Source organism: Setaria viridis, chromosome 9 (genome assembly GCF_005286985.2).
Source record: "Setaria viridis chromosome 9, Setaria_viridis_v4.0, whole genome shotgun sequence".
NCBI lineage: Eukaryota > Viridiplantae > Streptophyta > Magnoliopsida > Poales > Poaceae > Setaria > Setaria viridis.
Genome location: NC_048271.2, coordinates 13855535 through 13924070, shown reverse-complemented (window position 1 = coordinate 13924070; position 68536 = coordinate 13855535). Strand labels below are relative to the sequence as shown.

The window sequence follows — 68536 nt, the reverse complement described above, 5'->3', positions numbered from 1 at the left end:
CAGAGCGGCGGCAGGCACCCGATGGATCGAGCAGCGCGGCAGCCGGCGGCCAGGTTGGGAGGGAGGGAGGGAGGGGAGAGCACAGGAGGGTGACTTGCACGCGATCCCGCGGGCGGGTGACTGCGCAGGTGCAGGCCCGCAGCGGGGCGGTCACGCCGGCCGGGGTGCGGGCATTTACTGGCTTTGCTCGGACCAAGAAAGGCTGGCAGCGGCAGCGGCGGCCGGCGACGGCGAGCCCCGGTTGGGGAGCCCAAATCTAACAAGAGCCCACATGGAACCCGCCCATTCCTCCGCATCCCTTTCCTATTTTATCGCTGCGCCTGCGGCCTGCGCCCCTTCTCTCTCTCTCTCTCTCTCTCCATTCAATCCGTTGAAGCGACCGAGGAGGAGGGCTGCGGCGGCAGGCACTGACTGGTATTGAGGCATTCACGCCGCGCGCAGGCGCGTACGCACTGGTGATGCCGGCGCCGATACGCTCCGCTCCTACGTACCCACCAACTGGCGTAAAGGTGGCCGCGCACGCCGCACGTAGGCGGGCGGGCGTAAGCGCAATCCACTGACTCAAAGCTGCAGCCCATTGCTGCAGAGGAGTCCTGTCCGGCGTCGCGTACCCGTACCAAAGCACCGGAGGGGCATGCTTAACAGAGGCCAAACTGTTGTTGTACACAAGTCATGGGCAAGTAAAAAAAATGGTTAGGTTTTCTATTTCTCCATGACCATAGTCCTGCTGCGGACCTGCTCTCGGTGTCATAAACTTATCGAGGGGAGTATGGCACGGGATGCGCCTAGTGCAGACACAGGAGCAAATACAAGCAACTGCCGGTATGTAGCCCCATGCTCGTCGGCTTGTGGCAGCGGCATGTAGTCCGGCGTCTCGTACGGATCGGGCATCGATCGTAAGAATGCCACAAGAGCCAAGAGGATGTAGATTCGGTACTATACGTAGCAGAGACCAAGATGCCAAACAGGAAACAGCGTTCTGCAGTAGGTCTCGCAATAGCAACAGCAGGGTATAAACGCTATTGCTATAAGGTAGCATTCAAAATGCTAGCATATTGAAACTTACTCAGTGTTATAGCGTTCCTTGGGAAGCTATAACACTCGCAAGACTGGTATATACAGCGGCTGCTATTTAGACCTTGTAGCGGTTCATTACAAGCACAATAACCCCAATTACAAGCTTTTTTTCATTCTAAACGTTTTATCTCATAACCTTACTTGGATCCACAACTAATCCAAGTTCGAGCTTTAATACAACACAAGGGTAGATTCATGGCTCTAAACAATGGACAGTCAGCTAATCTCTCCCGGCCACTTCAGAAGAACATGGGCTACTCGTTTCAGAACATTGGGATAGCTGCTTATAACTGCAGATGAGTCGGGTCAGAATAGTAACTCAGCCTTTCTGGTGAATCTTTTCGGCCACACGAATAAAGCGTTTGTGGCCAGTAGAAACAAAGACCAAAAGTAAAAAACACCAGCTCGAGTCTCGTCACACGAGTTCACATTGTTAATCCATGGAATCCCTTAATCCATTGTTTCCAGATATTGCATTTGTATGATTGCAGTTGGGACAGCGAACAGAAAGCAAGGAAACAAACAGGCCTGAAACAAAACAGATTTTACATTGGAACTAGCGAATACAAGACGCAAAAGGCTTGCAGGAGTTGACATCTACATTCAGTAGGACACCTGAAATCCACTGGGCAGCTGAAATTTATGTGAATGTTTTACAAAAATCATTGTTAGCATCAATATAGAAAAGGCAGATTTAGGAGGGAGTCGAAAGAAAATACCTTCAGTTCTTGTACTTAGAGCTCTGTGGAATTAGTAGTCACCTTTCTCATATGCCTCACCTTGCTCTGGGGCTCCAGGTTCTGTGCTGATATGACCCAGGGTCTTCCCGATAGTACCGTACCCATGCTCATGTGGCTTCTGAGTGCTCAGTTTCCTGGCCAAGACCATCTTGACCATAACCATAAGCATCATGACTTTTGCGCTGCTCATTGTAGCCATAATCCTGACCATAACCAGCCATATTTCTTTCATGCCTAGGATCACCGTTGCCATATGCACCCCTCTCATGCAAGTGACGACCTCCATCTCGGTTATCTGCATGCTCATAATCTTTGCCATGGTCCCTGCCACGATCACGATGGTGGTTATGTGTCCGCTTGTGTTGCCTCTCTCCTCTTCTATCATAGTCACGACCATGATCCCTGTGCTTACTTTTATCATGACAGCTGCGATCACGTTCACGCCCACGATCTCCTCCCCTGTCCCTCCCTTGGTTCTTGTCCAGTGTCCTATCATGATCTCTACGGTTGTGCCTCCCTTCTCTAGATTCACGATCACACGTCCGGTCATGCGAACGCTCACGGGTTCTTTCATCCTGGTCCTTTTCCCGCACTCTATTCCGAGATTTCTCAAAATTCCTGCAGAAAATGAAATATGGAAAAGAAACTTGATATAAACACCAATGTAAGCCATCCGTCCCATTATTTTCTATGATAAGTTGACTGTTTACCTATCTGCATGATGATCATCCCTCCTAGGCTCCTCTGATCTGGGTTGCCCAACAAGCTGTTGCACCCTGGTAATCAAAAAATTGAGGTGTCAAAACAGTAACAAGGAGACATGACATATTCCTAAATAACAGCATCAAGCTTCAATGAACCACAAAATGTGAAATACTATTTAGAGCGATAAGCATTTAGTATAAATCAAAAATTTGAGAATGAACAGACAGAAATGTACAATGGCAAATCCTAGTTCTCAAGTTAGCGCACCATTCTTTTCATTGAGGTAAGTAAATATTAGTAGGCAGCCCGTTGCAAGGAAGGAAAGAGCAAGAGCTAGGGCAAAGTGCTCGATTTACGGTTGTGGACTCTGAATTGTAAGCCGAAGAAGCATTCCTGTGACCTGGCCCCTTCAAATATTGGAAAATCAACTCTATGTATCTGCCGCCCATATTGATATTGATTTTGCGGCCTTTGTTCTTGCAGGTATTGGTACGGGTCATGCTGTTGAGTTGGAAGCTGTTGGTTAAGGTTATCCTGGTTTCCAAATCGGTTTGTTTATACTCTGTCCTTACCATAGCTAAAATCATTGACTATCAAGCGATCAACTACAGAATGAATTTACCTAGCAGCACACTTGTGGTCAGCACCTTCAGCACCGATCCTGCTTGATCCAACTCCACCACCTAGTCTCCTGGGTCGCCAATTTGGAACAGTTCTTCCACGCTCCACATCAGCTAGTAGCCTCTTGTTGTCCAATTTTCTTCCATCTGCTTGCTTGTATGCATCTGGTACAACGACCATATTCAGGGAGAAAATGATGAGACATCAAGCACACATAAGTATTCTGCATGGAGCATTTGCTATCAAAGACTTACTTTTCATGTCCCGGGTGTGGGCATATTCTACAAATGCATATCCTCTGGGTTTTTTTGTTTCCTTGTCAGTCACAAGACGAACCTGCAATGTCCCAAGATCATAATTAGGGACTTCTAAAGAGAATTGTACTGATCTTGAGAGCAAGAAGCTATGCCACTAGTTGTCATTGAAATAGTTTATTTCTGCTTAACATTCTACAAGTCTATCTTGCACGACAGAAAGGCACAAGGCCTAACTAGTCGTGCTAACCTTGCATGTGTAGAACTTCCACTCCACATGAGGATTGAAATCATGTACAACATCAACACAGCCGGAGGAAAAGGCGAAGTCCAGATTGGTCCATATTGGAAAATAAATTGCCCATCCCCTTACCAGGGAACTTAACTAAAGGAAATAAAGTGAATGGCAATATACTAAATACTATACCAGTTTCTCCTCCACATTGCAGTAATTTGTTCAACCTTTGTGATCAAGACAAACAAATAGCAACAGCAGTTACAGGAAATAACTAATAAAAGCAATTGAGTGATGAGCAGATATTCCTTACACACAGAAAAAAAAAGAAAGAATATCAAAATCTAGGAGTTGGGAGATGCCATTAGTGTTATATTTTGATGTCGTTTCCTCCATGAGAAGCAGAAGTTTGCAGCACCAATAGCTTTAACAGTTCATATGAATTAACTATAAACACTATACTCACCATCAGACCTACGCATGAATTAACACCCTGCCTGCAGATAAGCTGCTTTAAGAAATAAATATGATATATGCTTTACTTGTGTCATTGTCACCATTCTTCAAGCTTGTTTGCTTGAGTGGGATATGCATGTTTGTGCAATGGGAAAACCTAGTAAAAAATTAACTCGACCTTGCTGCCTTTGACAGAAGAATGACTTCCACTGTTCCTTGAGAAATATCTCACCAGAAATAAAGATACTAGAACAGAGAAGACCCAACACAGCTGCATACAAAATTACCTTTGGGTGTTCTCCCAGTAAAATCTTCTGGCGCTCGCATTTTTGTACTAATAATTGTGCAAATTAAAATTTCTAACCAAAGATCCAGTGCATGGGACTAATTAGTTAACACCAGAGACAATCACCTAAACTTAAATAGTAAATATAACTACTTCAATATTGGTCCATCCGGGTATATCAAAATCTAGCTTAGTAGCTAGGTTCCATTAAAAAGAAAATGTATCAAAATCTGACCCTTTCAACTGAGTCGTGCCTATAAATGCCATCGAGGTACAAATGTATCATATGTCCTCCCACATGGATCACATCAGAGCATATTGTTTCTTATCAATACCATTTTGCCAAAAGAAAAGTTCCACATAGAGCAGCTCTGCATTTTTTTCTTAGAGAAATATACTAGAAGGCAGTTCTTTTTTAAAAAAAAAGCACGAAAACAATATAAATAACCAACAACAGCTGATTTTAGAAATTCTTAAGCAAGGAAGATTCTTAATTCTCTGTGGTGTGAACAACATCATAAAAGATAGAAATCCTTATAGCATCTTGTTATGAGAACTATGAGAGAATTATATAAGCATAGTGAAGCGACGTCTAATTGACTACTATTTTTTCAGTGCCCACCAATGATTGTCACCAACTAGGATAATTGAACCTTAACAGAGAGGAATAACTTCACCTGCATTAGGATTCACCACATATACTTACCCTTTTAATAGGCCCATAAGCTTCAAACTCCTTTTTAATCCTATGCTCTGATGTCTCATAATTCTGCAAAAGTTAAGCAAGGTCAATGAGCCTTGAGCAATATGGTGCAAAACAGTGCTGGTTTCAGAAGAATGAAAGTTGCATGAATGGTGTGCCATATCTACTTACAAGTCTTGCAACAAAGAGTGTTTTGTATGGATCTCCAGTGGCATTGGGGTCACTCTGTGGGTCATCTGCAAAGGTGTAAAAAATAACAACTTATCATAGTGATCGCAGTACTATAGCTGTTATCTATTATCTGAAACAAAAGGGCTGTGTGCCCTGAGGAAGAGCTTACACTTCTGAAGCTCTTCAGCAACTTTTGCTGCACCTTCTTCAAGCTTAAGCTGGCGGATTCTTGCTTTCTTTGCAGCCTGTACGCAGCAACATATATTACTCAAACCAGTGATATAACAGGAGAACTGTACAGAAATTCAAAAATATAATACAAGAAATCGTATAAAGTACGGGCACATGTTACCTAGTTGATGTACCATTCACAAAGTGCAACATTTTTGTTTCACATTTATAAAAGGACCCGAAATTGACAAGGTAGTTGTTTGAATAAAGTGCAAAGATGCCTTCTCAAAATGGAAACATTTGAATGGCTCATTTTCACTGGAGCAATCTCACCAACAAGGCACATCAAGACCTGTACCACTACCTGCTCCATGCTCATTAGGCATTCTCTTGCTCTAGACAGATTAACATAAAGAATGCAACTAAATTCTGACTACACAGCATCAACCTCCTCAAAAACCTAATGATGCAGCCAAAAGAGAAATCCTTCTAGCATTATAACATGTAATATCATCATAAGCATATACTATTTGACAATGACCTCAAAGAAACCACACTAAAATGCTGGCACCCCAAAATTTAGCACAAAAATTGCAATCACAATGGCCGAATGCGTACCCTAGTCTCGCCCTTGGTGAAAGGATGCGCATACTCGGGATCCCCAGGCTCTGCAAACTGCGACACAAAATGTGCAATCCCTGCAACGAATAAACAACATCAGACCAGCATTTCTCCCTGAAACAATCGAGCCAGGGGAACCCGGACGGTGAATTACCAGTATAAGCCGGCAACTTGGGCTTCTCGATGGGCGGCTTGTACTCCGGAGGTGGCCGCGGCTCGAACAGCTTCAGCAGGTTCGACGTGAGCCCCGTCGGGTGGCCCTGCCCTATCTGCAATGAAACCAAATCTCAGACCGAATCGAATCAAACGGAAGAGGCGAAAAGGGCAAGGTTAGGGTTTATGGGCGGGGGAGGAGGCGGCTTACGAGCTTGAGTTGGAGGGTGTTGGCGCGGTTCGGTCCCTTCGTACGAGACTGCACGCCGGCGTCCGGGTTCCGCATCATCGCGTTGCCGTAGTCGCCCATGGCGGCGGCGACGGAGATTTGCGAAAAGGTGGTCGAAGCGTCGAGGAGAAAGTTGATTTGATCGTATCTAGTGGTGTGGGTCTCCGTATACAGAGGTTGGTTTGCGATTATCCGAATCGTTTTTGGTTTCTACGAAAATGTTTTTTATGATTTCTACGAAAATGTTGGATTTATTTAAAGAGTTTCTGATAACTAATAAAGTTCACGTGGCACGCACGTGTTTTCAGAAAAAAATATTATCGAACACTTGATGTTTATTCACAGAACATGTATAGTAGTACCAATTTCTTTTTATTAAACTAAAACTTATTAAGTATAATTGCAACCAGAGATTTGTTGCTGGTACTAAAAACCACAATGTCTCACATATTTAGTTTTCTTGGTGCAATAGTTTACAAGAGCGCAATGCCATGGTTTCACGTTCATACAAAAACAACTACAAAAGATGATAATAAATCCACCACAAAGAGATCAATTTTGAAAGGAAACACATGAATGATGACACGATCCTAAAAACAAACAATCGATCTGTTCAAACAAGATGTGGGCGAGTAATGGCACTGGACGCAAAAACATGTTGCAGAAGCAGAATTAAACTCAAATGCTATCTTTAGAGTCACCAACTAACTGAGAAGAATGAAAAAACAGAATAGACAAGCATTTAGATCAAAACTTGTTTAATTCAGAATCACTTACTGTATCACCATGAGCAATGGCTGTTATCATATTCTTCTTCTAAAAAATACACAGAAATATAAGAATATTACAAAATATACATTGATGAGCTGTCACAAAACTGATTACCCATTCAATCAATCATCTCACGTGTGTAATTTTTGATCCAATAACAAGTTGATTAATAACTAAATTTTACATTCATCTATAATTGAGCAAGAACCAAAGCCATTATATAGCCTTAGAACAATGCAGTAGCTAACAGCTCCATCTAGATCTATAATTTAAATAAGAGTTATTCAGTTTAAAATTAGGAACTCATTGCTCCGACAGTGGATCCAGCCTATAGGTAAGTAATTAATATATTTGCTTCCTCTGAAGGTAAACTCCAACTATGCTGCAAATCACCTATAGGTCACAGCAGATGAAACGAAAGCTTCAGAAACTCTTTTGAAACAGAGCTGCCATAGGAGTAGACTTTTCCTGTGATCACCAATTGTTTATGAGAAACCCCTGGAAATGAAATAATGGCATAATTGAAATTATAAAAAAAAAAGGTACAGAGAGAGGTCTAACGGTTTCTGCATGCTGCTGCTGTTGGTGCTAATTCCAGCAAGGTTCCTCTATCAGGCAACTTGAGAGAGATGCACAACTTTAATGAATCATCAATCATGTAATCAAACATTTAATGAGGAAAAAATGCATTTCGGAGCTCTGATGGGAATTGAAGGAGACAGTTCTCCTGAATACGAGCATAATGTGAAGTTATCAAGCAATTTCATGTCCCGACCACTCATGCTTTCTGAACAATATTAGTGGAGAAAAAGCTCGTATTCTGATGGATCCTCAAGCAGCCAAACTCCCGCAGGTCCATTGCCGCCTCCTGCATGTTCCATTTTGATTGTTAGTGCTGCCCTTCCATATATGATCATCACCGCCGGCGGGAGCTCCAAAACGCCAGCAGCCAGAACTGACTTCCTGCTGTTGTGTGTGGAGACATGGAAGCATATTTACAGTGATCCACCACAATAATACACAATAACACCATAATTTGATCATTTGACGAATGCAGAGAAAGAACATATTAATACACAAGCAAGCAAATTGCACTTGCACTGAAACTGGCAAAAACTTTAACGGCCTGTTCGCTTCAGCTTATAAGCCGGCTGAAAAGCTGAAACGGCTGATTTGTTGTGAGAGAAAAACACTGTTTGGTGGCTGATAAGCCGGCTGAATAAGCTGAAGTGAACAGGCCGTCGCTTTCCTGCTGAGAATTGCATACAACAAGTGGGTTTGAATGAATGAATCCAAATGTCGCTGACACAATTCCTCTGCAGTAGGCAGAGGACCAGGCAGTAGAGGCGTAGAGCACGGAGACTCGCGGCTGGAGGTGTGCAGAGGAGGCCCGCGCCACCGGCCGTTGCTTGTCCCCGTCGATGGGTTTCAGCTCCGCGACAAACCCTTCGGCAACCTGCACGGCGCCTGCAGCGAGCCCCTCCGCGGCCTTCATGTTGCGCTCGACGGGCCCCACCATCATCTCGCCGCCGAGGGCGCCCGGCAGCCTCGGGGGAGCGTGCCACGGCCCGCGGGGGCATCCTGGTGGCCAACCGGCGCGGTGTGTTCCTGTGCAGCGGCAAGAAGGCACTGCGGGTGGGGGAGCGGGAGAAGCGCGGGCGGCGCCGGGGGCGGGGATGGGGTGGCGCTGCGGCGAGGAGGCGCGGGCACCGCGACAGTCGGGGGCAGGGGAAGCGGAGAATAGGCTTGCGGCGCCGTGGACGCCGTGGGAAGGGGCGACAGGGAGCTGAAGGTGGACCTGGCGGCGCCGCCGCCGTAGGCAGACGACGATGGCCTATCTTCTCCCTCACGCCGTAGGAAGACGACGATGGCCCCAACCTCGACCATGGCCCCGAGGGAGCGCGAGGGCGAGTGCGGGTAGCGAGGCGCCCGGGGTAACGGGAGGCTCTGTGGGCGGGGACGCGGGAGGCGGAGCGTGGGGTAGGGCGTTGCAGGCGGCTTGCGCTACCCTTGGCCGTGACAGCGGGAGGGCAAGCACTGGCAGTCGCGGCGGGCAGGGGAAGAAAAAAAGTTAGGCGCGGCGGGTACGGCGGGCGGGTAGAAAGTCGCCCGGTGAGAAAATAATAGCGTTTTTGGCACAAATATTTTCTAACTCGCGATTTTCATAGGTCTACACCCTATCTTCTCCATTAAATGCACGACAGTTGGATCCCGCGTGGGGAATAAGATGGGTCCGATTTGGATGAGAAACGTTTTCAATCGTTTTCGATCTTTAGATTATATAGACTAGTAAAAGAACCCGTGCGTTGCTACGGTGAAATTGGCACGCGATATTTTTTATCGTGTCGTGTAGCGCACCACATTTCTCCCGATCCGACCAGGCCCCGACCCCTACCCATGGCTGCACTACCCATGGCACACCACTGCCGCGGGCCCCACTTCGCTTTGCTTCTGCCATCCGGTTAGCCCTGCGCCTACCCTCTACCTCTCTAATCCTCGCCACCGGCTCTTCGGGATCCAGGTCGGACCCGTGATGTAGTGGCCTGTTAGCTTTCCACCGTTCGAAGTGGGCAGTGATCGCTGCTCTGTGAAGCCAGCCTCACGTTGTTCATGCCACTTCAGGTCCAGCGAAGCCTGAGCTTTCACTTGGGCTGCACAAGCCATTACAACTTGGAATGGGCAGGGCCAGCAAGGGCACACCACAGACTTAACCTCAGAGTCCGCACCAAACATCCACACCACCTTAATGCCCCCACTTGGGTTACAAGCCCGCGCAACCGAGCTCGGCGAGGATGGCTCGCGAGGACGAACATTTAAGCTGGTGCGGCGCTGTTTTGGATGGCGAGGTGGTACTAATCTAAGGAATAGGAAAATTATAGGTGATCATATACTGGGAAATTTTTCTCTCCGTCCGGGATGGGCCACCGCTTTTTCTGTTTTGAAAAACAAAAAATAGGGGAGGCTCTTCGTTGCTATGCAAGTCTCGATAGCTTGCAAGCTTCTTGCTTCCCCTACTCGCGTTGCACGGTTCACTCTTCTTGCTTCCCCTACTCGCGTTGCACGGTTCACTTTCACGCATCAGCTCATCTACGGCATGGCTAATCATGAACGCCTCAATGATGGTCCGGTCAAAAGACCGTGTGTTTAATTACTGAGCACGGATCGCTGTGCCGGTTAGCATCAATCGGTATAGAGTATAATAACAGCACGTCGTCGTCACCGAACGCGGCACGACTTTCTGTTAGCACTAAACAATGCTCCCCAAACCTCCGACCCTCACTGCCACGGCCGCGCTGCAGGGTCCTTCCCCATGCCTAGCTACGCGCTGCCAGAGTCGATCGAGCCCGCGCCTGCGTTCCCGCCCGCCAAGCTCCGCGCTCCTCGACGGGCACCACCTCAGGGAGCAGGACTGGGTGTTCCGCGTCATGGTTATTTTTTTCTCTGGTAGAAAATTCTACCTTATCCTATCCGTTTCTCCCTTTCCTGGACCCGTACATCTCTATCCTCCGCCGCGCAACCCGTGGCTCTGCTCGTCCCTGCCGCTACGCCCGCGCCCTCGCCGTTCTTCTCTATCCCTGCCTGCTGCGCAGCTCTTCTGCGACCCTGCTCTAGTCGCGCCGTGCTGCGCCCCCACCGTTCTTCTCCGCCGCCATGCCGCATCTCTGCGCGCCTGCATCTCGGCTGCGCGCTCCGCCGGACCTCGCCGTCGAGCAGCGCGGGGCAGCGGTGCGCCCCCCACTCCAGCCGCCGGGGCGCTCAATCCCCTCCGTCGCCTCTGTTTTAAGAAAGGAGAAGCGTTTTCCCCTTTAACCCCCTCCCTTCCCTCCTTTTTTCACCCAAGGCCCCTCTCTCTTCAAAATTGGACTGCGGGTTGATTACTGAAAATTTGAAGGGCTTTTTCGTAAAATGACCATGACGGTTGAAGGATTGAAAGAAACATCCTCTCTTTAATATTAGGTATAGATATTATAGATATAGAAGTATAGGTAGCGATATTGTTTATAATAAAAAGAAAAAATTGCTGACCGCAGTAACACATGGGGGTCTGCTAGTGGCTGTTGGATATAAAGTTCTAAACATATTGACCTTAATCTACGACATGGTGTAAGACAGCTAATAGAGGTTACTCTATCCATAAAAAAACAAGTATCTCTGGAATTTAAAATGAGTCCTTATTGCTCACTTCTAAAGTTAATTAATTTATCCCCACCCGCAAAAAAAAGTTAATTTGTCCCATTTTTATGTCTATTCCAACCATACCATCTTGCTATATTAAGTTATTAACCCAATGTTTATAGAAACGCCCTTTCAGGGCAATGTGCAGATTTAGTCCATTTTTGTGCTTTAGCCCGATGGTATGCCATAGCAAATAAAATGAATATATGATTCATGATTTTATCGGACTTCACTTTTTTCACTTTTCTATGCTATATCTTTTGTTAACTATATCAAATTAGTTGTGAATAGCAAAGTGCGTGTGCATTGCTATGCTAAAAATATAATCAAATTATAACAAGAAACCGATAGTAACAAAACTTTCTATTGCGTTATGCAACAGTTCTACAAAATGAAGAATTGATTTTAGGAATCGGTTAAACTCGAAATCTCTTATATGCTACTGTCAATGACTGTGTTGGGGGTCCCACATGTCAATATGTCAAGACACAACGATGGCAAATAAGGGATTATAAGTTTTCTCAGTGCCAAATATGGAAATTCTCCTTGATAATATTGTACATGGTTTTAAAAACTTTCTTGAACCAAATGGACTTCAGAATTTTTATCGTACATGGTTTATTACGTTAATATCATTATCAACATTTTTAAATCTATATAGTCTTGGTTGAGCAACTATATAAAGTATGCAGCATCATAAAAATCACTCTTAAGGCTCCAAAATGATTGCGGGTTGACAAATGAAATTCTCGTAGTAGTAACATATCAGTCTGTTTAGAGTGAAATACATTGGTGATTAGTGTTTTTATTCCCTACATCTACATGTAACGAATTACCTCGCCGGCAAATGCAACAACGTTCTCTCCAAGCACACTAGGGATAGAACATCGTCACCAAAGGTTGTATGGCTACATCTCATCACACCAAAATGGTGTGATGTTTTACAAAGCCATCGACCATTGCGTACCTTGATGAGATAAACACCAGCTTTTGTTGGATCTAAGTGGAAGGGGCAGACCGTCGTCACTAAAGCAACATGAGTTGTTCAGAACTAGGTTTGGAGTTTGATGGAGTGATCATTATAACCGGGGCTATTCGTGGTTAAATAACTAGGAACGGCGAGCTTGCTAATGACTATGCCAAATAGTCTTTTTAGAGAGTGTGAATCTATGCTCATTGTGTGATGTGGTTCTCTAAAACTAATTAAAAATTTGGGAGTTGAAAAAAATTAATTTCTCATAATTCAATTCTCCCCTAGAATCAGGGGTGGATCCAGTGTGGGGGCTAGTTGCCCCCCCCCCCCAGCCCATGGGGCCTCCCCAAAGGCCCGCTACAATTTTCATGCATGGGTAAAGAGGAAGAAGGAGAAAGAGGAAGAAGAAAAGAACGGGAGAAGAGAGGAGGAGAAAGGAGGAGAAAGGGGAAGATGAACCACCTTGTTCCAACCCTAAATTCACTCCTGCTTTTTTTAAGACTGAAGACAATGCTTAGCTTTATTGAAAGCTTATCAAGCAGGATTACAAACAGTTAGATGCTGATCCATACTAATTCACCCAGTGCCAAACAAAAGAACAACTCCCTCTACTGGATTCTACCTCTACATCCACAACAAGAACTAAACTAGGAGGCCCAGAAAATATTTTGGATAAAAAACTACACCCAAAATACATCTACAAATATCATGGAACTTCATAAAACAGGCTCTAGCTAGCTTGTTGATCACCGACTCCATCTTCTTCAAATCCTTGCTCTTGATGAGGGGCTTTCATTGCGTTAAGAATGACAACATTATGTGAGACACCAACATAGGCGACATGACGATCTTGTTGTTGAACACCAGGTCATTTCTTATTTTCCACAATGCCCACATGGCGCCTGCACACACATAAAGAACAAGTTGTCTAGTTTTGTTTCTCATATCTCTCTAGGGGCGGACTCAGGAAATGGCTGGGAGGAGGGCTGATCCTAGCTTATTAGGAGCTTAAGTGTTTCTCGTCTTTAATTTTTGCATAATTTTGCTTAGATCTTAGTTGATTTTCAGACCATGGACTCAGGTTGCAGCCTGGGCAGCCCGGGTCCTGGATCCGCCACTGCATACTCTCTTATTATCCATAAAGTTGGATCCATCCCTACTTAGAATTACTTTATCTATAAAGTTTATCAGCCAAACAAATCACCTCGAATCAACTAAAATCAGAAGAAAAAGAAAAACAGAACGCAAAAAATGTGTTACAGCTCGAGGTGACATAAATGTGTGAATGCCATATTCTAACTTCCTATTTTCATGTTGAGCAAATTAAAATAGTTTCACTGTTAATGACTTATGGTTCAAGTTTGTGTATTTGACTGTGATTGGTTTCTCTAATTCTTTTATTTTTATACAGGAAACTTGAGGATGGTGACATTGTAAATGTTGATGTAACTGTATACTATAAAGGCGTTCATTGTAAAGTCTCTTTTATTTTATATAAGATGCTTAACTGTTTCATATGTAATGTTATATTTTTAATTAGCATCTATCTCAACTGTTGGTCGTTTGAACGAGATATATTTTGTCGGCAATGCTGATGAAGCTTCCAAACAGCTCGTTCGTTGTACCTATAAGTGCTTGGAGAAAGCTATTGCTATAGGTGATATTATTTAATAATCTAAACTTGTTTTATTCCTTATATTTGACTAGTAGACTTTATAAAGAATTCCTTTTATTTACAGTTCTCTATACATTTTCTAAGATCTTTAGATCATACCTCGCCGGCAAATGCAACAATGTCCTCTTTGACAAGCACACTAGGGATAGAACATTGTCACCAAAGGTTGTATGGCTACATCTCATCACGCCAAAATGGTGGAGTGTTTTACAAGCCATCGACCATTGCCCATTACGTATCTTGACAAGTTAAACACAAACTTTTGTTTGATCTAAGTTGAAGGAGGAGACCGATGTATAGTTACTGTAGCAACATAAGTTGTCCAGAGCTAGGTTTGAAGTATGGTGGAACGATCATTATAACCAAGGCTATTCATGGTTAAATAACTAGGAGCGGTGAGTGCATTGATGGCTGTGCCAAAAACACTTTTTTAGAGAGATATGATTATACATGTGATGTGATTTTCCAAATTAAGCAAAAGGTTGGGAGTTGAAAAAACTAATTTCTTATAATTCACTTCTCCATTAATCAACTAAAATCGGAAGGAAAAGAAAAACGGGACACAAAAAACGTTTAACGGGCGGGCATGCCAGTCGGAAACTAACCGTGTGTTTGGTTCTGGGATCGAAGTGGCTTAGATTGGAGCCGACCCACTTCGACCCATGTTTAGTTGGAGAAGGTGAGGGTTGGGTCCAACCCAGTAGAGGAATATTCCTCTAATATCCGGGTTCATCCCATCCTCCCAAAATGAAGGGATCGGTCCAACCCAGATGAACGGCGTTTTCGTCCGTCTTCTCGCGCTCGCCCGATGCCGCCTCCGCCCGCACGATGCCGCTGCTCGCTCGACCCCGCCGTCGGCCTGCCCTTCGCCTGCCCGACGCCCTCCCGCCGCCGCCTGCCCCATGGCTGGTGACGCAGCTCCTCCGCCTTCGCGGCGCCCCATGGCCACGGCCCCTCAAGCCGGCGCGGGGAGGGAGCTCAGGCTAGCGGCGGGGGCGGGTTCAGGCCAACGTGGTGGGGAGCAGGGCCGCCGGCGCGCAGGTGGCTGGAGAGGGAGGGGCGGCGGTGCGCAGGTGGCTAGGGAGGGAAGGGCAGCGTGTTGGTGGGGCCGACGACGCAGGGAGACACTGGCGGGGGCCGGCGCGCTGGCGGCCATGGACCGGCCCGGGAGGAGCCGTGGAGGAGTATAGCTTGCTGGAGCAGAGGATGAAGAAGATGGAAGAGAGGGAAAAAAGGATTGATAGGTGGGCCCCACGAATGACAGGTGGGGCCCACAACTAACGGTGTTAAAAGGACATCCATCCAACCCTCTTCACCCCTTGAACCAAACAAAAGACTGGATCGGTTCCAACCTACTTATCCAAACATATGGATAATATAAGATAGGTCAACTCCAACCTATAAAAGTAGATCAGCTCCAACCCAACACACATCGGGGCTGTTTGGATACGAGGTGCTAAACTTTAACAGTGTCACATCGGATATTCGGATGTTAATTAGGAGGACTAAACATGAGCTAATTATAAAACTAATTGCAGAACCTTGTGCTAATTTGCGAGACGAATCTATTAAGCCTAATTAATCCATCATTAGCAAATGGTTACTGTAGCACTACATTATCAAATCATGGACTAATTAGGCTTAATAGATTCGTCTCGCGAATTATACTCCATCTGTGTAATTAGTTTTGTAATTAGCTTATGTTTAATACTTCTAATTAACATCAAATATTTGATGTGACATGTGTTAAATTTTAATAGGGTGTCCCAAACACCCCCTATCGTCTCGAAACCAAACGTTACCTAAATTGCAGTCTGGCTCGCTCGGGGGAAAACTCGCGCACGGCCCCGCCCACCTAAACGGCTAAACCCACTCCGTTCGGCTCGGCTTGCGGCAAGCCCCTAAAACCACCACGCGCACGACCGAGAGATCGTGCTCGCCGCCGCCGTCACGCCCCTAAAAAGCCCCCAGGCCCCAGCAGCCTGCCCCACTTCCCCTCCTCCTGTGCGTCCTCTCTCTCCCTTGGCTGACTCGTCCGCCTCCCCTTCCCCATTCGCGTGTCGCGTCCGCCGCACGCGCCGCCTGAACCCTAGCTTCCGCCGCCGCCGGTAAGTCAGGCGGGGACGCCGCGGCACCTATCTTCTGCTCTCGCGCTCGCCCCGCTCTTGTTAAGCTCTCTACCGATCCGTCTGATCCAATCTGTTGTGGGTGGCGCAGGCAGCTAGGATGGAGAAGGGGGCCTCGGAGTCGTCGCTCTCCTGCGCTCGCTGCGGCAAGCCCGCCCTCCTGCAGTACGTTGTTTTCCCCTTGTTGCACATAGTACTTCCTGCCTCCGCCGGTTTATTATCTGCTGCCGAGTTCTCGAGTTCCGCTTCCTGATGCACTTTGCTTGAGCGCCATGGAATTCTCTATCTAGTAATAGGAATTGATTCTCGGGGCAACTTTGTCGTGAAGCTATTTAGCAAGTTATATAAAGGGTATCACTAGCTTTCGTTTATAGTAAGTACCTTGAACGGAGACCTCCAGTGTTTTTCCCTTTTTTGGGTGGTAATATGCGATCTGAAAAGCAACATTATCGTTCCTACCACTGAAAGAAGTTTGCGATAAGTATTTTACTTCGTTCAAGTTCTTGCTTATCCTTTGTTGTTTTTCAGATGCCCCAAGTGCGCGGAACTGAAGCTGCCGCGCGATGGCGCTGCTTTCTGGTCAGTGCCAAGCTCCCTTTCTCTGTCCGTTGTGCATGCAACATCATCATACCACTAGCTTACAGGATGCTTGAATTAGTTAAAATTTATCCCGGAGCCTTTGAATTCACTACTATTTGTAAGTTAACTTGCAGAAACAAACACCTGTTACTGTTAGATTCCCAAGTGTTCGTAAGTTATGGCATTATATGGAAACTTCATCACCAAACAGAATGAATATGGTGCAATAAAATGTTTTCTTTAGGTCTTGTCAGTACGCATAATGGATTTTAGATCCTTGTTCTTTTGATCTTTTAAGAAAACACATGTTTTGATATTAAAGTATACATTGGAAGTGCCAGGATACTAGCACAGGGTAGAATCATGCTTCATGTGGGCTTCAGCTGTTTGAACTAGAGGAAGCATTTAATTCTTTTGTGTTCACAAATCATTTGCAGCACACAGGATTGTTTTAAGGCAGCGTGGAGCTCCCACAAATCTGTTCACCCAAAGCCAAATGCACCAGCATCCCAGCAGCCTCCAGAAGGTTGGAAGTATTGTTTGAAAAAAGGGCGGTCACGTTCATTGCAGCTTCCTCGTTTTGAATGGACAGGGTAAAATACTATTACCATATATTTGCATTTTCTTTGTTGGCTCTGTTGCGTTTATTATATCGGGCATCCCATTTACCTCTGGAGTTCAGGGCAGGTTTTTAGAAATTGCCAATCAACCCAAATTCAAATATTTTAAATTTATATTGATTTGCAACTGGATGAATTCCTATCTTATTAATTAAATGATGGTATCTTCTGCCCACAATGCATATGGGACATTTAGAAGATTTTTCCATCATGCAAAATGCTCGAAGCAACAAATGAGCTAGTTACATTCTTTCTTTTCTAGCTTTTTATGGATAGTGACTCCATTATATTCATATCTGGACAGTGAAGATCTCTTGGGTAGTTACTGCAGGCTTCCTACTCTGTACTCCATGTATGCATTAAGCAAATTATTTAGAAATAACTGCAAAAGTGAGTTACAGTAGATTTCAGCAAAAACTTGGCTGCATGCCTGGCTTGCAAAAGCACGTGCTTCCTGTCTAGTTGGATAAATAGCTCACCCCATCTAAGCTCATTGCATTTCCTTCGAATCCACAAAATAGAACAGTGACAAACTGATTTTTTTGCTTTCTAATTATATCGTTATTCTTTACTAATACTCTAGGTTAGGAGGACTGAAAAGTTTGATGATACATTACTCACATTTTATTGAAAATGATAATGTCTTGCAGTCCATTGAGACCATATCCAATATCAAAGACGCGTGTGGTGCCAGATGAAATTGAGAAGCCTGATTGGGCACTTGATGTATGTCCTTGTTAATTTAATTGCCTTTTCCTCAACTGTGTGCATGCAGTGTCATAGTTACCAATTGAACTGATATATCTTTCTAAACATGAAAAAGGGATCATTATGTTTAACCTGTGCACCTTGTAATATCCTCACATTGTAATACTTTTGTAGGGAATTCCCAAGATTGAACCAGATAGTGATTTGCAGAAAAGAGTAGAGGTAAAGTTCTTCGGAGATTTGTGAATATCACATATGCTCCATGAATAAATATCTGATAATTGCTGCTATCTCTGTAGATTAAGACCCCTGAGCAAATAGAAAGGATGAGAGAAACATGTCGGGTAAGTTCCCATAACATATAAATGTGTGTTGACATATTGTAATGTCACTTCCCTAATCATTTCTATTCCATACTGTCGTTGTTAGATTGCAAGAGAGGTTTTAGATGCAGCTGCTCGAGTGATAAAACCAGGGATTACAACAGATGAAATTGATAGAGTCGTCCATGAGGAGACAATTGCTAGAGGTTAGATTAACATCCTTTCAGAATTTAAATGCAACAATCGAACACCAAATGATTGAATCATGAACTCATCTTGTAAAACACTACAATTATTGTTTTAATAACATACTATCTGTGTCTTAATCATGCTTATTTATTCTCTTATTATTGATTATAACTTCCATCTTGATCCTCAGGTGGATATCCGTCTCCATTGAATTACCATTTCTTCCCAAAGTCATGTTGCACGTAGGTTGTCTTTGTTTTAATAATTCTTAGCATTGTGACTTGGAGACTATACATTGGCATTGCTCAAATTGTTGTCTCTTGTTCTCAGGTCTGTCAACGAAGTTATTTGCCATGGAATTCCAGATGCCAGGTCCAATTGAATACACACTACGTTATACTTTCATTTACATAGCAATAGCTATCTCTTTCATGCTTTCTTGGACTAGTTGTTGCTTTGACTACTTTTGACTCATACATATGGAGATTATTTATCTTTGTATATACTTGATTGGATAATTTAGGACAACAAGTATACTCTAGCTGCATGGCTGGACCATATAGGAGTCGCAAATAATATGTTCTAAGACGTTGCATTAAAAAAAGAACGACCACGGGGAATATGTCTCCCCAGGCTTTGTCTTAAAGTAGGTGCCTAGCTTTGAACCTTGGCTTTGAAGTTCAACCACTCTAACCATTACGCCACGAGGCTTGGCCTAAGACGTTGCATGACCCTTCTAAATTTGCTATTAAATCCACGGGGAATATGTCTCCCCAGGCTGTCTTAAAGTAGGTGCCTAGCTTTGAACCTTGGCTTTGAAGTTCAACCACTCTAACCATTACACCACGAGGCTTGGCCTAAGACGTTGCATGACCCTTCTAAATTTGCTATTAAATCCTAGGGCAAAACGTCAATAACTTTAACATCTGGTAAATGCATGCTTTTAGTTTGTTCTACTAATGAGTTCTTGGTTTCAAGTGGATTTTAGATGTGCGAAAGCCATATTCTAACTTCCTATTTCCATGTTGAGCAAATTAAAATAGTTTCAATGTAATGACTTATGGTTCAAGTTTGTGTATTTGATTGCGATTGGTTTCTCTAATTCTTTTTTTTTTTACAGGAAACTTGAGGATGGTGACATTGTAAATGTTGATGTAACTGTATACTATAAAGGTGTTCATGGTAAAGTCTCTTTTGTTTTTATAGGATGCTTAACTGTTTCATATATGTAATGTTTATTTTTAATTAGCATCTATCTCAACTGCAGGTGATTTGAATGAGACATATTTTGTTGGCAATGTTGATGAAGCTTCCAAACAGCTTGTTCGTTGTACCTATGAGTGCTTGGAGAAAGCTATTGCTATAGGTGACATTATTTAATAATCTGAACTTGCTATTCCTTATATTTGCCTAGTAGACTTTATAAAGAAAACAAAAGGAATTCCTTTTGTTTGCAGTTCCCTATACATTTTCTAAGACCTTTAGATCATACCTGCAACGGATTTAGGATATTTGAACTTAAACATATTTATGTGCAGTTAAACCTGGAGTTAGGTTTCGAGAGGTTGGAGAAATCATAAATAGACATGCGTCCATGTCAGGCTTATCTGTGGTCAGTATCAGAACGGCATTGAACTAACACATTCATTACTATCCCCATTGTACGTTTGCACCTATCCTCCTCTGATTACCTTTCTTTCAGGTGAAATCATATTGTGGCCATGGCATAGGAGAACTGTTCCACTGTGCCCCAAACATCCCCCATTATTCAAGTATATTTCTTGCAGCTAGTCTTATTTCCATATCTTTTTATATTAGTGCAGTAAATGTGATACTACTATAAAAGCTATGCCTGAAGGGCACATAATTTAATTGAACTCAAGGTATGTTTGCGCTATTTAATGTAGGAAACAAGGCTGTTGGCATCATGAAAGCTGGGCAGACATTTACAATCGAACCAATGATCAATGCAGGCAAGTGTACATATTGTATAGCTCCGGCAAATTCCAAATGCTCATGATGTTTCCCCCTAAATACCTGAGTGCTCAGCATTATAGCCAATATTTTCATATTGTGTAGGAGTTTGGAATGATCGTCTGTGGCCTGATGATTGGACTGCAGTGACTGCAGATGGTAAACGGAGTGCACAATTTGAACATACACTTTTGGTGAGCTCAATACCTTGAGTTTTTATCTTGTTCCCTGGAGGAATTAATCCATTCGTTTAATTTGAATATGTTTATTGTGCATACAATTTTGTTATACTAGAAATAACAAATACCTTCATGCGTTCTATTTGATCCTATGGTGACTGATAAATTTGAACTGAGTTCTTACACGCTTAACTTGCTGCTGTTTTATTATTGCTCTGCTAGTTTTGTGTACAATTTCTTTTACTTGAAAGCAATGTTGAGTCTTTGTGATGTGTAATGTTATATGTAGAACTTAATTTTTTCTTTGCTGTTCTCCAGGTGACTGAGACAGGATGTGAAGTGTTGACGGCACGGTTACCCTCATCACCGGACGTCTTTCCATGGTTGAAGCCATGATGTGGGTACTCCAGCCATAAGCAACAAATAGCATGTGATCCTAATACATTGGGACTGCATGAATCTTGTTGTTTCTTGTCACCGAGAATTTCAAATTTTCCAAACAGATGCATATATGCAACTGTTGAACAGCCGCTAAAACTTCTGTCTTCCTGAGTTGTTTCTGGGAGTGGATCGATTTTTTCAGAGTTATATGAGGCACAAGGTTACTTGAGGTGTGTTACAACATGTTTATGCCATCTCATCCCAGTGCAGACATCATAGGTTCGCTAAGCGTAATTTCTATCAATTTGAGTATGTTAATTTGATTGACTGATAATCGACAAAGCCCCCAATGGCCGATTGCCCCGGAAGAACAAGTTTTAGGCTTAGGAGCTGAATATTACGTCCAACCTCTTCATGGTCAAAGCCCTTCCACTTTTGAAAGCAAAATTTCATAAACACCTTTGAAAGCAAAATTTTGTAAACGATACAATGCTTGTGGCTCTATAAAAACCAAAATTGTATTGCCACCAACCAGTTCCTGCATCCTAGTATCCACTGAAATCGACCAACGATGAATAAGATTTATTTTCATCAGTTGAAACAGCGTTCTGCACGGCAGTTCTCGTTTCTTGGTTTTCAGATTTCAGTGAAGTGGCGATCCTGAAACCAGCCATCTCGTTGATCTGTGACCTTTTGCACCTTGCTTCCTCCAAGTTTCCTTCCCAGCACGTCTCCGCAAGTAATTCCTGGGTTTTATCTATATTTTCCGATGGAATAAGATCATCATTTTGCAGCAGCACAAGGTACACCTGGTCGGCTGCAGCCTTCCGTATCTGTCAGATTGCATAGTATTTGAGCTCAACTGATTGTTGGACGGAGTTCTGCGCTTCTCAGGCAAGAAAAGGTAAATGTTACCTTGGGGTATCTGTGGCCTAGGAACGTGAGGAGTTGAGAGAATGCCTTAGTGCAAGTTCCATCCGATTGTGAAGAAATGTATCCAAGGATCGAGAGGCCTGCACATAACTTTGTGAAATCTTTTGATCCCTTCAGCTCAGATCCCACCGAATCTACAAGTCCACTGTAGAACTCACTATAACCCTGTTGAATGTCACAAAAACTGAAGATATAACAAAACCTTGCAAAATGTAACCAAGAAAGGGAGCATAAGTGTTCTTTTGGCAGCAAAAGCATTCGACCAACATGAGGTAACTAAGTTTGTAGATATGTTATAATTCCCTATACTGTAAAGTGTGAATTTCCTACTCTGAGGTTTCAAGCTGCAGAATTGTACTGAAAATAATTCTCCGTGGCCTAAGAAAACAATCTTCTTTGTTTATTTGCCACTAGACGTGCAGAAAAGGAAGCCAGTCTCTCACCATTCTGTAACTATTTAGTGCATTACTGAGTAAACTCACCTCCCTGTTCAAGAAAACCTTTTTACTGAAGAGAGCCTCAATAGTCTGCGAATACAAGGCCCTTGTTAGATTAAAAAAGATTAAAAAAATGTATAACATCACATGTGGGAAACGAGAATGCACAATCATCTGAACTTTTATTATTTAAAATCATAAAACTGAAACTAAATTAGCAGCACCAGTTCCAGTTTTGATGTCGTTACAACAGGTAAACATGAGTGTGGATGTAGAACAAAAGTACATATATTGCAATTGATTGAGAGCACATCTATTAGATAAACAGCAAAATGAAAAGCTATTCAAAGCCCTGTGCAAACTATAACAAATAGAATTTACATGCAACATATGCTAGGCGCAGAATATGATGTCATCAGACGATGTGGATAAACCTCTGTTACCTTCAATGTGGGAGTAATCACACGATCACACTTCCGGTAACGCTGTAGAACCCATAGAAGGTCACAACTCAACATATACTCTCTACTTTTCCCTTCACAATCTGTATTGATAGTTGAATCCTCAAGATACCCAACTAAAGCTGATGTTGAAGCTTTCTTCAAAGACTCCTGCAATCCACCTGTAGCAATCACAAGCCCTGAGAGCACAGCCTTGCTATAGCAGCTGACCTGAAGAAGCTTCACCAATCGTGGATATGATACTGTAGGAACCTAATGAAGAAAAATTTTCTACTAAGTTAGATGTCAAACAATAATACCACAACAGGTCAAATATTATGCACAAGCTGGTGATGGAATAATCAGTGCGTGAACTATTAAGCAAACATATGTTCATAGAAAACCTCAATTATTAAGAAAATAGATGGAATTATGGGTAAATTTCCATTATTGCAGATCTCAACCCCCGCTACTTCATTCCCAACATGACTAATTTCCAATTGGTGAGATACTGAGCATTAAAAGATCAAATTTAAAGGCAGGACAGGTAATTCTCATCAATCATGATCAACCACTTACTGCCCACTCCAAATCTGTGCTGCTGGGAATAATTTCTTCCAGCAGTTCTCTGCGAGGTATAAATGGGATGAGGTGTTCCTGGTGGTACAGAATTCTCTGCAGGGTCTTGATAGCTATTTCTCTCATCTTATCTATTTTCTCAACTGCTTGTTTTGCAATGCCTGCAACCAGATCCTGTGCAATTCCAGAGTCAAAAAGCCAGTGTGTAGTACTACTTGCATTTACTTCCATTTCACTCAGTTCAGACTCAAGGCCAGAAGCTGGTAATGTTCTCAATGCAACAATATCTCTCCTGCAGAGGATGAACGTGCACCGTTCTAGTGCATCCATTGCTGCTTCACGTACCCAAGAACCCACATCTCCTCTGTTGTCCACAGCATAATCATCAAGTGCTCTAAATAAAGCTTGCATGACATAATCTTTTATGTATGCATATATGGAATCTCCACCATCTGAGCTCTGATCAAATGATGCAGTTAGCGTTTCACATACCGAAATTAACCCCCTGACAGAGTTCACACGTGCTTCAGCATCAGGATCATCAGGCTTATCCTACAAACCAGATTGCACAGGAGTTTTAGTTCCAATATTAAAGAACAACAGCAACAGCTTATTCTCCCTGTTTTTACTATTGAAATATCAATCGGTAATTCCATTACCTCAATTGTGCATGAGCTACAGAGCTTACTCATGACAGGCATCCATTTCAATACCAAGAATTTGTATGGTAATATTCCAAGGGCCAGTGCGGCTCCTCGTCTTGCAGCCAAATTGGGGTCGTCTAGAAGTGCCACATATTTTGAAATGATATCATTGGCAATCTTTTCACCAGAAGATACCAGATATGTTGGAATAAAATTCTTTAATGCATCAACAGCAGCACACTGGACAAAATAGTGAAAGAAAAACACACTCAGTCACAAACATAGATGGCTAGTGTCATGATTGTACAGTATCTGGAAAGTACAAATGTACAGACAAAAAAGGGATTGATTACATATCATAGTACTTGGTTGGAGTTAGGGGGTGGGGGGCACTCTTTGAGTGAATGTATGTAGAGAAAAAAGAAAGTTCACCTGTATTTGAGAATTGGGGTGCCTCAAATTCTCATTAAGTGTTTCTAATAAACTTTTCTTTATCTTCTCATTCAAGGATATTCCAGCTATAGAAATGCATGAAATGAATCGGGAAACAGCGGAGCGCATAATCTCTCCTCCTTTGCCTCGATAAAGGCGTGCCTTTTCTATTGCAGGGACAATACCTGACAGAGCCTTCTGCATGTCTAAATAATAAAGATACAGATGCAAGGTCACTTTTCATGTAAGCAGCACAAAACATTAAAATGATATGTATCATAAAAGTGCAAGACATAATATATGTGGCAATTCCATCACTTACCTGTGGAAAAGGTAAAACCAAGTTGGTACAACCTTAAAGCAACCTCGCCAGCAGCTAAAGTGGCTCCATGGCGAGTACACAAGTCCGATGATAGAGTGCATGGAACTAACTTTTCAAGGGCATGTCCACCGAAGTAATCCATATCATATTGTACAAGTAAAGAAAGGGCCTGAGCAGCTAACTCTCTCAAGCTTTTCTCCTAGGAAAAAAAAAGAAAAAGAAAAGTCAGCCTAAATGATTAATTGAAATATAGCAAGTTCATCTCCTCAGTAAAATTTATGGAAAGCAGCGAAGAGATTAAGGGTGCGTTTGGCAGAGGTCCCAGAGCTGATTCTCTGCTGATTCCAGCAGGAGCTCTGCCAACCAGTTTTTCAGAGAGAAGTGATTCCCTGCTGATTCTGTGAAGTGATTCTCTGAAATAAACTAAGAGGCTGGGAGCTGAAAAAAGTAGTTTTCCTGATTCTGTGAAGTGATTCTCCATCTTGATTTCAAAAGTTTATGCTAGAGAATCAAAGAGAATCACTTTCAGCCATAGAATCACTTCTCTCAGAGAATCAGCTCCCATAAAGAATTAGAATCAGATGGAGCTCTACCTAACAGACCCTAAGTCATGAAAGCAGCACTCCACAGAAAACAAAATTTGTGTATCGAAGCACTGCACATTAAAACTGAAAGAAGAGGGAGAAAACTTCTAAAAATGTGAAAAAAAGCCTGGTGAAATGCAGTACGAAATTAGTACCATAAGAAAAAAATTAAATAATGTAATTACTGTAACAATAATATACAAAAGTAGCACTACAGGGCATTTACATTGTAAATGATTTTAACTTCACTTTCCTAAATCAGCTACAAGTTCCAGGTAAGGAATGAAGTAGTTGAGGAGCTAATAGCAATTGCAACACAGGCAAAAAGTGTGGAAATTGGCAACAACAAACATGCAATCTCACTCAAACCATAAATACTTGCAGAGAACTACAGTACCCAGTGAGTTATTTTATTGCAAAGTAGCTCATCTGCAAAGGGATAAAGATATTCCTTGTACTGAGCAACAGAAACAGCAACATTCAGATAAGAGTTTGATCGGGAAGCCAGTGCAAAGTAGTCTGTTGTATTCACAATATCAATGCCATGTGGAAAAGTTCCCTGTCTTCCAACATTCTCTTGAAAGGCAGCAGAAGCAGCTCTTCTGCAATTAACCTACCATCACATAGACAATAAAGATTGGTGAGATAAGATCATCTAGTCAAAATACTATGGGATCAGAGGTAGAAAACATCTGGAAGTACAAATGTAGAATTAAATTAAAAATAAGCTTGCCTCTCGATCGTAACAAGCAACTGTTAGAAGGTGGGGAGCAAGTTGTTCCAAAACAGCCTTCATATCATAATTGGTATAAGCCCGACCAAATGCCCAACAAACATATGCTGCTGCATCTCTTACGTGTGATCCAATGCTATGTGGACCTCTTCGTACATCATAGTGTAAAGCCTGCAGAGGTACGTCATGAAATAAATTGAGACAGTAAAAGCTTATCTTACTGAACCAGCACTAAACATATGTATCAATACTTAATTGTCTTTCAATGTGCAAAAAGAAATAAAGGAAGGAAAGGGCATCTTTCAGTACTATTATAATTGTTATGTTATTTATGCACCTTTATTATAACAGGAATAACATCAGGAAAGCTAGAAGGCAGCAATAACCCTCTCCGAGAAAGTTCAGCCAAGGCCAAACAGCCTCCATGCCAGGAACCATCACCCTTCAGAATCCAAAAGGAATAAGTTATTACGTGAGTAGTGCTGAGAAAACTAGCAGTTTGCCAAGCTTAATATAAATTGACATATTTCTATAAACAATCAAAGGAGGTTATGAAGACCATAAGTTATACACAGACCTCCCCAGGAGAAAAAAGTTGCAAGATTGAGGATATAACTTCTTCTGACAATGTAGGTGTTAAACGTGCAGTTATCCTACCAATTCCTTTGGCAGCAGACCACCTTACAATTGTATCCTGACAGAAAATTAGAAAAAAAAACATTTGGCTTTAGTTCAAGAACAGGTTTTTGAGGCTAAATGTAAAATATGAACAATTCACAAAACGCTCAGCACAACTTCATCTGGGACGACAATTCTACTAATTGCATTTCACATCCCAATAAAACTTGGCTTTTTAACATGCAAAGAATCATAACAGCAGTACATAAAGCAGCCTCCCTACTGTTCTCCTCAAAAAGTATATGAAGCAGTGAATCATGACTCCAACTGTGTATGTGGTTTCTCAATTACACAAACAGGAGAACTTATTCATTTCAGATATCACCATTGCTGCAGCGTTTGTCCTTAAAACAGGCAGTTGTGTCGGTTGTTTAAAGCAATCCAGTTCACAAATCGTAGTACTACCTCAGGTCATAAATACTTGACACAGTTGTCTTTTTATGATCTTAGAGTTTTGATTTTTGACTGATAATTTTTCTTATTAGAATACAGTTATAATATCTAATAAGTATAAGCTTATGAAAGTACTCAGATAGCTGGTCGTGTTTTCATTTTTCTGTTATGTAAGTGTGAGTGCTGGTTTGGGTTTCTTCTTTAGCGAAAGTATGTCAGTACTTGGTCCGTTCCTTCTTCAATACAGAGATACACAGATCTCTTGTGTACTCTAGAAAAAAGATTATGAAAGTACTTTTCAAGACAAATCTACTCATATGATTTTTATTTTATTGAAACTAAATATTTTGAAAACTATTGATGCTCAAAGTTTCAAAAGTTTGCCTGCATTTTGACCAAAGCGCCAAGTATTTGTTACCTAAGGGAGTAAAATATAGGAATCCCACAGGGAAAAAAAAACATCAACTCTCTTCAAGCAATCAAACCAAGTTTTGGTTAATGCAGTTAAGAGTTCAATTGTATTCTACAAATAATTCTATAAATTTAAACAAAAAAAAGGCTGTGTGGCTTTTTTGCTCCAACATACAGGACAATATGGACAGTGCTATGTATTTATTAAGATATGAAATGCAGTGGAGGTAGACTGGCATGTGAAGGTCCTTGTGAGGAAAACAAATATTCGCCAGCAAGCAAAGAGAGAAAATAATAACAATTGTAACTATTCTTGTTATAATTATTCGAGCAGAAACAACAGAGTAAATATTACTACCACATTCTAGAGGATAAAATCAAAACTTTGTGGCATAATATCAGGTTAAAAACATACTGAATCCCTCAAACCAGTCAACAGCAAGTCGATAATCTCTTCTACAATTTCTGGAACATCCATAAGTTCTTCCAGAAAACACACGTCTGTCTGATCAATATTAGCTTGTTCGCTTGATCCACTTGAATACAATTGTCCGGTCGTAGAACTTGAAAGGTTTGCACCCAGCGAGCTGCTAATTGACTGCATGAGGTTAAAACAGTGAGCACTGTGGTAGAGATATCACCTTACAAGCTCTGAAGAAAAAAAGACTAGGCTAAAGAACAGCTCAAAATATGAAAAAAAATCCCAATATTACTCCCATAAAATAAAGATGTAAAACATGACACAAATTCTAGATTACTTCGTTCTTTATTATTCATCTGGGAAACTGGAATGAATAATCTAATAAAGCAGGTGGCGTGGCTAAGTACACGATGTGCTTTTGATGCAGTTTACTGCCACCTAGCCGATGCCTTACAACCTTATACCAATGGTCCAAGACAATTTCTTGATATATGCTTAGATTCTCGCAAGATTCAAATACAGGGAGCATTGTATTCTCAAATGTAGAATCCAGCATATGCATTAACTTCCTTCTAGAAATACATCCAAAATATTAACAAGATGGAAGGATTTTGATGCCAAGAAAAGAATATACATAAGTATTCACCCAAAATATACTTCTTCCAATTCAACTCAGAAACAACTCCCGCTATCAATCCCAAGAAAGAAATATCGCTTTGTATTGAAAGCGTTTAATCAAGGCACCTTTCCATGTGAAATTTACTGTTCAGAGTTAGCATATCCCTATGAACAGTTGTGTATTCGTGGTCAAGCACTCAAGCTATGAATGTTTGCTTAACTAACCAGGAATTGGAGCTCCGGCATAGTAGAGAAGCTCTTCACCAACTGCTACCACATGAGTGGTTCACATATCTAAATCTAGTGAACAATTTTCCAGGATTTGGACATGATTTGGAGTTCCACGTGGTGCATTCAATATAATAGACGGCAAGCGCATGCCAATCAGATGCCCCTATTCAATTCCAAATGAACTATGTGATGAGACACAAGTATCACTTCTACCACATCCTATGTCCTATTAACTTTATAAAGGATGCATGCATGTATAAAACAATCTAGATGCTCTACCTGCACCACCTTAAAAAGAACATAATTCTTAAACACCATATCATTGACATCTCGTTTCAACAAAAGAATTTGAAATACAAATCCTGATTGCGAAATGCTGCAGTTATGTAACAAGATGAGATTTAAAACCTTGTACTGCCATGATGGTGAAAGTGGAGGCAAGCTAATGAGAGCAATTCGCTGGGCCAGTTTCACCAGGAATTTTCTAAGAAGTGGACTCCTGGCTGAGACATTAGTCTTCATCACAACTGAACAATCATTCCAAGTAACAGAAACAGCATCATACAACATTCTACGGTTACCAATCTGCAACAAGAGGAACCAAAAGGAAGACATCAATGTAAATTGACAATATGTAATTTATGAAATCAAATGTGCACAACCATTCCCTGTTGACAACCACAAAAAAAAATCATGTGCGTAAAAAAGATCCTATTAAGAGATAAATAGATAGAAAAACTTTAGCTGTGAAGGCAAAGATATATCCACCACGTGTGTAGAATACAGATTAAGAAGTAAAAATAAGGCACAGACAAACCTTCAATATTGATGCTAAAGCTTCCACTATACCAATGGATCTAAATTGACCCACAAAGTCATCTGTGACAGACAATAACATATTGTGTGCCCATTCCATAAAACTGAAAATAGAGAGAAGCAGGACAACTCAAAACATTGCCCAATATAATGTTGGATAAAAATAAAAGGAAATGTTCAAGTGAGTAGAAGTTGTTAATGATGTTTGATAATTTCACAAACAATAAATTTTCATTTTAGTAAATACTGATAGTGGTAAACTCCAGTGATAGGATAACATTGAATATACATGCCACTACAGCAATTTACAACATAAATGCATGTGTGCTGTACAAAAATAATTGTAAGAATCACCTGCTGAAAGCATTTGCCATGTCAGGACGAGTCAAGAGCCTTGCAAGCAACAATCCTGAAATCCTTCTCATTGGACCAGAACTGGAGAGATAATCCTTACAGATGTCCAATATCTTTGTCACAAGTGGAACAACCTCAGTCCCATCCACACTATCAGCAGAAGCAATGCTTGTATCCACAGTGGAGATGTCAAATGGGATCAGGACCAGTATATAAAGCCACAATAGAACAACACATTTAGTCTCCATTTCCCCTGTGCTCTCTTGCCTAAGAGCAGTCGCCGAACTAATTGTATGACACTTCTCAAGGAGAGCAACAGCAAGCTCTAGATCTGAAACCTGGTGAGGGAAGAATTTGATGACACTCTTGTACCCACACACTGTTACCAGGGTGTAGATGATGATACACAGAGGCTTGATAATATTAAGGAGCTCATTGGTGCCTGCACCAAGTTCCATTGTCTTTGACCGCACCAATGACATAAGTGGTGAGACAATGCTCTCCAGGTATGGCTCTAGTAGTTGGCCTTCTTCTTGATATTTGTCCATCTATTGCTCGACAGAAAACATAAAAATTCAACATACCGAGCTCGTAAGCATGATAGTTTTGGCATAAAGTCTGTTCAGAGATCGATGCTCTATGAATATCAAGAATATATGTATGAAAAAGATATATGCAGATTTTTGTGAAAAGTGCTTTGATAATAGTACAACTTACTAGTTTTGAATTTTGACAAATATAATAATATTATAGCTGTTGTTTGAAAAAAAATAATATTATAGCAGAAAGTAGTGGCCAAAGTTGTGCTCTAGAGACCATGTTGATGTCTATCATACTATTCATTTATGAACCAAAGTGAACTAAAAATATTTACTCTTCAAGTTGTGAATAAGATGTCTCAGTGTTATCCAAATATATAGTTGTTGTTAGTTTTCCTTGTGGACCTTCGACTCTTACCTTTACCTAAAGAGGTGGTAATAGATCATAAGTCATAGCTCTCTCCCAGGTCCACATTTTTCACCAAGAAAAACAGAATGTAATTCCTAAGCATTCTAGGACATAGGAAATATTCGTGTGAATCATTTGTATCCCAGCTCAGCTTTATCTTCAGCTTTTGCTCACTATCCAATATTAGCAATAACATGCACATTAGCAGATTAACCACAACCTAACAGTTTAAATTGCCTCATAGACTACTCAACTACTAGTCTTTAGCAAACAATAAAAATACGGGTTTGTGGGAAAGGCAGCTTGAAATTTGACATGATCCTTTCGAATTTTGCTCATGTGCATTTAACAGTAGACGCTGAAGCAGATTATATCCTTCCGTAACCAATAGTTAACCAAACGGGAGCTAACGTTGCTCTTAGAGCTGCACGTTCTTCTCTCTGAGATCTAATGTTCAGCGACAGGGAGCATTTGGAGACAGGTGGAGGGGAGAAGTGCTTACGATAGAGCGGATCCTGTGGACATCCGCGGGCTCGGCGACGCCGCCGCCGGTGACGATGCGGCGGAGGATGACGGAGACGAGCTCCCACTCATGGAGGAAGTACCTGCGCAGGACTACCTCCTTGGAGTCCTGCTCGTCGTCGCCGACGGCGGTTGGATCAATGGAGGCTTCGCCGTCGGAAACGGCTCCTGCGGGCTCGGATAGGGCGAGCGTGGCGGCATTAGGCTCCGGAGCAGCGGAGGCGGCGGCGGCTTCCTCCATCGCCGGAGCTCGGGGTGGTTTCCCCACTGGTGGTGCGGTGTTGGTGTGCGACAGTGCGAGGCCACGCTACTGCGTCCGTGACTCTTCTGCCCGTGTTCTCAGTTTCCGTATTTGCAGTCAGGAGGCGTATTGTCATTCTAAGTGCTGACGCGAAGACGCCAGGGTAACCGAGCGCCAGCGTACTCGTCTGTCGTCTCTCTCCCCCCGACGAATGGCGACGCAGCGGCGCGGCGCCTCCGGCCGGCCGTCGGGCACGGACGGCTCCGATTTCTCCTACCGCATGGTCGTCGACTCCCGTAAGCACCTACCGCCCAAACCCCCAAACCCTCGCTTCCAACGCCTCGTTGACACCTCTCTCCTAACCTCTGCGATTCTCGCGATCTTGCAGGGTACCAGAGGGTCGCCGAGGGCAGATCCCGCCTCGCGCGCCTCATCCTTGTGCAGGTGACGGCACAGCTCGGATCCGGGACTAACTCCTCCATCTCTTGCCGTCGTTGGCGGTTCTTTGATCTGACGAGTGCCCGTGGTTTGTTTCCTGCAGGCACTGCACCAGGTAGCCGGGGACGCGCTGCTGCTGCTATCACTGTCCAAGGGGAAGGAGGTGAACAAGTTCGCCGCGCTGTCTGCGGCGGCGGGACTGCTGGCTATAGTGGTGGGGGAATTAGGTGATATACCTGTGTTAACCTCAATTATCCTGGTTCCATTCGTCCTTGTGTTTTCTACCAAAAAATCAATTAGATCGACCTACCTCTCGAGCCTCTACTGAAAAAATGCGGTAGTGCCTTACAACTTTACAAGTCCTAAGTTGAATAAAATGATCAATGGCACTGAATGGGCAGTGGCATAGGAAATTCTACATTAGTTGTCAACGTTCGGTTGGTCCACTTCTTGTTTAGGTGGTTGCTGATTAGCAAGATAGGAGAGAATTTGGATTGTCAACGTTCGGTTGATCCGCCTCTTGTTTAGGTGGTTGCTGATTAGCAAGATAGGAGAGAATTTGGATTAACTATTGAGGCATTTCAGCTGTATTTTGCCAGAACCAGCTAGCTGATTTGCTATATTCTGTTTGGCATCCATAGCAAGAAATTCTGCCCATAGTACTATATCCACTTGTACTCTTGGACACCATTGAATTAGAAATTTAGGATCAGCTGGTAGCTGTTAAAGCTCTACCACACCGTGAGCCTTCCAAACCTACCAGTAAATTGTATCAATCTCCAAAAAAAAAAGCTTATGATCTTTTCTCTGAACATCTTTGGCATATGGATAGCTAAAAGAAATAACACCTCCATTCATGTTTTTCACAATGGACAACCTTTTTCCAATCAATCACCCTTTGTCAGATTATTGATTGTATACTATTTGGTACTTCACAGGGCGAAGGCGGACTATGGCAGTGCTGCTTCGGCTTTACACGAGCTTGTCATCAATTGCCGTTGCATTCTCTGTGACGTGCATTATCCGCTCAGAATTGTTCTTGAAGGTTTGGGCTATGAAATTCAAAACTTAAAATTTTCAAATGATGTGTGTGAAGATGTATATCTTGGGAGTTTATTATTTTCTGCCTCTTGATGCTATCCAAGTAAAGCTTGAGTTCAACCTTCTTCAATTTTTTACGAAGCAGTCTGCCTCGTTAGACCATTACTTCATTTAAATTCAGTTGTATAGGTTTCGCTTAAACAGCAATTACATAGTCTTGTTGTTCTCACTTTAGTCCTGCCAATGCTGTTACCAACTTCCCAGAATCATGCTCAAGAGTCAAGATGGGCATGGGTAGTCCAACTGTGAACTAATCAAACATATAGTAGAAATTTTGCAAAACTTACCTATTTGAGGTAGATAACCCCTAGTTGAAGTCCCACCTGAGGAGTACATTTGCAAGAATGAGACTCAGAGGAGTTAACCTTGGGCCTGCACGGGCAGTGTTTGATACTTAACTGCAATGCAACATGGTCTTGGCTTGTTTTAAGTTAGATGCAAGAGCTGTCCATCCAAATTTGGACCTGGCTTGATTGTGCATCAAGTAGTGTCTTCATCTCGGTGGTTTATCCAGTCCCCAACAAAAGCTCTGACAAATAGAGGGCCAACTAAGTCTTTGGGATGATCCAGCTATTAGGAATCTGGATTCGCCATGTTGAGTAATGATATATTATCAGCATCACTGTATGTAAAGCACATAACAACATTAGATTTGAGAAGTTTGATAGTCAGTGAAAAGACAGTTAAGCCTGTTAGGCAGAAGAAAAATATCTGTAGATAGTCCCTCTACTTTTTCTTTAATAAAAAAGGGTAACTGATATTATCTGGACAGATGTGAAAGATGGTTGTCTCTTTCATGCCCACATGCCTGAGCTAGTTGACAGGTATAATGCGATACACATATCTTAATCTCAATAATGCCACCACTCAATAACTCAGGCCTGTACATTTCATCCTAAAATTAGCTATCATATTCATGCCAGAATTCTAGTGTCAGATAAACTCGAGTTAATCGTAGGTGTTGTCAATTTGTGGCCACTATTTTGTTTCGTTTCGCCTCGGTACCTCCTGCAGCTGGTGTGATTGGGTGATGCATCACTTTTGCACTTTGCAATTCCTTTTCCATGCCTTTGTGTATGAATTGGTCTTTGCTCAATGAAGTAATGATTGCAACTATCTTTTGGGAGTATGAATATCATCAACAATTTGCATTTGTTTTTGGCCTAGTTTATGAAGCAAAACACAGAAGCAATCACAAGCTATGAAATGTTTGATGCTGTTCGTGTTGCTCTTGGTAAGTTCCAGCTCCTGGATCTCTTTTTAAGTTATAGTCAAAGTATTTGTTTCTAACTTTGGGTCTACCCTCCATATTTTCAGGTATCCTGCTGCAAATGGTGGTCATAGCTACAACTACCAGACTTCTGCAGAATATGTCTCCTCCCAGGAGAGCTTCATGAATGCTATGATATTGTAGCTATGTGCTTGACCATTAGAAACGATACAAAACTTCGAGTTAAATATATGTTGAGATCAATAGACTTGTAACGAGGCAGCTGGTGTACAACCTTCTCAGCAATCATGAGTTTCTTGTTCTCCTTTTACTTCTTCCTTGCAGCTGGATCTGGAAAATTCATAGTGATCGATGCACTTTTTTTTTTTTGCAAGCTAGAAGGCTAATGAAACATTTCTGCGGATCAACTCAGCAATGATGTGTTGGTATTTTGTTATCATGTTTCTGTTGCGCTGACAGTTGCTACTCAGGCTAGTTCTTTCATATGGTGATTTGCTGATTGCTGAATTCAGCTCAACGTGTTCATTGCCATAGCATCTTGCTGAAAGCGCAAGATAACCGTCCAGCATCACCCGCAGAGTGCAAACTGTTGCAAATAATATTGATTTGACCTCGTCCAAAGCTGGAGGTGGGAAAAGTCCCGCGCATGCGTTAGTGGGCCATGCGGGACTTGCCCACGACGTGGGCACATCCCTGATATGGATGAAGTGGAGCTGCCCATCGTGGGGCTTCTTTAGGAGTTTATCTCCTAACCTTTTCTTACTGAGCCTATATATATGTAATCATCATTGATTAATAAAGACACCTGATTCACTGTTCATCTATATGTAATCATCATTGATTAATAAAGACACATGATTCACTGTTCATCTCTTTCCTCTCTCGAATCTTCCTCTGTTTACATTCACAACACGTTATCAGCACCTTAGTTCTCCACTGAGCAGAAGGAAGGAGTTCGTCGGAAGTCGCAGAGGATTCATACGGGAGTCGATCCGATGGATGAAGAGTTGTGCCTTGTGGACAGCTGTACCACAAATACTATACTTAGGGAGGTCAAATAGTTCCAAACTCTTACAAAGAGGGAGGGGCAAATTTTGACCATCGCAGGACGCGATGCTATGATAGTTGGTTCCGGCAGAGCCACCATCATACTTCCAATGGGTACACAAATTGATATCGAGGAAGCATTATTATATCTTGATTCAACACGTACCCTAATAAGTTATAGAGATATCCGTAAAAATGGGATTCATGTCGAAACACATGAAGAAAACAAAGATGAGTTTCTCATCTTGACTAAAGATAACGGATATGGCAAATAGACACTCGAAAAAGTGCCTTCTCTTTCGTCCGGATTGTACTACACATACGTCAAACCCGTACCACATGTTGCATACAAAGTGATTTTTTCAGAATGTGGACACATTCAAAACTTGGCATGATCGCCTTGGCCATCCCGGTGTCAGAATGATAAGAAAAATCATTAGCAATTCACATGGTCACGGTATGAGCAATAACAAATTCCCACAATCATCAGATTTTATGTGCACCTCATGTGCAACTGGGAAATTAATTTTGAGACCCTCACATCTCAAAATACAGGCTGAACCACTCAAGTTCCTTGAACGCATTCAAGGAGACATATGTGGATCTATTCAACCTTTATATGGACCTTTAAGGTATTTCATGGTTCTAATAGATGCATCCACAAGATGGTCTCATGTGTGTCTATTATCGACACAGAACCATGCTTTTGCAAAATTGATAGCACAAGTCATCAGACTTAGAGCAAATCAGCCTGAACACCGGATAAAATCAATTCAATGCAGCAGAATTTTCTTCCAAAGCCTTCAATGATTATTGTATGGCCTTAGGAATTGAAGTTCAACATTATGTACCATATGTCCATACACAAAAATGGTTTAGCTGAATCTCTCATCAAGAGAATAAAGCTTATTGCCATACCACTATTGCAAGATTGTAGTCTACCAACCTCATGTTGGGGTCACGCAGTCCTACATGCTGCGGACTTAATACAATTGCGCTCAACTCCATACCATGCAACCTCCCCATTGCAATTGGTTCGTGGTGATCCTCTAAGTATTTCCCATCTACGGAAATTCGATTGCACAGTATACGTACCGATCTCACCACCAAAGCGTACGACTATGGGCCCTCACAGGAAAATAGGGATCTATGTGGGGTATTTATCTCCGTCGATTATTAAATACCTGGAGCCCCTTACAGGGGACTTATTTACAGCCCGGTACGCTGATTGTATCTTCAACGAAGATCATTTCCCCGCATTAGGGGGAGAATTCAAGTATCACACTGAATACCAGGAAATAAATTGGGATGCCATAGACACCCTAAAGGAGGATCCTCGTACCAAAGAATCCGAACTTCAAGTTCAAAGGATTATTGATTTGCAAAATGCTGCAAACAATTTGCCAGATTCATTTATTGTTGACAAAAGTGTCACAAAATCCTACATTCCAGCAAGGAATGTGCAGGAAAGAGTAGAGGTACCAAATAAAACTATTCAACTATCTTCTCAGAATGAGAATGAGAGAAGTACGGAAAATCCTTGCAAGCGCATGAGGAAACAGAGGACAAAATCCTCTAAAACAGTAAATGCGACTCAACCTCAAGTTGAGATACAAAGAGTGGATTTACCCAATCCACCTCCCACATCAACAGTGCACTCAATTTCTGATGATGGGACATTGGAACGCCCCGACGCAATCGTATTGGGAAATACCGAGCTTTCAGCTGGGGTGCTTGAGATTTCCATAAACTATGTTGATTCTGGAGAATCATTTGATCGTAAGACTACAATTGTCGACATATACTTTGCCTCATCAGTTGCCGACACCATCCAAAATGATCCAGATCCAAATCCATGGTAGAATGCAAGAAGCGTTCAGACTGGAATAAATGGAAGGAAGCAATTGAAGCAGAGTTAGCCTCCCTCAAGAAAAGAGAGGTATTCTCATCAGTGATACCTACACCTCCAAAAATCTTTCCTGTGGGTTTTAAATGGGTTTTCGTCCGAAAGCGGAATGAAAACAACGAGGTGGTGAGATATAAGGCGAGGCTTGTAGCACAAGGGTTCACACAGAGACCTGGCATTGATTTCAATGAGACATACTCTCCAGTTATGAGTGGAATCACATTCCGATATTTAATATCGCTGGCAATCCAAAAGCGTCTATCTATGCAGTTGATGGATGTCGTGACTGCATATTTATATGGGTCACTAGATTTGAATATATATATGAAGGTTCCTGATGGAATCTCTATACCAAATGAAAGCGCAAATCACAACATGTATTGTGTAAAACTTAAAAGATCATTATATGGTCTTAAACAGTCGGGAAGAATGTGGTACAACCGACTGAGCGAGTACCTTCTGCAGAAGGGATACTCCAACAATGGTGATTGTCCATGCGTCTTCATCAAGAGATCCCCTACGGGGTTTTGCATTATATCCGTGTATGTAGATGACTTAAACATCATTGGCAACACACAAGATATTGATGAAGCCCGAAATCATCTTAAGATGGAATTCGAGATGACGGATTTGGATAAAACCAAATTTTGCTTAGGTTTACAAATCGAGCACCTTCACTCGGGATTTTAGTGCACCAGTCTGTTTATGTCCAAAAGGTATTGGAGAAATTCAATATGGATAAATCATATCCAATAAAGACTCCCATGGTTGTTCGATCTCTTGATCGAGAAAATGATGTTTTCCGACCACGAGAGGAAGGGGAAGAGGTACTGGGTCCAAAATACCCTTATCTCAGTCTCGTTGGAGCACTCATGTATCTTGCAAACAGTACCAGGCCTGACATTGCTTTCGCAGTGAATCTGTTGTCAAGACATAGTGCCGCCCCAACAAAGCGCCATTGGACCGGAGGAAAGCAAATCCTTAGGTATTTGAATGGCACTAAAGACCTTGGATTATTCTTTCAGAAAACCCAAGACTCCAATTTAGTTGGATACACGGATGCTGGCTATATGTTTGATCCCCACAATGCCAGATCACAGACAGGATTTGTATTCCTACATGGTGGAACAACCATATCATGGAAATCATCTAAACAAACAATGGTGGCCACCTCCACGAATCATTCTGAGATCATTGCACTATATGAGGCATCACGTGAATGCGTGTGGCTTCGCAGAATGATAAACCACATAGAGCAATCTTGTGGTATTGGTCCCATTGAATCACCCACCATTATCTATGAAGATAATGCTGCTTGTGTTACACATATGAAAAATGGCTACATCAAGAGCAATATCACTATGCATATTGCTCCCAAGCTATTTTATCCACATGAGCTTCAGCTAAGTGGAGATATAAATATCTTGCAGACAAAGTCTTGCGATAATCTCGCCGACCTCTTCACCAAGTCCCTACTATCTTCCTCATTCGAGAAATGCGTTAAGGGCATTGGTATGAGATGTTTTCGAGATTTGCAAGCTTAAGGGGGAGTCCCCTTGAATGATGAGCCTAGTTGACAACATCACATTGTACTCCTTTTGTTTTATGAGTTTTACCATAAGGTTTTCTCATATTAAATTTTAATGAGGCAATGGGTAGCACAAAAGATGTCATATCCCATTTTTCCCCCATAGGGTTTTTCTAGGGATATACAAGGCATAAGTTACTCCTTCAACCTTACAGGTTTATAACAGAGTAATCATAACATAATCTATTCCTAATTTTTCCCACAGGTTTTTTTTTTCAAAGGAGTAGAATTACAACTTAATCAAGCTTGAACTCGATCAAGGGGGAGTGTTGCAAATAATATTGCTTTGACCTCGTCCAAAGCTGGAGGCGGAAAAAGCCCCGCGCATGCGTTAGTGGGCCATGCGGGACTTGCCCACGACATGGGCACATCCCTGATATGGACGAAGTAGAGCTGCCCATCGTGGGGCTTCTTTACGAGTTTATCTCCTAACCTCTTCTTACTGAGCCTATATATATATATATATGTAATCATCATTAATTAATAAAGACACCTGATTCACTGTCCATCTCCTTCCTCTCTCGAATCCTCCTCTGTTTATATTCACAACACAAACCATCGATTTGGACCTGTATACGAAAGGATGCCAATAGTACGATCTGTATGCTGTACAAATATGACTCTTGATGGTGACTTGAAACTGCTCCTATCCGTTGTTGGTTTGCTGCGTTTTTCATGCCTAGTGAATTTACAGTTGATTGGAATGTGCGCTTTGGAGGGAAGTCTGGATGCTTTCGCGGGTCACCTTTCACTCTGCTGTTACTGACCAGTTCTCGGCTGCTCGGGCGTTGAAAAGGCTTCGGTGTGTGCAGTGTAACCGTATCAAGACAAAAGTTTACTAGAGCTGTGCCTCATGCCATGGAGTATGGATGACTACCCAAAGGAGTTCTTGCTTGCACTCAACCAATAAGTTTCGTCTGGTTTAATTTGTAGCTGTCTCGGTCACCGGTCTTGTGCGGTACTCAGCAGTAGTTGATCATCCGAGCAGTAAGAATGGATAGCCACTGTATGTCTCTCAACACCAATCTACTGCTTAAAGCTCACTGCACACATGACAGCAGAGTATCTATTCTTGTTGATCTGAGTGGTAGATACAGATCTCTTAAATTCTTAATTCAATATTAGCTGCAGATATCGAAAGTAACATGATCCCAGTTTTTTTGAGGAAAACATGATCCCAGTTTTAATACCGGATGGTCGTTTTCTCGTCGCATCAGTATTTAGAAAACTGAATAACAATTAACAAGGCATAAAATTCCATGGACGGGACACACAGAACTAAGCACTGTCCGGGCACGGGTGCGGTACGCGACAATGAATCCGTGATTTTTCCATTGCCAAATGCCAACCACCAATACATCAGAATCAGATACGATCATGCTACTAATCACTATGATCTCAGACAACAAACATCACACAGATCAGAAACGTATACTGTATATAGTAGGAAAACGTATACGTAAGTATGCACAAGGCAACCCACCACATGCTACACACGTGCACACACCACCACCTACGGTATCTGCTTGACCATGGCGTTGACGATGCCGAGCGCGTTGGCCGTGAGGTGGGAGACGCCGACGAGGTGGCCGCGCACGGCCTCCCTGACGCCGCCGCCGCCCGCGGCCTCCGCCTTGAACCCCTCGACGCACATGTCGTCGTTGGTCAGCGCGGCGCTCGCCCACGTCTGCACGCTGTCGAGCTGGAACCTCACGTCCCGGCTGCTGCTCCCGGTCGACCCGGTCCCGGCCTGCTGCCCGCTCCTCCCCTTCCAGAGGCGCGCCATGGCGTCCACCGCCTGCTCCAGCAGGTCCTCGGCGTCCCCGAGCATGCTGACGCAGTCCCGCGCGGCCTCGGCGCCCAGCGGCGCCAGGTGGCCCGCGCCCGCCATCGCCTTCATCGCGGCCGTCGCCGCCCGCGCGCCGCCCAGCGTCACCGTCAGCGCCGCCCACGACAGGTGCGCCGGGCTGGACCCCACCGCCGCCGCGTACGGGGCCAGCGTCGCCTCGCACAGCGCCGGGTACTCCGTCCCCGCGCACCACGACTTGATGAAGCCCGGCAGCGGCAGGGCGTCGCCGGAGGAAGGCGCTGGCCGCGCCGCGGTGGCGCCGCACCAGCAGCAACACGAGAGCAGCACCAGAAGAAGCGCCGGCAGCGTCGGGGCGGCGGCGCTACGTCGTCGCTCCGGTGCCATGGCTAACTAAGCAACGTCGTAAAGCTCTTGAGTGGCGCACGGGTTTCGGAGTTTGCGTGGACGAAGCACGGGATACGCATCGGGCGCGAGGTTATATAGGGGCGAGAGGAGAAGGTCGCGGCGTGCACCGGTGCACGTATAGCTGGCGGCTAGCTCGACCGGCTCGTCATCTCTGGCCAGAATACGCGACGCCCGGCCGGCCGTCGAACTGTGATTCACATTGAACGACGACGCCATGGCGTCGCTGTGAGGCCAGGTGGGCACTGGCCAGATCAGAAAGAAAAAAAAAATGGCGCGCACGGCGGGGGTTGCCTTTGCCTTGCTGTATTGTTGCCAGGCTGATGTGGCTGCTACGGCCTACGGGGTTCAATCAAAATGCATGGAGAAGGAGCGCGCGGGGATGTGCCCAAGCTAGGCTGCTTTCAGGGTGCGCGGGACCGAATCAATGGCGGTGGGGCTTTTCTGCTTGAGATGGATATTTTAAATCCAGTTTATGGTCAAAATAAGTTGGAATAAGAAGCCAAATGGTATGTTTTTTTACCGCGCTTCTCCCGACCACCTCCATTTGTATTAAAACGCAGAAGCTAGGTTAGATAAGAAGCACTATTTCAATATTTATATAATTTATATTTCAATATTTATATAATTTATATGATAAGCGCTTCTCCGACCGCGGTTCGGCCATCATGGCTTCGCCGCCGGTTGGGCTCGAGGCCGGATCGGTGGCGCGTCCGGAGATTTTACGTGGCGGCTAGCCGACTAGCCATCGCCAGACTGCGACGCGGCCGGGGGGTCCCGGCCCTGGAATACGACAGGGGCGGGAGACCGATCAAATCCCAGGAGAGCGCGCGCGGACGACGTGCCAAAAGGCTGGTGGGGACAGTCGTGACGCGAGGATCCTTTCAGGGTGTGGGGGACCGAATCAACGGCGCTTGGCGTATCTGCCATTCGAGATCGCCGTCGGCCCATGGCCGCCGCTTCCGGCGCTCGAACCGGACAAGAGTACAAGACACTGGGGCAGTGGGACTGGGACCAGCTGTGCCGTTTCGTCAGTTGTGCGCAACCAACCGGTAAACGGGGAAAATTTAGGACCAATCACATCGGATGTTTGATACTAATTAGAAGTATTAAATATAAATTAATTATAAAACAAATTGTACAGATGGAGACTAATTTGCGAGATGAATCTATTAAGCCTAATTAGTCCATGATTTGACAACATGATGCTACAGTAAACATGTGCTAATGATGGATTAATTAGGTTTAATAGATTCGTCTCGTGAATTAGCCTCCAACTATATAATTAGTTTTATAATTATGTCATGTTTAATCCTCCTAATTAACGTCCGAATATTCGACGTGACATAAATTTTAATCCGGACTAAAGAACCAAACATCCCCTAATTTATGGACGACCTAAGCATTCCCGACAGCCCGTGGGCTGTCCTCCGCGTCTAGTTCTCAAATCACTAGAAAAAAAAACATATAAAACTTATGCACACAAAATTTATACACAAATTTTAAACAAAACTATTTGCATGCAAAATTTCTAATCGAACTTTGTAGAAAAAATTTGTGAAAAAATCAGTAGGAAAAATTTTGGACAAAAAGTTTTGAAGAAAATTTAGGAAGGATATGATCCCAAAAAAATTGAAACAAACTAAGCAAAACTTTATCAAAAAAATTGGAAACAAAAAATTAGAGAAAAATTTTCAAGAAAAAGGAAAAAACAAATTGGCCATGCCGGCGACGGCGGCGGGCGAGCTCGCCTCGAGCCCACACCGGCACCACCATCGCCGTCGGGGGAGCTTGCCTCGAGGGACCGCACGTCGCCGCCACCGGCGGACAAGCTCGAGCCCGCACCGGCGCTCCTGGCGATGGGGGAGCCCACCGAGGGGGCCCGTGCGCCGCCACCGCCGGCGGATGAACTCATCTCGGGCCCGTCGGCGCCGCCCCCTCCGCCGGAAGCTGGTGGTCAGAGAGGAGAGCTGCTGGCCAGAGAGGAGGGGCAAAGGGAAAAGCGAATGGAGGAGATAGGGAAGCTGACCGGCTGCTAAGAGCAAGTATAATAGCAGGGATTGTAAGTAGATGAATGTTGAGGTGGAGGAGAGAGGAGAAGTGTAAATTACAGTCCGTTTAGATACAAGAACCAAGAAATTTTATGAGAGAGATAAGTGGACCTTATATTAATATTGAAGAGCTCACTAGTATACGGGTGAGAGCCAGCTGCCGATAGGTTGAAGTGGGCCTCACCACGTGCGGATGAAGAAGAGAATGGGAAAGGAGCACCGGACGGAAAGACATGAGCGGTCGACCGTGGATTCAGCACTGCGGCACTGTACTCGACGCGGAGAACATAAGCTGAGAGAGATGAGATCGGACCTCTCGATTTAGTTGAGCTAAACAATTGGTACAGTGATCAATCCTCTATTTCCAAGCAGCCGTTCTTCGATGCTGCCAAAGATATTGGAGCTGATATATGATATTTGATCACCCATCATGTCTTTCTATTAGGCCCTAGATCAACATCACAATTATGGATTTATAGGTGAAGATCGCTGTTCACGCAACTTGCTCTCGTGCGGAATGCATAGCATGTATGGCTGGTGTTGACTCCATCGTACTGGGTAGGGGAACTACTTTGGGAGCGAGAGCAACACTAATGAGGTCAACATGGCACTGTCTATTACTTTCTCCGTCCCAAATTACTACTTATTGTAACTTTTTTAAATACATAGCATTTGATGTGTATCTAGATATATATTATATCTAAATAGATAGCAAAAGTTATGTATTTAAAAAAATCAAAACGAATAGTAATTTGGGAGGGAGGGAGTATATTGCAACAACAGATCTATCACAAATGCCTCGTGTTGATGAGAACATAAATGGACTTTGATCTTTTGGATGTAAAGTTTTAATTTTTTTTGAAGGTTTGGAAAATAAGCTGATTTTGAAAATTCACAATGTGTTTAGATGGAGTATTAGGGTTTTAAAAGTATGACATTACTAAAAAATTATTTTTTGTGGGGAGTTTAAGAAACTCCACGTGGCACCTATTTTTTCCGAACCTTTATTTTTTGTACACTTCTAGTTTAAAAACTAAATTAACAAGTTCAACAAGCTGAGACGACTTGGAAGATATATCGCCATATCCGTCAAGGGTACGTGTGTTTGATATACTAATAAGATATGGTCATTGTAATCCTTTCGTCTTGGTATATTATTATGTTGGGGGGTGAATTTATAATTTTAGTCTTACGATCAAGGGCAAGAATATTGGACTGTGATCTTACGGCCAAAATTGGCTGTAGATGAGGGTCGGTTGCCAAACCAACCCAATACCCTGACCGAGGGCAACTGACTTACAAGTGTTGGTCTTCCAGTGAGCAGCGATTCTATAAAACGGGAAGGTCCTACATAAGGAACGGGAAGGTCTCTTCTTCAGCAGGCCTCCATGCTGGACAAGGTGCCTCAAGATGTCTCTGGTAATCCTCTCTCTGATGATGAACTTCGACGGAGTTCCAGGACTGCCAAGCACAATAATGGCTTTAAAGCTTCAGGTTGTAAGGACAGAAATTGCATTGGTTGCTCGGTTAAACCACCGTTATTGACACAGTCAGTGATTCGCAACCTGGGAGAGTCATTCTGTAACATTGATTCTACAAAGTTATCAGTGGTGGCTCTGAATAAGAAATCAAAGCCTGCAGCTCCCCCTGGTGGAAGTAAGCCGGCCAAGAAGAAATCTGACAAAGACAAAAATTATGATGCCAATGTTCCAAAGGATCAGAAGAAGAAGCCAAGAAAGTAGTGTTCTTGGAGGGGGGAATAGTAACTTTATTTTGCTTCTGAAGCATACAGAAGGCCTCTTTTGTTATGTACCTATGGGCTTTTATCATTCTGGAAGTAATTTTCTTTTGTGTCTGTGTACTGATGTTATTCATACAGTACTAAGGTTGCTGAACTCTTGCCTTATATCTCTTAATGAATTATAGTCCTAACAAAAGGATCTGGAAGGTTTTGTGCTGGAATGTTAGAGGAATTAATTCTGACAAAAAGTGGCATTCAGTTAAAGATAAAATTTCTGAAAGTAATTCTGACATCATTTGCCTCCAGGAAACAAAAAGAGCAGCCTTTGACAGTGCATTCGTCAAAAATTTTTGCCCCACCTCTTTTGATAAATTTGAGTTTTTGCCTTCACAAGGGGCTTCTGGTGGTCTTGCAATGGAAATCTTCTGTGTTTCATGGTGAACTAGTGTTCATGAATCAATATGCTATTTCAGTGAAGTTCTCCTCCAATCTTACTGACTGGGAATGGATTTTGACAAATGTTTATGGTCCCTGTTCTGTAGAGGGGAAACTTGCGTTTATTCAGTGGTTTGAGAATATACGAATGCCAGATGATTTTGATTGGTTAGTGGTGGGGGATTTTAACCTCATAAGGGAGCCATCCAACTGAAACAAGCCTGGGGGTAACCATAATGACATGTTTCGTTTCAATGAGGCTATTAGCAAGCTTAGCTTAGTGGAGATTCCTCTGAAATCAAAACGCTTTACATGGTCAAATAAACAACAAGTGCCTCTGTTAGAAAGGTTAGACTAGTTTTTCACATCTAACTCCTGGGTTCTTAACCATCCAAACACTTTGGCCTACCCCTTGGTGATGGAAACTTCAGATCACTCCCCTTGTGTAATCAGTATCGCTTCTGCTATTCCGAAGAGCAAGCTCTTTAGATTCGAGAACTATTGGCTTGAACATGATCAGTTCATGAATATAGTTTCACATGGCTGGTCGGTCCCCATACAGGCAACTGATAAAGCAAAAATTATTACTCAGAAGTTCAAGAATCTCAGAAGAGTGCTAAGGGCATGGCAGTCTCAACTCTCAAATCTAAAGTCCCTGCTATCCAATGTGAAGTTGTCACTCTTATTCATGGAACTAATTGAGGAATATAGAGATTTGTCTCTTATGGAGTGGAATTTCAAGGTCCTGTTACAGGAACAGTTGCAAACATTACTCAAGCAGCAAAATATCTATTGGAAACAACGAGGCTCAATCAAATGGATCAAGTTTGGTGATGAGTCAACGAAATTCTTTCATGCAAATGCTTCCATCAAGCATGGTAAAAGCTATATTAGATCTCTAGCAGACTTAACAGGGACACCGAAATATAATCATTTGGAAAAAGAAGCAATTCTCTGGGATGCATACAAGGAACGTTTGGGTACTTCTGAATACAATTCTATGGTTTTTGATCTACAGCTTCTTTTGCACCAAGGGCAAGATCTGTCCTGCCTGGAGGAACCTTTTTCTCATGCAGAGATAGATTCTGTTATCAACCTTATGCCGAATGATAAGGCGCCAGGTCCAGATGGTTTTAATACAACCTTCATAAAGAGGTGCTGGTCGATCATCAAGCAGGATTTCTATGATCTTTGTGATGCTTTCTACTCTGGCACAGTGTCCCTACGGAGTATAAATGGATCTCTGATAACTTTGATACCTAAAGTGGAAGGGGCAGCTCATGTATCGGACTATAGACCTATATCCCTTTTGAACACCTCTATGAAGCTTCTGACCAAGTTGTTGGCTAATAGATTGCAATCTGTGATCACATCTCTTGTGCATGTGAACCAGTATGGTTTCATCAGGACCAGAACGATACAAGACTATCTTGTGTGGGCATTTGAATACCTTCACTTATGCCATAAATCTAGAAAGGAGATAGTCATCCTCAAGCTTGATTTTGAAAAAGCATTTGATAAGATTGAGCACCAGGCCATGTTGGCAATCATGAAGCATAAAGGCTTTGGAGACAGATGGATTCATTGGATGGAACAAATCTTTGCCTCTGGTACTTCATCAGTTCTTTTGAATGGTGTCCCTGGGAAAAGGTTTGAATGCAAAAGAGGAGTCCGGCAAGGAGACCCCCTTTCACCCCTTCTTTTTGTCCTAGGGGCTGACTTACTACAAACTATTGTAAATTGCTCCAAAGATCAAGGCCACCTCACATTACCAGTACCTCTGACATACAGCTCGGATTTCTCTATTTTGCAATATGCTGATGATACCCTAATAATCATGGAGGGATGTCCTAATCAACTGTTACATTTGAAGCAGCTACTTCACAATTTTGCTCTGTCCACTGGACTAAGGGTCAACTTCTGTAAATCAATGATGGTACCCATTAATATCACAGATGAAAGATTGCAATTCCTATCACAGACTTTTGGATGTGCTATTGGTTCTCTCCCATTTACCTATTTAGGACTTCCACTTGGCCTTACCAAGCCAAAAATTGAGGAATTCCTGCCTATGGTCACAAGATGTGAACGGAGATTGGTATCCACATCAAAATTTCTGTCAGACGCAGGGAGGCTTCAACTGACAAACTCAATTTTTACAGCCATGCCAATGTTTCATATGTGCACTTTCCAGCTACCCAAGACAGTATATAAACAAGTGGACAAATATAGAAAATGTTGCCTCTGGAGAAAGTCTGATGTAAATAATAGGCAACCTCCAAAGGCTGCCTGGGACCTTGTTTGTCTCCCAAAGAAAGAGGGTGGCCTTGGGGTGTTAAATCTTAGGACCCAGAATGAAGCTCTTCTTCTTAAGTACCTTCACAAGTTCCTGAATAAATCAGATATACCATGGGTACACCTAATTTGGGAGAAATATTATGCTTCTGGCAGGTTACCAGGACAAGTCCGAAAAGGATCATTTTGGTGGAAGGATGTTGTGAAACTCTTGGACAAATTCAAAGGTCTAGCATCTGTAACTGTGCATAGTGGTCAGACCTGTCTCCTCTGGCATGATTTGTGGAATAATAAGATCCCAGCACAAGAGTATCCACACTTATTCTCATTCACTACAAAGGTTGATATATCTGTTAGGAAAGCTTATCACCTGCCTAACTTGCACCAACTTTTTAATTTGCCTCTATCATCTCAAGCTCTGGATCAGCTTCTTCAATTAGGAACAGATCGAAATGGAATCCAATTTAATGAAGATCATGATTGTTGGACATATATTTGGGGCAATTCTCACTTTTCATCATCAAAAGCATATCATGTTCTGTCTGGCCATCGTCATGTGCATCCGGTTTTTGGATGGCTTTGGAAGTCTCGCTGTCAAAGTAAGCACAAGTTTTTCTTCTGGCTCCTTCTTAATGACCGGCTAAGTACCCGAAATGTGCTTCGAAGAAAACACATGATTTTGCCCTCCTATTCTTGTATCTTGTGTTCACAGTATAGTGAGGAAACCTTGTTCCACCTTTTACTGCAATGTCCCTTTGCTCAAGAGTGCTGGATCAATATCAGTCTTTTTGCTAACCTGGATGAGGAGCCTTACACAATTCTTACAAGCTTCAAAGCTCAGTTACAAGTCCCTTTTTTTTATGGAAATCATTGTGCTCATGAGTTGGTGTATTTGGATGGCAAGAAATGATTGGATTTTCAGGAATATCACTCCCTCCATCCAGGATGCAATGAGGAGGTTTCGGATTGTTTTTACTCAAGTTGTTCTACGAGTAAAAGAGGCTTGGAAACAACCAATGTTTGAATGGCTAGAGCACTCATTGTAATTTTACTGATTTTCTTTCTCTCCTTCTTTGTTTCCTGATCTGTATCTGTACTTTTCTTGCTTTCTTTAATATATATATCCAGCAGGGGATAATCATCCCCTCCTGTTTCATAAAAAAAAGAAGATTAGAAGCCTGTTGCCCAAGCTACCGATCCAGCTTATCCTTGAAGTACTAGGAAGGAAGGACCGAGCACCCCGTTTCCTTCGTGCACAAGCATGACGCGGAGATGGGTTCATCATCGAACTATGGTGTGTTCACCTAAAATCGCACACACTAATTAATTATTGTCAGAATACAAGGATGTACTACCTCCGTTTCAAATTGTACGTCGTTTTAGTATTTGTAGGTTCATAAATTTTGCTACGTGCTGGTGCCATGGCTACGACGTTTAGCTGCTACGTGCCAACGTGTTTGGTACTGTCTCCCAGTGGCGCACGACGGCAGGAGCTCTCAAGGGTAGAGCAAGTGCGGGATGCGGGCACGGGTGTTTTGTAGGGCAGCAAGCAGGATCACCATGACACCATGTGCAAGATCAACACCACACTGCTGGTAGGTGCTTAGATGGTGGTTGCCTGGGTACCCGCCGGGCTCACAAATGTTCGGCATCGTATCATTTCACGCGAAGGCCGACGTGCTGGGAGATTTCGCGTAGGGCCTCGACGTCGCGGCTCGCGACGTTGGCCGGAACGGCAGTGCAAGCAAGCCGACGCCTGGGCACGCGCGCGGTGGCGGCGGTTGCCTTGCTGTTTCGTCGGCGGCCGGGCCTGGGCAGGCTGCTACGGGGATGGCGTGCATGGCGGCTGCTGGCGGCTAACCGTGAGGTTCCTTTGCAGGGTGTGGACGTGTGGTGGGACCTGATCAATGGCGTTCCCGTCTCATCTTCCAGGTCGCCATCGCCGCCGGCTGGACAGGAGCTAGCCGTGGGCCATATCACTGTGTCGTTTGGCTTGGCGTTCCGGCTGCGTGCACGTACTGTAGCCGCGATGCGACCGATGGTTTCGTCTGTTGCGCGCCACCGATAACGGGAGAACTGAATCGCACTCGCTGCTCCCGGTCGACATGGCGAATCAGAGACTCCATCGCCGCGAGGGGAGATGCTGATACTTTCCCCGGAAGAAGAGCGCAAACTATCATTTGATTCGTTCATTTCCACTTGGCGGTAGCGGAATCAGTATTCAGTCTCTGGATTGGCTGCGATGTGATGGATTTCCATTATTAGGCCTTAGATTAGATCAGCATCACAATCATAGCGATAGTCGCTGTTCATGCAACTTGTTCTCCTGCAGAGATGCAGAGCACGTATGACTGGTGTCGGCTCATCAATCATACCGTACGCCTAGTCGTGGGGTACGGTGGCTGCTTTGGCAACCAAGCTGCGACGAACACGACGACACTGTGTGTCACAGAATTATCCACAACTTGCGAGCGCACGAGTTGCCAACGGAACGTGCCCGGTCATTGGTTCAGTGAGTGTATGATGTGTATTCAGGTGCAGACCGCAGGGACTACTTCAGGGCCAGAGATGGATTTTTTTTTTCTCGGATGGGTAGCTGCCGGATGGATACATGAAAAGCGATGGACCTGTCACGGTCACTACTGCCGTTGGATTGGATGGAAACAGAAATGGGGCTCACCATTCCGCAATTTGCTTGTTCATCGGTAGCTACGTTTGGCCCGGATTATCCTAGCCCGGATCCTTGCCACTGTGGGCAGCGACAGCTTCGTCAGTCGCAATGGATACTGCATGATCAACAGAAGCAGAGAGTGGCTTGTGTTGGCGATTGCTATGTCTTACCGGTAGTCCGGTATCGACGAGGCGACGACATGCGCACGTCCTGCAAGCATAGGAGGAGAAAACGTCATCTAGACACTCCTATGATCGATCCTATCCACCTTCGATTTCTGCGTGTAAATGTGTAATACAAGCATCTCTGAGGCAACTAAACGTGAATGTCAGAGATATCAGATCAAGACTGAACTTCGAGGCTGCTATCTCTGACATCAACGATCCAAATACTGTTCTATACCCCCTAAATCAGGTCGTATTATTCTCCGCGATCCAAATATTTATTTTGAGGTGCAACACTACAAGAATCTTAACACGAAAAATCTACTGATGAACGTGTATACTGTTGCTGAATGAACATTGGCTTTTGATGACAACTGCCAATTCGGAAAAAGTTTTGAAAGCCTTTATTATACTCCTTCGATCTTGTCTTTGTACGTGCGTGAGTATGCACCATTCTGACTCAGAATGGTGCAGCATGGCTGCTGCTACGGCGCGTCGATCAGAGGCTGCAGGTGGTGCACGGCCGGCGCGGTGGCGGCACCGCCGTCGCCGCCGCCACGGCAGCGTGGCTTGCACCCGGGCCACGGGAAGACGCCCCCTCGCACGGGCACACGGGGGCCGCAGCGAGACTCGTGTTCCAGGTCCCGCCTCTGCTCAGGGCTGAGCGCAGAAGGCTGGTGGCGAGGCCTGAACGCCCGCCTCCCCGGCGCCACCGCGATCCCGCCGGCGACCTCGTCCTCGGCCCATCCCAGTGTACCTGCCACGGCCGTCGGCGCCTCCGCCGGCGAGTCCGCATGCCAGCTGTCGCCGCCGACGGCTGGGTCAAGCAATGCCGGATCGGCCGACGCCGGTGAGAGCAGGAGAGCCACGGCGCACACGGACAGGAGGGGGAGCATCGCACGAGCTCGTGAGGCATGCATAGTGGCGTTTGTGGCTCTTGCCAGCCTTTTTCTTGCTGTGTTGGATCGAGGTGAGGCAGATGGTACTTGTAGGAAAGATTTTTTGTAACCTGCAAACTTAATGCAGGGAGTTTTACGTTGATTCAAGTTTGAAATAGATGCTGTAACATACACTTAATGAGAAACGTTACCTGAAGAAAATTTCTCTTCAATGCTCAGATGCAAACTGAGACATGGTATTTCAGCAGCGAACAGGTACATTTGCCTTGCCACATCTAAACTTGAGAGAAGCAGCAGATAATTTCTTGGCATGAAGGGGCTAAGGACCCTGGCACTCTGCACTTGCAAGTACACGACCGACCTGAACAAATACAGCATCATCCATTCACACTATACATCAACCGTCTGAATCTCTGAACTGCAACACCATTTTCTGCTCACTCCTCACTGAACCTGAAGTCTTACCGAAATGATTGATGCTGCTCATAAGACGTATATTTGCCAGAGCGTGATGCGAAGCCAGCAACAGCATAAGACCAGAGGACCTTTTCCATGAAACAATATATTTTAGGCAATGGAGCCTAGTGTTATCATCCAATGCTCAGTTTTCCTCAGAACAAGCACCTCTAGCACCCGGTGGAGGAATCAGGGCGCCGCCAAAGCTCCGAGGGCTCCTCTCTAGTCTAGAGCTCCATCGGAACCCCTTCTCACCTTGTCTGGCGGGTCAGAGAATCCATAGTCCCCCTAAGCATCTGCATTGCTGATCGGTACAAAAAGGCATCATGAATTAAGCCCGCACTGCATCTGGGTTTCAATGAGATCATCAAGAAACAATTAGCCAGACACCATGTCCGCCCTTGCTGTGGATTCCTGGCTTCACCATATATCATTAGTGTAACCATTAGAGTGACATATCTTATTCTCTCTTTTCCCCCAGGAAATTGGGGCAGAGCCATGAACAAAATATATCCTAAAGAGAAGGTAATTTTACAATGATTTTTGTTCTGAAAAAGAGGCAGGACCTATGCCATTCGACTAAGAGAAGGAGAGCAATATATAAGAGAAATCCCAGGTGGACAGGAAACAGCTAGAGAGAGAGAGAGAGAGAGAGAGAGAGAGAGAGAGAGAGAGAGAGAGAGAGAGAGAGAGAGAGAGAGAGAGAGAGAGAGAGAGAGAGAGAGAGAGAGAGAGAGAAATAGCACTACGCATGGGCAGCGAATGCTCTCCTCCTTAGCTCAACGTCATCTTTCGTTCTTGAGGCTGCCAGTGCCCCAGAAAGGGATCTGTGTTGAAAATTTCTACGATTTTGCTCTTTGCAAACATTCCACATGACAGATTGCGATGCACAGGATGAATCAGAAACCTGAAGCAGACTTTAGGACAAATTGGCAGAATTATTATACTGATATTAAGATGATGAATGATGATTTGCAAATCCATGGCCTACAGGGCTACAGGCTACAGCTACCAAACTTCTTACCAAATGTTAAAGCATCCAGTTGTGTTCAGGTAAGTGAAGAGAGGCTTTGAGCCTCTGAAAAATCTAGATCAATCATTGGAGTGAAATTTCTTGGCCTATGCATCTTGAAGTCTTCAATCCTACCAATTCCATTTGGAAATCAATGAGACAATCGTTTTGCCCTACCTCTGACTCTGACTGCAACATCACAAGAGGGATGGTAAAAAATGCCTAGTAAAAGTTTTAACTAAAAAGTTGTAGATCTCGTCGATATCTACAAGTTTCATATAAGGTTTATCTCCATCCGAGTTGATATGAATTAGTTATGATTTTTTGAAAGTATGGTATGGAGGGGTGTACCCCTTGTCACCGGCTGGACCGGCGTATAGCCTGGCGGTATGGCCCTTCCGCCGGCTGGGCCGGCGACAATAGGCTAGTTTTGCAATTTTTTCATCCGACTGTATATTTCTGCAAAATTGAAAAAAATATATATAAAAATAAAAAAAAATCCTTGATCACGAGTCACGGTCCAATTTAGCCCATTCAAATTCGGGGGCTTTGTCGCGACAAGTTGGCCCATCCAAATTCTTCTTGCCCACTCCCAAACTCCATTATAGATGGATCAACAACATTGTTTGATTTGGCGCCTCTTGCGTGTTTGTTTCTTGGATCAACACTTTTGGCAGGGTGAACTAAATGGTTCCTCATCCACATGGTCTTTTTCAAATATATATTCTGATTTGTGTTTTGCACCCAATTGATAAATTATCCAACAGAACCTTAAAGGGATGGCAAAAGGATCTACTGTAAGGGAATTCCAATGGCAATTTTGCAATTAGGGATTTTTAATGGCAAATACAAATTCCTGGTCAAACTAGTGGCAACTTATATGCAATTTGCCCTAGTAGAAATTGACTTTTTTCAGCATAGTACAATCCTCTTGTCGGTTAGCCTGAGAATTTCAGGTTCAGGATTCTGAAAGCAGTGTGTTTTATTCAGTACTGTAGGATGCACCCTTCTGCATATCGTTTTCTCTTTGACGTGAGTAAACGATATCAGTTTGATTGCTGGTCAAATACGTGAATCAGTTCTACCGCAACTGGCTGAGTGTGTTGCTTCAGTTTCATATGCGTGCGAACAATTGCCTGAGACTTTCGTGTATGTGAATTGGTTTTCATTCAGCTGCAATGTCCCGTCCTTGCTTCAGTAGCAGTGTGATCAAACTGTCGTATTTCAGCAGCATGCGTGCTCCAGAATTCATTTTGCTGGCTTTCTTAACCAAAGAGCATTCCAACGATATATTTGTGTGCATGCAGTGTATGTTCCAGCAGATGAGTCAAAAGAAAATGGCAGGATTCAGCATCAGAAAATAAGTCCAAAGATACGGGACATGTTTCAGAAAACGTCACTCAAGCCACGATGACTACACATTCACTTAACAATCATGAAGCTGTGTACTGAAGCTAAACCACAGATGTTCAGTAATCAGGAAAAAGGAACAGATTTATCTATCAATTACAGGTTGCCATGCCAGGCATGAAAAGAACATCTAAGGGGAAAACATCGGAAATGTCAACCTGACACAGATTTCAGGCCATGATCCATCCATTCACCGACAACTTTCTTGCTTAAACTGCTCAACTGAAAACAAAGCATTTAAAGCATCAGATCTGCCATGAGCCAAAGACAGATGGATTCCGGTGTTCTCGTGGCGCTGGTGATCAGCCCGTAGCATGATCTGAAAAGATGCAATTGATAAACCTTGTAAGTTGTAATCATGCCATAGCTCAAGATTCAGACAGATGACTCACGGCATTTCAAAAATTAATGTCACTGGGCTCTTTTGGTACAGGATACTGTATCTAGCCACTTCCAAGAATTAACATTCGAGTTGGACCCAACAAAAAACAGTCAGGGATTGACTTAGAGCATATTAGACAGCAAAAATATCGCTAAGTTCATAAACTCGATCCCCTTGCGCATCAATCCATCCACATTTTTATGCGACAAACTGCTGAAATCACAACTAAAGCAAAGAACACCGCGCAGGGTTACTAAAAATCACCTGGAGTGTAGAAGCTCATGTAAGGAATGACAGCGTCGATGCTGCTTCTGCTTGACATCTTCTTTGCTCGGCCTGACTTGAGCTTAATCCTGAAGACGCCAGCATCTGTCCTGACGAAGATGACGCCGAGGCCCTCGGCGAATCCAACCGTAGTAGGTTCGTTCAAGGAGGTCCCACCAGGCAGTGTGTTGAGTTCCAATGCTCTGCTCTGCGTCCATGCCGGGGTTGTGTCTGGACCAGCCTCTCTCGACCAAAGGTAGAGGCAGGAGCCCCGCACGCCGGCGAACCCCAGACCTCCTCCGCCCATCGCCGGCATGAGCACACCGTGACCCTCATACGCTGAGGGCGGGTCGATGAACGCGAGTTTCCGGCGGTCCAAATCGTACTCCACGATCGTCATACTGCCTGCAGCGAGGCAGTAGACTCTGTTCCCCACGAGCGCGCAGGGCCTCGTGTCCATGTCGGCGAGGTCGTCGGGATGCTCAGCGTAGGCCGCGTCGCTCCAGGCGGCGGTCTCCGACGAGTAGACGCGGCCGCACGTGACCCCGTCGTCGTCGGTGCCCACGAATGTCACGAGGAATGGCCCGCCGTGGCAGTCGAGGTGGTCGCAGTCGCCGCCGCCTTCGCGCACGGCCGCGGCGCAGAGCACCGTCACGTTCCAGGCCGCGTACGAGAGCACCGACACCGGCAGGGGAAGCTCCCACCGCTCATCCGTGATGGGGTTCCATACGAAGAGGTCGTTCTCCTCGTATGCTGGGTTGCGGAAGAGGACGCGGCCGTGGCGGGCGTCGCGCACGCAGCAGCCGTCGTGCTCGAGGGCGCGGGGGCGGAAGGAGGAGGCCCGGTGGACGAACCGCGCGACGATGCGCCTCCAGTTCCGGTGGAGGTCCAGGTTGAAGAGGACGCCAAGCATGGGAGGAGGCGCCCCGTGGAACACGCGGTAGCGGCGGAGGAAGGCGGGGTCGGTGAGGAGGCGGCGCCAGGATTTGCAGACGGACGAGCAGCGGATGAGGAGCTCGGGCTTGTACGGCGGGAGGCGGAGGAGGATCTCGGCGATGACGTCGCCGTCCAGCTCCGGCGGCGAGCTGCGGAGGCGTGGCGGTGGAAGGCGCGGAGGCGAGGTCATGCTTGCTCTCGCGGCGTCGGTTGGGGGCAGCCGGGCAGCAAAGCTCGCAGGCGCAGGCGCGAGAGGACGACGACGAAGGCAATCGCATCGCTGCTGGGTACTTGAGGGGGTTCGACCGTTCGATCAGTTCGAAAAACCTGCCGCCTCAGCGCGTGCCGTCGTGAGGATTTGGGTGGTTTGTGCCTACCGACAGATTCAAATGAATCTATGTGGGTACTAAAATCACACACCCCAGTTTGAGCCATCCTAATTCGAGCCACATATTACACCCAGTTTGTGCCATCCTAAGTCGCACTTGTTGTAACAGTACGGTATGCTCATTGTACATGAGTATGATTCTATATCAGCTTCATGCTACCTCCGTTCGTTTATATATGACGCCGGCTTGCTCAAAATTAAGCTGATCAACGTCATATATAAATGAACAGAGGGAGAATGTGTGAACGTAAAGCATCTATGGAGTTTGTTTTCAGCTGGAATGTCCTATATATCCAAATTGATCTGTATGTCTGAAACCAAACTGGCTTATTTCAGTAGGATGTATGCATCTTTTCCTCACCTTTTGAATTCAGAATTAAAGGTCATGCCAGCAGCTTACATTTCACCAGGAATGCATGTTTTGTTTTTGGCAGCAATGTGTTTTCCAGCAACATACATGGGGAAGAAGACTCAGCATCAGAAATGACCAACCGAGTCTAAAATATATATGTGATGATGTATGTGGATGAGTAGGGGAGGCAAAATATGTCTTCCGAAAAAAAGGGGAGGATAACGTCTTGAGGATATAGAAGTATAAGTTTTAGGAAGTAACTTGCAGCGTGCGCTGTGCGCTAGACAATTTGTTGATAAACGCAGATACAAGTTGTGTGCTCACTGCTCACGAAACATCAGAAAGCTCGTACAAGCATATCAGGGGAAAACCTCATACATGGAGTTGTATCATAAAGCTAAACCACAGACGTTCAGATAATTTCAGGGAAAAGGACCGGATTCATCTATCTTTCCAGAATGCCTTTCCAAGCATGAAAAATAAAATCTGTTAAAAAATGGAAATGCTAACTTGACACAGATTTCAGGCTATGATCCATAAGAATTCAACAGGACGACTATTTCTGTATTTCACCAATGATCACCAGCTCACCAGATCTTTTCTTGCTTAAACTACTCAACTGGAAACAAGGTCTGCCATAAGCCAGCAACAGAATGTTCATCACGTGATGGATGGATCCCGGCGTTCTCATGGTGCTGGCAACCCATAGCATGATCTGAAAAGATAACCATGCCATAGCTCAAGATTCAGACATAATTACATAAATGAGTCACGCAACTTCAAAAATTAATGTCACTAGGTTCTTTTGTGGCATGTGGTTTGGATTATCTATACATGAGAGTACAGAAAAAATGGATTAACAACAAAGTTTCAAGTTCTTGAGTTGAACCCAACTTAAAGTTATTTAGGGCGTAACTAGAGCATATTAGGTAGCAATATCCTCTAAGTTCATAAACTCTATTCTCTTGAGCATCCAGCCATCCACATTTTTATGTGACAACCTGCTGAAAATCACAACTAAGCCTAAGCAAGAAAGCTGTACAGAGCTATAGAAATTACCTGGAGTATAGAAGCCCATGTAAGGAATGACACAGTAGATGCTTCTTCTGCTGGACATCTGCTTGATTCGGCCTGACTTGAGGTCAATGGCGAAGACGCCATCATCTGTCTTGAGGAAGATGATGCCGAGGCCCTCCGCGAAGCCAATCGTAGTTGGTTCCCTCCAGGGGACACGGCCGGGCATTGTGTTGAGTTCCAAGACTCTGCTCTGCGTCCATGCCGCAGTTCTGTCAGGACCGGTCTCTCTGGACCACGCCGGCGAACCCCAGACCGCCGCCCATTGCCGGCATGAGGACACCGCGGCCCTTGTACGGTGACGGCCGGTCGATGAACGCAATTTTCCGGCGGCCCAAGTCGTACTCCACGATGGTCTTGCTCTCTGCAGCGAGGCCGTAGTTCCTGTTCCCAACGAGCGTGCAGTGCAGGGCTCCATGTCCATGTCGGGGAGACCATTGGGGTGCTTGACGTAGGCGGCGTCGCTCCAGGTTGCGGCCTCCGACGAATAGACATAGGCGCACGTAGCAGCCGCCGTGGTCGAGGGCGCGGGGGCGGAAGGAGGTGGTGCGGACGAACCGTGCGGCGAAGCAGTTGCAGGGGAGATCGAGATCCAGATCGAACAGGACTCCCAGCATCGGTGGCACCCCGTGGAACTTGCGGTAGCGGCGGAGGAAGGCGTGGTCGGTGAGGAGGCGGCGCCAGGGCTTGCAGACGGCCGAGCAGCGGACGAGGCACCCGGGGTCGTGCGGCGGGAGGCGGAGGAGGATCTCAGGAATGAGGTCGTCGTCCAGATCCAGCAGCGAGCGGCCGTGAAGGCGTTTCGGCGGCGGAGGCGTGGCCATGGTTGCTCTCGCCGCTCGGCGTCGCCGCGATGGTTGGGGGGGAAGGAAGACAAACGGGGACCACTGCGGGCTGCTGCGGCCTGCGGTCGGCTCCAGTCAAAGATTGAGAGGAGAACCGACAGATGGCGAGTGGGACCCGTTTACCGGCCACCTGGAGTTTTTTTTTTTTTTGAGAGGACCGGCCACCTGGAGTTGCTCTTAATATATTTTTTTTGGAGAGGATGGAGTTGCATTTACTAGTGGCCAGCCCGACCCAGTTTGGCCCATATTCGCATCACGGTTCAATTTGGCCCATCATCATTCGATCCATGGGCATTTATTGCGAATTCCGGGGTTACTACTCCGAAGGCGGAAACGCCTTTCGTTCATCCGCCCCGGCTCTATCCAAAAACGGCGGGCAACTCCGTCCTCCCGCTCGCTTGGCTTCCTTCCCCAAATCACACCATTCACCATCGGTCCATCACTTGCAGCCTCCTGCCCTGGTCCTCCTGATGGTTCGCCTCTCCATCACCGTGCTCACCTCACCTCTCCTCCCCACGCCCGCCCCCGCCGTCCGACTCCGCTCGCGCCCTCTCATCCGCCTCCGCCTCCGCGCCCTCGCCGCCGGCGCTGCCTCCTCGCTCTCGCCGTCCGCCCGCAGCCTCCGCCTCCTCGAATGGGGCAAGGTCTGCGACGCCGTCGCCTCCTTCGCCGGAACCGCCCACGGACGCGACGCCACAAAGGTATCGCGCTCCGATACCCTAGGATGCCATGTCCCATTGCCGGCGTACTACCGAAGGGGTTTGTCTCTGACGCCAGGTGTGGAGTGGTTTTGGTTTGTGGGTGCAGAAACAACTGTGGGAGGTGGAGGACGTTAGCTATGAGCAAAGCCAGAGGCTGCTCCAGGAGACGGAGGTGGCCGTGTGGCTGCTTGATAACGCTGGTGGGGCGATGGATTTCTCGGGGCTGGATACCATTGCGGTAAGGGCTCAGGATGCTTGAATTCTTTTTGCGGTTTGGCAGTGTATTATCACGGAATTTGTTGACTATGGAAATTCCGTACAGCTTCTAAACCATCTTAGGAACCTTAGCAAGTTAGCAATCAGTGGAACTAACTAACTGCTACCTCTGTATCAAAATATTTGTCGCTGTTGATTTTTTATTACGACGTTTGACCATTTGTATTATTCAAAAAATTATGTAAGTATCATTTATTTTGTTTGTAAGTTACTTTATCATCAAAGATATTTTAAGTATAACTTATCTTTTCGTATATTTGCAACAAAATTTTGAATAAGACGAATGGTCAAACGTTGCAAGGAAAAGTCAACAACTACAAATATTTCGATACGGAGGGAGTATTAAATTGTTCCCTAAGTTCCATTTCTCCATGCCTGCCTTCGTCCTAGCTAAGTTCTGTAGCCTTATGTGTTCAGACATAAGTTCACTCCATGTTGTTCTGTCACCATATTAGATGATGCACTCCATGCTTACTTTAAAAAAACTAGCATAGTGCTGTTACTGCGATATTCCTACATGAAGTAAAGTTTAGTACCAAATCATGCATGGATAATATATGCACCGGTTTCTGAATCTGTTTGTGGTCTCGATCTTAATTGCTTTTGATGGAATTTTAGTAGCACTGTTCTTCGCACTTCATTTTGCTTTACATTCTTAGGCACAAAATGCCAGTTATGGAAGTGTGTGAGTACACTATTGAATCTTGTTTTTCTGTTGAAATGTAGATAGAATCAGCAATACATTGTGTCTCTGGAGGTGCCGTGATAAAAGGCCTGGAAGCAGTGGCAGTTGCTAGCCTGATGCTGTTTGTTGAATCCTTGCAAGTAAATATTAAAGCTGCGAGGAAGCTGGATGAAGGCTCGCATAGTCGATTAACAACTCTTACAGAAACAGTAAGCACATCTCACCTTTTGCTATCTTGCATCTTTCCATCACCTATATTATTCAACCATTCGTATGCTGAAAATTCTTGTTCTGAGCTGCAGATTTTAGAAGTTGTCATTAACAAGTCACTTGTGAAATCCATACAAGATATCGTTGATGATGACGGCTCTGTAAAAGATACTGCAGTTTGGTTCTTGCACCTTATTTTTACTTCTGTTTCTTTTTCTAGTGATGTTATACTAGTTCAATAAGCATTTCATTTGCAAACTCATGAATGTCTTATACAAATAATACCACAAAATTCTGTTGATTAAATCAATAAAGGGGTAAGCATGAAAATGACAGCCATAAAATTCTGTGTGATCAAGTCCTGCTGCATCCTATCATTAATCAAGATGCCATTGATACATGCTTACTCACCCTTCACTGTATAAAAGATGCAGTATAACTATACAACTATTTTGAACTGAAGTGGCTTTATTTAGTATATTATTGTCATTAGTTGGTCTAGGCATCTGCTAAGTATATTTGTTCACTGTAACTGATACGCGTTGTCTTTATACTTTTCTTTTCTTAGATTCCTTATAGCTTCTCCTAAGTTCCTAACTGTTACTTTTTACGCACCATTTTTAAGGCCTTGGTGATTGAGCTCCTCTGGACTATGCTTTTCTAACTCGAAGAAATTCTATATTTTTTTCCAGAGCCCTGAGCTAAGGAGGCACCGAGAGCGAGTACAGCTCCTAGAGAGTAGGGTCAGTGGTTCTGGATATCCTTTTTGTTTATTATTTCAGCAATGCCTTACTCATTTGCCAGCTGTGTGCTGCATGAAGTATAAGTTATCCTTCCTGGACTATTTTTTTCCTGACCGAATTGCCTAAAAGCTATATTTCTTCAGTACCAACTAAAAGCTTGATTTTATTTTATATATTACGGGACTGAATAAGGCATTCTAGCTTAGTGTCCATATTTCTGCCCTAGTTGCATCTACAAGGAACATTTTACAAGCTATGCTGTTGATGTCGATTAATTCTTAAAAGTTGCATCTTGTTAACTTTTGCAGTTATATCAGCTTATGGACAAGTTGATGCGCAATGCTAATAATGAAGATTCCTTGTCGGTATTGTTTCATTTAACTCACTTATTGCTAGGAAAACATCATACTCAATGAATTAAAAACTGTTAATTTTCTCTAGGAAGTATGCATTGTAAATGGAAGATGTTGTATTAGAACAACTGGGGATAAGTCTTCGACTTTTGATGGATTACTGCTCTCCAGGTGTGTCAAACATTTTTTACATTTGTATGTTCTAGAGTAATGACTATTTCCTTGAACCATTTTAGAAGCCCGTGCCATGCACCATAAGGTGCTGGTCAAGTCTTCCTTTTTCTTTTCTGGTATTAGTTTCAGTGTTGTTTAGTTGGTGTGTGTTTTGTGTTTGGTTATATTCTGTGCTAAGGTTGGGGGGCTTAACCTAATCTTATGTACTTTAATTCCTCTCTTAATGAAATGACGTAGTTCTCCTGCGTCGTTCGAGAAAAAAAAAGATATAAGACTCATATATTCTCCTGCTTTATGGTCACTGATTCCATAAGATTTGGATTTTTTTAAAGGTTTTACAAAAGGACTTACTAAATTTTATTCACTTCATCTGGGCCCTCAAAGAAACTGGGTTTAATTTTATGTCATTTGGCACATATTTGTCTGCTTTTCAGTAATAACATTTGCATGCATGGCATTATGGTCAGAAGAATCATGTCTGAAGCCCCATCAATTTAGTTGACAATTTGTGACCAGTGTGTGAAATAAACCTGTCTATAATTTTAGCTTGATTTGATAATTCAAGGTTATATTTTTGATAAAGATCCATATGTGCTGTAGTGGATCAGATGCTGGAAGTATGATAGAACCAATTGCTGCTGTTCCGTTGAACGATGAGTTGCAGGAATCAAGAGCTCTAGTGGCTAAAGCTGAACTGGATGTCTTATCAAAACTTACTGATAAGGTTGTAGAAGACGAACAATTTGATTTTGTAATGTGCTGTTATCTTATGTCTGCTTTCTATCTTTTATTTGCAGATCCTTCTCGAGCTTGATAGCATTCAGAGTTTGCTGCAGGAAACAATTAAACTCGATAAGGTGCAGTTGCTTCTAAAGCAATTTTTTCTATGGAACTCAATACTTCATTTTCTGGTATATTAAAAAACCTCGTCTAGGACTATGAACAACATATATATGAACATAAAGTTTTTATGCTTAAATTGCTGTACTTAAATGTTTACAGGTTATAATTTCCTGCAGTTCTGTACTTTTTCTTTATTGTAATTGTGTACTATTGAGGTAGCATCAACCCATTTGCACCATAGGACATTACTGATTTGTTTTGGTTCTGATTGCTGTGCCATTTCTTTTGCATTGGTTAAGAGGCACCCAATGAAAGGTTTTGATAATTCCTATTCTTAACTAAGGGCTACATTTCTTACTTCCTATCATGGAAATATCCTTATGAAACCCATGCTATAATTCACAGCCAGGCAGCACGATGAGAAGCATGTAGACTGATGCACATTGGAATTTAAGTGAATATACATGGCATTCATACCATTTCACTCTGTGCTCTATTGCTTGATAAGATGTTTGGCAGAAAGTTGTGTGCCATTATCTTCTGTCATGTAGTTCACAGTTCACCTAAACGATAGAGTTGGCATTACACACTGTCAAACTTCATCATTTAAATTACTATGGAGTCTAAAAAGTAGAAACCTGCTCTCCTTAGAGCTGGGTCTTCAGCACCAAGTCAATTATACTTTTCTTGAAAATAACATGCTGAAAACTAGAAATGTCAGAATCACGGATTTTGCACTATATGCAATGATGTTACTATTTAGTTTTGGAAACTGTGGAATGGCATTTCTGACACATGTTTTCCTCAGTTTCTTTGGCTGAACATGTTCACTGTTTGCTTTTCAGGTCACAGCTCGCGCAAAATACAGTATAGCATATGATGGCACATTTCCTGACCTGTATTTGCCAAACTTTGAGAATGAAACTGTTACTAGTGCTACAGGTGGGTCTGCCAAGGGAACTTCCTCAGCACAGCCCCCTAAGAAGGCATGGAAACTGTACATGCCAAATGCATACCATCCACTACTTCTCCAGCAGCACCAGGAAAATCTCGATCGTGCCAAAAGGGATGTTGCTAGTGCCACAGCGGTGAGTTTATCTGGCTCCAAGTTATTCCACTTAATTTTTTCTTAAGAAAAGAATATTGGTTGGAAGTGGGGATACAGTTGTTTATTTCTGAATACACTCTTTGAGTATAAAAACGGTTTCATTTGCCGTTTATCAATTATAGCTATGTGATTGTAATTTTACTCCCATGCTGTAGGAGATCCGTAGGAGGAGGATATACGGGCAAGATATTGCAGAAGATCAACTGGCATCAGACCTCAGTTCTATGAAACTTAGGGTTAGTTTTTGTTTGGTGTGAATGATGATTGCTATTAGTTTCATTGGATAATTTATGCGCCCATTTGCAGGTTTCCCAGCTGGAGAAAGACCAGCCAGTACCAGTAGATTTTATGATTGCTGAAGAAACTACGGTCTTGGTCATAACTGGCCCAAATACAGGGGGTAAAACAATCAGCTTGAAGACGGTTGGCCTGGCATCATTGATGGCTAAGATAGGTAATGGAGTAACAACATGCATATTGTTTCGCTGCTATGATTGTTAACGTTGCCTACTTATACAGGCTTCTGTAGATTTTCTCATTGCAGATTATTCCTAATGTTTCGTGATTTCGGTATGATTGATGTAGTCACCAACTGCACATTTTCTTGCAGAGGATACCAAAGATATTAAGTACTTTTCACCTACATTTCCAACTGCTCTCACTTCTCAGTGAGTGCACAGCTGGAATATCTTGCATGATATTATCCATTTTGTTGCAGGTCTATACATTCTAGCTTCTGAGCCAGTAAAAATTCCATGGTTCAATGCTGTTTATGCCGACATTGGAGATGAGCAATCTTTAACCCAGTCACTGTCTACATTTTCTGGGCATCTGAAGCAGATTGGTGTATGTTTTAGCATTACATTTTCTAATTTCTAGACCCTAACTTCCTTAAATGATTGCATTACTGAATGTACGTATCATGACAAAAAAAGGTTATGCTTTATTTCTATCTGTCTGAATCCTTATCTATCAATATGAAATTCAAGCCTTCTTTTCTATTAGGCCATTCGCGCAGAGTCAACTTCAGAGTCCTTGGTCCTTCTGGATGAGGTAAGCAGTTTATCCACTATCTTGATAAATGTTGAATGCATCTTGATTCCTACATGGCTATGTTTGTAAGCATGGTTCAATTGCTGGTTATGTTTTTCATTATGCTTTGTGTGTGATTCTTATCTCTTTTATCTAACTGTTCATATTCCCATATGTTCATGATGCAGAAAGTTATGATTAAACAATGCATGTTTCTGAATTCTGACAAATATCCGTTGCACATAGAAATTGTTTATGTTCTAAGATTCTAAAATTCCATTGGTGTTTAAATTATGCTCATGTCATAACCAGAAAATTGTTGCTGACAGAGGACTCATGATTGTAAGGCCCCTGGTGGTGCCACCTTTTGTCCATCAGATGCTCTGTTTCATAAGGAGCTAGGTGATGCCTAGGCACTAGGCGGAGCAGCACCACCTTGCCTGGCACCTAGAAAATTTTCTGCCTGAAGTGGTTTAGGTCTTGATCTATATCCAAGAGTCGGACAAATTAGAGATGAAGGGAGATGAATTATGGTCATGGAACTTATGGATGCATGATAATGCCAAATTCTTTTTTTCAGTATACCATATTTCCTCTAATTAACAAAGCATTACTCTAGCTGAGCGGAAAAAGTATAACCGCTTAGGAGTGCCTAAGGCACTAGTGCCTAGCGCTTTTTGAAACATTGGTCAGATGTGGCAATTGTTTGTATTCTAAGATTCTCAAAATGCATTGCTGTTCAATGATATCTTCTGCTGAAGTTGTGACTAGAATGTTCTTGTTGATGGAGGACTGTCTCTTGATTCAAGCACGTTCTGAACTTTAACTCTTCGAAAAATTGTGGTGACTTGTATTAGGTAGGTGCTGGGACAAACCCACTCGAAGGAGCAGCTTTGGGGATGTCTCTTTTGGAATCTTTTGCTGAAGCTGGCTCCTTCCTGACCCTAGCAACAACTCATCATGGACAACTTAAAACACTAAAATACAGGTTCCTGGCATTCCAAGCTCGAAATTATCTTGTATTACGGTAGAATAAAATTGTAACAATGACCTTATGCTTGAATTAAGTTAATCAATTATTCTCTGGAGTTACTTTTTTCTTTGTGTGTGGATCAAGTTATTTCTAAGGTTTGGGAAGACTTGGATGCAGGTTGAATGATCTACTGGCTTACTAGTTACTGGCCAGGATTATATTTTTTCTGCTAAGCTGTTGTTGACCTATTCCTCTGTTGTTTTAAAACCTGACATTCCTTTTGTCAATTGTCTTATCATTCCTATTTCCAAAATATGACTTTCACAACTGAAAGAACATGGTTGTGAATACCAACAAGTCTAGTGCAAGTTATTGTTTGTGAGGTAATATAGATTGCACCTTTATCCCTTGATGCTAACACCATTCATAGTTTCTTCTCTCCAACTTACATAACCAGTAATGATTCGCATAATTTTATGGAATACTTCACGGAATTTTTTCTTAAAAAATAATAGTAAAGACAAACTAGCTGTTGCCTAGCAAATACTGAACATTGAACAATATTGATGTTTTGGAAAAACATGACTCATTGTTGTAAATACTTTCAGCAATAACTCATTTGAGAATGCATGCGTGGAATTTGATGAAGAGAATCTAAAGCCCACATTCAAGATACTATGGGGAATACCAGGTTGCCTTATATTTCCCTTTCCCTGTTCATTTCCAATCATTATATTCATATTTGCTTGGACACTCAGAGTCTCAGTTATCACTGCCCTTAGTACCTAGAAGGCTTTCGTCTTTAAGTTGACTTTCTGCATGGAAGCCCCTCTTTCAAACAGGGTGACTCCTCCAGCCAGTCATATCATCGATGCTGGAATTCCACAGCTTGTATTATGCACTTTTCACAAGACTAAGGATATCTCCATTAAATCCTGTGTTTTTTATTTGTTTCTATAGCATGCAAAAATTTAGGCCTTAGAAACAGCACTATGTTGATGATGTCATATCAGTCTTCCAATCTTACCTTCATCTTCACTAATGAACTAATGGACACCTCATGTGCATTTTGACTCTAGCTGAATGCCTTGTTTTATACAGGGGAAAATAATGTATTTTGCCTTTTATCTGCACTAACACGTAGTACATGCTCTTATTTCATTATTCTTGAAATTCTTTTGTGCTCATGCTTTGTTACACATGCAGGCCGTTCAAATGCTATAAATATTGCTGAGAGGCTGGGTTTGCCCCCGGATATAGTAGAAAGCTCTAGGTGTTTACTTGGAACAGCTGGTGCAGAGATAAATGCAGTAAGTTAAAAACTGGATCATCATTTATTTGTTGTATTGAATTTCCATCCTCTTTTATTTGCATTAACAATTCGGATTTGTTAATTATGAGTTTCTTAGATAGTACTCCCTCCGTTTCAAATTATAGGTCGTTTTGACTTTTCTAGATTCATAGTACTTACTATGTATCTAGACATAAGCATATATCTAGGTGCATAGCTAACAACCTATAAATTGGGACGGAGGGAGTAGATACTAGCATGTTTCTCCACAATGCTTACCTGAAGGAACAGGAGGCCCAGTAATGCTTCCCCTTGAATCTCTATTGCTGCATTTTTCTCATGTTTGGGGGTTCCTGTGTATGTTTTCTTGGGCACTTTTCTGCACTCGGAATTTTTTATTTTTATTTTGGATAAAGGAAGCTTTATTGATCTTAGCCCTCAGAACTGGCATGTAATTGAATTATTATCCAAACTAGGTTGATATGATCTTAGTACTATAAATTCATCTTTTGCAGTTGATAATGGACATGGAAAGATTCAAACAAGACTATCAACGACATCTTCAGAAGTCACAACATCTTCTTATGTGAGAACTTCTCTATACATAGATTTGTGTATTCAAAAGTTCTACATTGAGTATGCTGCGATTCCTTTTTTTTTTCATGCCACACATCCTTTGATGAAAACAAAGTTCTACATTCATGCCTCACATCCATACTTTTTTTTTTCTTTCTGTAATGTTTCACTCAACCGTTCTTTGATGAAAACAAGTACAGCTAATTTCGAGGGGTGTATGTTGTTCAATCCCTTCTTTGACTTTGTATTTATGCCTTCTGACTGAACTTTTAGTCCATACCTTTTGTCATGTCTTACTGTGTAAGCTGCTTGTCTCTCTGTCTTCTTCAGAGGTGGAATTTGACAAGTCAAATGATATCTTCTGTCCATTATTGATGTTGTCTCAGGCAGTCCAAGGAGCTTCATAATAACTTGGAACTGGCACAAAAGAACATTGTAGACCACACTTCTGCTCAGAGAAAACGGAGGGTGAGAGTAATTTCAGAGTACGCTGTTATGGCCCGTTCTATCATCCGCAAGAAGTTTCAGCAGTTCCAGGAATCTGCAATAGCTGAAAGAGTGAAAGAAGAAGAGAAGGCTGCGAACAATGCTAAATCTGAGAGAGTCAAGGATCCCATTCCATCAACTACTGCTGCCATTGGAAAGACACAGAATACAGATAACAACTTGGGTGCAGCAGCCGACGGTAAGGATTATATGGGAACTCCTTTGTTTTTGTATTAGTGTTAACCTTCGCACATTCTGAAGACAAGCTAAACTGCCAAGTTTTCCTTCCTTTTTATCCTTAGATGAAGAAGATAGAATTCCAGAAGTTGGAGATTCAGTTTATGTTCCTAAGCT

The 68536-nt window shown here is 43.4% G+C and overlaps 7 protein-coding genes and 1 pseudogene across 10 annotated transcripts; 3 read left to right on the top strand and 5 right to left on the bottom strand.

Moving 5' to 3' along the window:
- Positions 1–1468: 1468 nt before the first annotated feature.
- LOC117838097 (U1 small nuclear ribonucleoprotein 70 kDa) lies at positions 1469–6575 on the bottom strand. Of its 2 annotated transcripts, none has more exons than XM_034717978.2 (11): positions 6405–6575; positions 6195–6309; positions 6038–6117; positions 5418–5493; positions 5249–5313; positions 5081–5143; positions 3398–3479; positions 3145–3307; positions 2528–2593; positions 1797–2435; positions 1469–1710 (listed from the first exon to the last, which is right to left on the bottom strand). In XM_034717978.2, exons 1-10 carry the CDS (start codon positions 6501–6503, stop codon positions 1925–1927), a joined length of 1320 nt encoding a protein of 439 aa, XP_034573869.1. In that variant the 5' UTR covers positions 6504–6575; the 3' UTR covers positions 1469–1710; positions 1797–1924. The 2 variants fall into 2 exon arrangements, with proteins under 2 accessions (XP_034573869.1, XP_034573871.1); XM_034717980.2 differs by having other exon boundaries at positions 1469–1605.
- A 9392-nt stretch (positions 6576–15967) lies between these two features.
- LOC117839211 (methionine aminopeptidase 1A) lies at positions 15968–21339 on the top strand. Its single transcript, XM_034719487.2, has 17 exons — positions 15968–16125; positions 16235–16308; positions 16672–16722; positions 17160–17315; positions 17993–18068; positions 18225–18272; positions 18350–18394; positions 18480–18579; positions 18753–18804; positions 18893–18934; positions 19683–19744; positions 19830–19928; positions 20101–20174; positions 20265–20334; positions 20470–20535; positions 20642–20730; positions 21034–21339. Exons 2-17 carry the CDS (start codon positions 16244–16246, stop codon positions 21109–21111), a joined length of 1173 nt encoding a protein of 390 aa, XP_034575378.1. The 5' UTR covers positions 15968–16125; positions 16235–16243; the 3' UTR covers positions 21112–21339.
- A 154-nt stretch (positions 21340–21493) lies between these two features.
- LOC117839210 (tubulin-folding cofactor D) lies at positions 21494–31930 on the bottom strand. 2 transcript variants are annotated; one of them, XM_072291029.1, is made up of 17 exons: positions 31573–31930; positions 30123–30670; positions 29770–29872; positions 29361–29537; positions 28098–28280; positions 26778–26894; positions 26538–26642; positions 26201–26371; positions 25865–26080; positions 24884–25082; positions 24562–24767; positions 24145–24369; positions 23486–24037; positions 22910–23179; positions 22473–22556; positions 22012–22194; positions 21494–21929 (listed from the first exon to the last, which is right to left on the bottom strand). In XM_072291029.1, exons 1-17 carry the CDS (start codon positions 31831–31833, stop codon positions 21642–21644), a joined length of 3888 nt encoding a protein of 1295 aa, XP_072147130.1. In that variant the 5' UTR covers positions 31834–31930; the 3' UTR covers positions 21494–21641. The 2 variants fall into 2 exon arrangements, with proteins under 2 accessions (XP_072147130.1, XP_034575377.1); XM_034719486.2 differs by having other exon boundaries at positions 22512–22556; positions 31573–31929.
- Positions 31931–31965: 35 nt separating this feature from the next.
- Positions 31966–34913, top strand: LOC117839212 (uncharacterized). Its single transcript, XM_034719488.2, has 6 exons — positions 31966–32129; positions 32222–32277; positions 32375–32498; positions 33210–33316; positions 34540–34606; positions 34690–34913. The coding sequence occupies exons 1-6, from the start codon at positions 32045–32047 to the stop codon at positions 34767–34769; spliced, it is 519 nt and encodes a 172-aa protein (XP_034575379.1). The 5' UTR covers positions 31966–32044; the 3' UTR covers positions 34770–34913.
- Positions 34914–40449: 5536 nt separating this feature from the next.
- On the bottom strand, positions 40450–41676 carry LOC117836490 (21 kDa protein). Its single transcript, XM_034715928.2, has one exon. The coding sequence runs from the start codon at positions 41336–41338 to the stop codon at positions 40658–40660; it is 681 nt and encodes a 226-aa protein (XP_034571819.1). The 5' UTR covers positions 41339–41676; the 3' UTR covers positions 40450–40657.
- Positions 41677–54529: 12853 nt separating this feature from the next.
- Positions 54530–56287, bottom strand: LOC117840577 (uncharacterized). Its single transcript, XM_034721095.2, has 2 exons — positions 55137–56287; positions 54530–54809 (listed from the first exon to the last, which is right to left on the bottom strand). The coding sequence occupies exons 1-2, from the start codon at positions 56260–56262 to the stop codon at positions 54793–54795; spliced, it is 1143 nt and encodes a 380-aa protein (XP_034576986.1). The 5' UTR covers positions 56263–56287; the 3' UTR covers positions 54530–54792.
- Positions 56288–57059: 772 nt separating this feature from the next.
- On the bottom strand, positions 57060–58793 carry LOC117836962 (uncharacterized; annotated as a pseudogene).
- Positions 58794–59083: 290 nt separating this feature from the next.
- LOC117837696 (uncharacterized) lies at positions 59084–68284 on the top strand. 2 transcript variants are annotated; one of them, XM_034717428.2, is made up of 19 exons: positions 59089–59432; positions 59539–59670; positions 60435–60602; positions 60696–60779; positions 61296–61346; positions 61655–61711; positions 61788–61870; positions 62474–62597; positions 62671–62730; positions 63562–63804; positions 63980–64060; positions 64131–64278; positions 64543–64670; positions 64830–64877; positions 65714–65844; positions 66438–66520; positions 67036–67139; positions 67636–67706; positions 68087–68284. In XM_034717428.2, exons 1-19 carry the CDS (start codon positions 59202–59204, stop codon positions 68133–68135), a joined length of 2076 nt encoding a protein of 691 aa, XP_034573319.1. In that variant the 5' UTR covers positions 59089–59201; the 3' UTR covers positions 68136–68284. The 2 variants fall into 2 exon arrangements, with proteins under 2 accessions (XP_072147306.1, XP_034573319.1); XM_072291205.1 differs by lacking the exons at positions 65714–65844; positions 66438–66520; positions 67036–67139; positions 67636–67706; positions 68087–68284 and adding an exon at positions 65186–65602 and having other exon boundaries at positions 59084–59432.
- The last annotated feature ends 252 nt before the right edge of the window (positions 68285–68536 follow it).

What these genes read in the sequence shown, in the direction of transcription:
- LOC117837696 (XM_034717428.2), top strand. Translation starts at nt 59,202, where the DNA reads ATGGTTCGCCTCTCCATCACCGTGCTCACCTCACCTCTCCTCCCCACG. An exon ending in ATCATTGATGGCTAAGATAG is followed by an intron (nt 64,279 to 64,542) that starts GTAATGGAGTAA and finishes ATTTTGTTGCAG; the next exon opens with GTCTATACATTCTAGCTTCT. An exon ending in CTGGTGCAGAGATAAATGCA is followed by an intron (nt 67,140 to 67,635) that starts GTAAGTTAAAAA and finishes CATCTTTTGCAG; the next exon opens with TTGATAATGGACATGGAAAG.
- LOC117839212 (XM_034719488.2), top strand. Translation starts at nt 32,045, where the DNA reads ATGGCGACGCAGCGGCGCGGCGCCTCCGGCCGGCCGTCGGGCACGGAC. An exon ending in CCGCATGGTCGTCGACTCCC is followed by an intron (nt 32,130 to 32,221) that starts GTAAGCACCTAC and finishes GCGATCTTGCAG; the next exon opens with GGTACCAGAGGGTCGCCGAG. An exon ending in TATAGTGGTGGGGGAATTAG is followed by an intron (nt 32,499 to 33,209) that starts GTGATATACCTG and finishes GGTACTTCACAG; the next exon opens with GGCGAAGGCGGACTATGGCA.
- LOC117838097 (XM_034717978.2), bottom strand. Translation starts at nt 6,503, where the DNA reads ATGGGCGACTACGGCAACGCGATGATGCGGAACCCGGACGCCGGCGTG. An exon ending in ACACCCTCCAACTCAAGCTC is followed by an intron (nt 6,310 to 6,404) that starts GTAAGCCGCCTC and finishes GTTTCATTGCAG; the next exon opens with ATAGGGCAGGGCCACCCGAC. An exon ending in TCACCAAGGGCGAGACTAGG is followed by an intron (nt 5,494 to 6,037) that starts GTACGCATTCGG and finishes TGCTGCGTACAG; the next exon opens with GCTGCAAAGAAAGCAAGAAT.
- LOC117839211 (XM_034719487.2), top strand. Translation starts at nt 16,244, where the DNA reads ATGGAGAAGGGGGCCTCGGAGTCGTCGCTCTCCTGCGCTCGCTGCGGC. An exon ending in TGAGGAGACAATTGCTAGAG is followed by an intron (nt 18,580 to 18,752) that starts GTTAGATTAACA and finishes CTTGATCCTCAG; the next exon opens with GTGGATATCCGTCTCCATTG. An exon ending in AATTTGAACATACACTTTTG is followed by an intron (nt 20,731 to 21,033) that starts GTGAGCTCAATA and finishes GCTGTTCTCCAG; the next exon opens with GTGACTGAGACAGGATGTGA.
- LOC117836490 (XM_034715928.2), bottom strand. Translation starts at nt 41,338, where the DNA reads ATGGCACCGGAGCGACGACGTAGCGCCGCCGCCCCGACGCTGCCGGCG.
- LOC117839210 (XM_072291029.1), bottom strand. Translation starts at nt 31,833, where the DNA reads ATGGAGGAAGCCGCCGCCGCCTCCGCTGCTCCGGAGCCTAATGCCGCC. An exon ending in TCCACAGGATCCGCTCTATC is followed by an intron (nt 30,671 to 31,572) that starts GTAAGCACTTCT and finishes GTCGAGCAATAG; the next exon opens with ATGGACAAATATCAAGAAGA. An exon ending in CACTAAATAGTTACAGAATG is followed by an intron (nt 22,195 to 22,472) that starts GTGAGAGACTGG and finishes GACATTCAACAG; the next exon opens with GGTTATAGTGAGTTCTACAG.
- LOC117840577 (XM_034721095.2), bottom strand. Translation starts at nt 56,262, where the DNA reads ATGACCTCGCCTCCGCGCCTTCCACCGCCACGCCTCCGCAGCTCGCCG.